This window comes from Lactuca virosa, chromosome 1 (assembly GCF_052849685.1).
Source record: "Lactuca virosa cultivar CGN04683 chromosome 1, Lactuca_virosa_CGN04683_v6, whole genome shotgun sequence".
NCBI classification, from domain to species: Eukaryota; Viridiplantae; Streptophyta; class Magnoliopsida; order Asterales; family Asteraceae; genus Lactuca; species Lactuca virosa.
In genome coordinates, this window is record NC_136426.1 from 236,923,816 (window position 1) to 236,995,904 (window position 72,089).

General features: G+C 36.1%; 1 protein-coding gene across 1 annotated transcript; it reads left to right on the plus strand.

Annotated features, from left to right (window-relative positions):
* The first annotated feature begins 25,600 nt into the window (after positions 1-25,600).
* On the plus strand, positions 25,601-34,873 carry RABA1D (RAB GTPase homolog A1D). The gene is made up of 2 exons (XM_079084159.1): positions 25,601-26,100; positions 34,253-34,873. The coding sequence occupies exons 1-2, from the start codon at positions 25,880-25,882 to the stop codon at positions 34,677-34,679; spliced, it is 648 nt and encodes a 215-aa protein (XP_078940285.1). The 5' UTR covers positions 25,601-25,879; the 3' UTR covers positions 34,680-34,873.
* The last annotated feature ends 37,216 nt before the right edge of the window (positions 34,874-72,089 follow it).

The following is a 72,089-nucleotide window of genomic DNA, read 5'->3' on the forward strand; positions in this document are numbered from 1 at the left end:
TCGACTGCGTGCAATCTCTGGCTATGTGGCCCTCCTTGCCACACTTGTAGCACCCCGAAGAAGAACGACAACTTCCCTCGTGCACCTTGCCGCACTTCCCGCAAGTGCGACTCCTCTAACCTCCCTGTCGATAATCAGCGGGCCTCATCCGCTTCGGTGCAGGCTGCGACTGCACCGGGGCCTGCCTCTGCTCTCTCAACTGGAGCTCAATCTCTAACTCGCGCCGCCTAGCGGCCTCCTGCAACTCCAACAAGGTACTACACGTCTGCGTGGATACAAACTGTCTGATGTTCGTCTTGAGCATGCTCAGATATCGGGTCATCTGAGCCTATTCCGACGCAAACTCAGGGCAAAACATCGCCCTCTCCGTAAATATCTTGGTGATCTCTGTCACCAACTCAGAATCTTGCTTCAACTCCAAAAAATCCTGAGCCAATCTCTCCCGCTCCACCCGCGGAACATAACGAGTACTGAACATGTCTCGAAACTGATCCCAAGTAACCACAGCTCTCTGTGCATCAGAATATGACCCCGTAGTCAACCTCCACCAATCCTTCGCCCCGAGCCTCAACAGGTTCAGAGCATACCTCACCCTCTGATCAGCAGGGCATGAACATGTGAAGAAACATCCCTCCACGTCTGATAACCACCTCATAGCAACAATCGGATCCTGAACTCCATCAAAAGTAGGGGGCTTCGTATTGTCGAAATCCCTATACTGAAAGCCCCGACTGGCTGCTCCCCCTGCCGCTGCCACAGCCGACGCGGCTGCCGCGGCCGTTGTCTCCGCCAGAGCTGCATAGCGCTCATCAAAATACTCAACCATGGCGGTCTTGATCGACCCAAACAGTTCCGGTAACTCGGCCCGGAACATAGCAGCAACCTCCTCATGCAGGATCTCCCGAATACTACCTTCCACACCTACCCATATTTGTCTCAAGTATCACCACAATGCCCTAAGCACAAACATACGTAGCAAGCACTCAATCCTCACCCCTAGAGGAATACTCAATATCTCATATCAAGAAAACCCTAGGCTAGCAGGCATCACAAATCAGGCAATTCTATCATGCAATTCCTGAAGATCCCTAGCCTAGTACTAGCATGTTGTTCTAACATATCATATAAACAAATAACGTGTATGATATTTTGGGGTAACTTACTGGCTCCGACTGATCGTACCCTCTGCGTCCTCCTTTACTTATTTTGAAAACCATTTGAAAACTTTTTTTTTTGAAAATCTCTCCTTGATTTGAGACTGGATTCACACGAATGTTCCTCCAATTCCCTCAAACCAAGGCTCTGATACCAACTTGTAACGACCAAAAATTCCAACCAATTTAAAACATTTTATTTCATTCAAAAACCATTAAGTTCATACATCTTGTTTTCAAAATAGTTTAAACATCAGAGTATCCCCCAGAACCATATCACATAAATCATAAAACATTAGGAGCGGTACGATCACGCCTTCGCCTTGCCACGATCTCCTGAAGTACCTGAAACAATAAACTGCAACTGTAAGCCCGGAAGCTTAGTGAGTTTCCCCCAAAGTACCCATACACACACAAACATACAGCAAACAACAACATACTATGGGTCCAATCAACCTTCCGGTTGGAATACCCCTAGCCCTCAACCTTCGGGTTGGAATGCCAACATACTACGAGCCCAATCATCCTACCGGGATGGAATACTCTCGGCCCACAACCATCAGGTTGGAATGCCCATACACCTATACATACTACTACAACTACTATGGGTCCAATCATCTCGCAAGATGGAATACCCCAGGCCCCTCAACCATCGGGTTGGAATGCCAATCTACTATGAGTCCAATCATCCTACCTGGAATACTCCTGGCCCACAACCATCGGGTTGGAATGCCCCACCTCCTATCATACAATAACAACTACCATGGGCCCAATCATCCCTCAGGATGGAATACCCCAGGCCCCTCAACCATCGGGTTGGAATGCCAACCTACTATGAGTCCAATCATCCTATCTGGATGGAATACTCTTGGCCCACAACCATCGGGTTGGAATGCCCCTATACTAGCAACATGTATACATAACAGGCAACCACATAACATTCTACAGAATCAACATACTAGGGCCCTATCATCCTACCGGGATGGAATACCCTCTGCTACGGCTCAACATGCATATACCACGGGTAACCTCCTACCAGCGTACATAAGGCAAGACCAACTACAGGTCTATACTCATAACCGCTACCCAACTACCAGGGTGCTGATTCAACAGAACTAGCCATCACTTAACTATCCTATCCTCCAGGATACTAAGCTAACAAAGCATATCCTCATATCATTATCCTATCTACCAGGATACTAGCAAGCATATCATCACAAAACATAACAAGCTCTAAACAACAATTCAAAGGGCCGACCTTGGTTCCTTAGACCCTTGAGTACAGTGGGGATAACTCACCTGAAACGAAGAACCGAACCACGAAAGTACACACCCGAAGCACTGCTCCAAACTCCAACACCTATTGCCATCAATGGACCATTGACATAAATAACCAATTTACCATAACACCCTTGGAGTCAAAGTCAAAGTCCTGGCCAAAGTCATCCTTCATGACTGACTCTACTCGCCGAGTTAACCCGTTGACTCGTCGAGTCCTTATACTCTGAAAACTCTTAGAACACAACTCAACTCGCCGAGTCACCCCAAGACTCGTCGAGTCCAACGATCTCCGAGTCTCGTTCCACTCAACTCACAGAGTCACCTCCCGACTCACTGCTTCGAGGCTTAACCAGAAGAGATTGGGGTTCTGCGACCAGACTCGTCGAGTTGTTCTTCCAACTCGCCGAGTCCATGCTCATGTTCATACAACTCGCCGAGTACACCCATGTGACTCGCCGAGTCTCTCCAGTTCTCAATCCATACAGTGGCTTTTCGAGCCATGCAGGGGCTCCAATCCATAGATCCACTCTTCTACAGTCTAACCCTCACGTAAAGTGGCAAACTTTACGTGAAACCAAGGAGCTATAGGCCCAAAACACTCTAGGGCTAGGGTTTATGACAAAGGGGCATCACCAACAACTCATTGACATAAGCTTTATGACATTCTGGACCATTACAAGCCTAGATCTGAGGTAGCAACCTCAGATCTAAACTCCAACCTCGAAATAACTCTCAATCATACCAAAAATGCCCCAAATCTCATACATAAGATAGATCTAATTGCAATAGAGCCAAAACAGCAGCTCATTACCTCAAGGACGACCTCCCACTGAAGAATAATCCAAATCTCTGCAAATCCCCTTGATCCAAGCTTCTTGATCTTCAAGATCTCTTCACCAAAACCACATATCTAGGCTCCAAATTGCTTTTAAGGGCTCTCACTCACGATTTAGGGTTTCTGGATCTCAAAAGGGTAGTAAAGAGGCTGAGGGAGGGATATAATGTTCTTTATATAGGGCACAACCCCCGGGATTAGGGTTTTGTCTCTTCAGCACCAACTCGTCGAGTCCCAGCCGCCGACTCGACGAGTTGGCCACTTAACTCGCGACAGAATCCCGCTCCGACTCGGCGAGTAAGCATGCCTACTCGTCGAGTCCCTTTCCTTAATTTACACTTTAAGTCCTTCAATGGTACCTCTGGAATTTGGGGTGTTACATAACCTTTCTACTTCCCCTGCAGATCAATCCTTAAATCAATCAAAGCAAGAAGCTATAGGATATGTTTCTGAAAATAAAAATGCTTCTGAACCTGCTGTTTCTGTTTCAAATGATAACTCTGTTGTTTCCGATGTTAAAATCAATGATACATCTTGTGATGCTTCTGCTCCGGATCATGTTGAGTTAAATTTTTTTGACATATTTGATGATTTGTTTGAAAATACTGATGTTCCTGTTTCTAGCACATCTACTTCATGTGCAGGTAAAGTAGCAGAGGATGAGAACAAGGAGAACACCATTGAACAAACCAACATCTCCTTGAGCTCTGAATCTGTTGCTTCGAACTCATCTGCTTCTGATCAACCTGTTGTTGAGAAATACAGGCCACCAATTCCAGTGAAACATAGTGCCTGTTGTAATTGTGCTTGTGGGAACAATAAGAGACAAGGCAAGGATACGCCACCAGGGGCAGAAAGAAACAACTTCACAGTGAAGAAAAAGACATGTTTTCACTGTGGAACACCTGGACACATTGCCAGAAATTGTCCTTATCGCGCATACGTTCCCTACTATGCACAAGGGTGGCAGAACGCGCCAAGAGGGAGATACTCCAAAAGAAACCCCTCAAGGTCACGTTCAGACAATGGTGACTGGAACGTGCAGAAGGCCAAGAATCAAACCCACAAGGCCAAGAATCCGAATCCCAAGGGCAAGAAGGGAATGTCGGCCAAGAAGCCCAATCCAAGAGATGCTCCAGTGAAACAAAGATCGGTTAGGTCAAAGTCATCTCATCGGCAGACATCAAGATCAAAAGCAAGTACTGAGCCACCCATCAGATCGAAAAAGAAATGGGTTAAACCCAACTACAAATGGGTTCCAAAGGCTCACTCTCCCAAATCTTCTAACGATTCTAATATTTCTTCATCTTCTGTTTGTGATAAACAGGATATGTCATGGGAGAGAGTAACTTGCAAAGATGATAAAGGTCGACCCAGTTTCAAAATGGATTGGGTTCCAAAGACCAACTGATCCCGCTTTGTGTCGGAGCAGCTATGGAGGCATATCATCAGACTTCGGTTTGTTGGTAGTGGCTGTTCCTGGCACATGATAGGAGGCATCAGTCATGGGGTTAGTGCTTAACGATGTGAAGAATTTTTGGATCTGTTCTGAGATTACGATTGCTGTTCTCAGACCTTCTGGATGCAAATTCAATCGGCGACTTACGGTTTGAGTTTTCTTCTCTATACTCCTGAGTTTTTCTTAAGCTGATTCGCTTTAAAGACTAATTTTTGTTTTAGGATAGTTTAAATTTGCGCATTTACTTTCGTTTCTCTTCTATGCACAAATTTAGGTGGAGAAATAAAAACAAAACAAAAATTTTAAAATTTTAAAAAAATCCAAAAACATTAGAAAATCCAAAAATATGGTGTTAATGAAATGTGCTTGAGGGAGATGTTATGGGAAGTGATATAGTCATGTGATAACAGGCAATCTAAATATGTGTAAGGGACTGAATCTGAATTGTCTAGGCTCTGTGTTCGATGCGCTGGTAGGAACGAAAGATTAAAATGGACTTGACTAGGCATTAATGAACTTAAGGAATCTAGAGACTTGAAAAATCTTGACCTAGATAGATCCATTTAGCCTGACAATACGACGCTCAGATAGGTTGAGCAGGGAGATATACATGATAATCCACCGGTCACACTAAAATAATCTGTATCTAGACCTGTGGTTTAACTCTTCCTCCATGTACGGACTTTGTCCTTAATTCCGGTATTGATGGGGCGACTGGGGAATTCCGATAAAGTAGGTATGTAGGAAATTATTTTCTTGCTTTCTTTCTGTTAGTCATATGTTGCCTCCTCTGCGTGATTGAAATACATCCGACCTGGACTGCAACATATGCAATTCTATTTCTCTGCATCTTCTATCTATGCAATTCTTCCTGTCTGTTAGTCATATGCTGTCTCCTTTGCGTGATTGAAATACATCCGACCTAGTACACAGCATATGCACCATTCTACTTCTCAATCCCTCTAAATCTGGTTAGTCATATGTTTCACCCTCTGCGAGATTGGAAGAGATACGACATGGGTGTATAGCATATGCATTCTAAATCTGACTTCTCTCATAATAATTGTCTGGTCACCTAAAGTAAGGAGTACTTTGGAAGTTCCTGATTATTGGGGTATGTTAGGAAGCGGGAAACATGTTCTAGTACATTTAAAATTGAACAATCACTAGGTTGTCTGTAGATCTCGTTGCTCAATTTAGGTGGACAACGATATCTTTGGTCGTCGTCAGCTAAATGGTCCTTAAGGAATATTATCTAGGAACTTAGGATCACATTGTCTTGTCACTTATAGTATGTCCTAATTTTGTCACAATCTCTCGTGTTTAAGTGGACCACAATACCGGCGATTGACCAGATCTATTCATGAAGGAGAGGTACTGATAAACGAATAAAAGCTGTCTAAAAACTTTGATCCCAAATCACTCTTAAAGTTAGATATCATTTTTATTTTTGTTAAATTTGTTCATAGTTTTCTTCTAATTTAAATATCAGGGGAGAATTAAAAATTTTAAAAACCAAACAAAAATCATAAAATTAAAAAAATCAAAAAATAGTGTTATTTATGTTTTATTTCTTTTTCAGAAAATATGAAAAATCCAAAAAACATTGTGTGCTAAGTTTTCTTTTAGTTTTGTTTTGTCTTGAAAAGTGAATTCAGATGAAGATGAAACTCATGGAGTTTGTGTCAAAGATTTCTGAGCCAAGGCTTCATCCATGATCATCGAAGAATTCTCATTCGAAGGAGCAAGAAATGAAGATTATTCTTTCGACATTCAATCTTTCAACCCCAGAAGCAAGGTGAAGCTGAAATTGAAGATTATGTGACGGATTGCATTGAAGCCTCCTCAATCAGTCTGCTGCTCTCTTGAACCTGCTGAAGTGATCTAGAAGATTTGTTCTCTCTGATGTTCTCTCTGAAGATTCTCAAACTAAAAGCGCTATCTTTCAAGAATCAGTACAAGAAGCCTCCTCACCCAATGTGCGTTCAATGTCAAATTCTGAAGAAAAGCCCAACTGCTCAAGATGAAGTCATTCATTGAAGATTCATCAAGTTCATCTTGAAGTTGTGAAGAATTTGAAGATTAATGCTGAAGCCAAGCTCTCGATGAAGATTGATAAGAAAAGCCAGCTACTTTTTAGGGGGGAGCTTGTTGGGTCAATTAAGAAAAGAAAGCTATAAACCAAGGGGGAGATTGTTGGGTCAAAATTATGGTTTATACTTTGCTTTTCTGAGCAATTGTATTTTTATGTAATATTTTATGAGTTTACGGTCAGGTTTACGGCCATGTGGGTGTTTACGGCCGTAAACAGGTTTACGACCGTAAACCCTGTTTACGGCCCAATGGGTGTTTACGGCCGTAAACCCATTTACGGCCCTAAACCCATTTATGGCCCATATTCCCCAAGTATATATATATATATATATATATATATATATATATATATATATATATATATATATATATATATATAGGTGTTAGGTGGTTGAGGAGGGATTGATGAACAGAAGAGAGTGTACGGTCAAGAGGAGCTTAAGTGTGTGTATTCTAAGGTGTGTTAGAGAGAAAAAGTGAATCTTGTGTAAGGAACTTAATTCATATCATCAATACATTCAAGATTCATATTATTCTTCTTCTCATTCTCTTCTATTATTGATCTGACATCATCCGTTTGATTGAGATTCCGCACTATCAAACGGATCTGATTGATACACAAGCATTTTGGAGACTTACATCTCAGAAAACTGCCCAACCTGATTCTACCAAGCAGCTAATTCCCACAAAGTCTGGTGTCTTAAAGCGTATCAAAAAGATGTCTTATAGACCCAAAACATCTCCTGAGAGATCATCTAGTTTTTCACCATCAATGATTCGGAAGGCCCATGTCACAAGAAAAGGTGTTGTTCTTCGTGAAGTTCCTATGCCTATATCACCATCATCAAAGAAGAGCAGGGATGAGGATGTTGCCAAGCATATCTCTAGCAAGACCAAGAAGCCAAATAATCGAAAGTTGATTCTTCAGGTTGATGAAGACGAAGAAATTGTTCCTGATTCTCCACTTGGTAATCCTTCCTCTCCACAGAACTCACCTGCCAAGTCAAGTTTCGAAATGACAGGAATTGGAAGTAGCTCTGTGGAAACTTCGATAGTAGACACATCTACTATATTTGGTGCATCCATACAAGTATCAATTCGTATGAAGACTTCGGACATACCACCCGAGGTTTCATTAACTGAATCATTTTATGAGGAGGTTCGAACCTCAGACATTTCTACACACGTATCTAATACGGATGTAAATGTCAATATGGGTGAAGGAGTTTCAAATGATGAACATCTTGTTGTTTCTCAATGAATTCTTGAACCTGTCACTGTTCAAACCAATATTTCTTTACCACCAATAATCACTTTTATTGCTCCAACCACTCATTCTCCTACTTTTGATATGGTCATTGATCATCCCATCACTACTCTCTTTTCATCCCAATCCACTGACCCACCTAAACCTCTTAACGATGATGATACTGATGATGGAGGGTTTGGAGGTTCATTTGATGATTTGAAATTTGATCCCGAAGAAGAAGATATCCCAGATCATATGTTGTTGTCCGGGAAGCAGTTCAAGATTCTAAACAAAAAGCTCAATTTAGTACTTCAATCCCAAGCAGATGCAGGGGGTAAGAATTTTGTCTTGTCACACCCCCAAACCAGACGGCGGAAACGTCTGAGGGCTCGTGTGACTATCAATTGAAATATCATCACAATGAATATACATGAAACATAACACATTCATCACCAAACATTATATATTACAGCTGATATTGTTCACATCAAGTACATTGTCATAGGTTACATAAATCCAAAGTATTAATAGTACGATGAGTGACGTTACACAAAATAAATCCATACACACTTGAAAGTTCTTCTGCTTAACGATTACCTGAGAATACAAGTTATTTTGAAAACGGTCAACATATATAATGTTGGTGAGTTCATAAGCATGTTTGAATAAAAGTCTTTGTATTGTTTGTAAAACCCAGAAAATCCGATATTTTCTGTAAATAGTTTGAAAAATGATGTGAAAATCGAGTATAATGCATGTGTGAATTTCATAGTAGTAACATATAGGAATGCAGTTTAAATTTTCTTTGTATTCTTTCTGTTGTAAGTAAGTGGTATTTGAATAATAGTATTTCCCCAGAAAATCCGACATTTTCTGATTTATAAAAATGTCGCGGTCTTTGCAATGTAGAAATGTTTTGTATCATTATGACTTACAAGTTTTTAATCTTCCGTAATGTCTTAATGGAAATGGATCTCTATATGAGTCGTTATAATCATACATGATAGTGACTGATTTGCCTGTCTTGGCATTTTTTTTTTCAAATGCCGGATTTTCGATCAAGGTTTTGTCACCCTAGACTGGCCTAGTCTAACTGTAGCGAACAGCTCAGGTGTGGGGGAGTCACCCCCGTATAATGTTATATGTATTTAGAAGTTCGAACACTAGATGATGCATGAAATGAAAAGGTAAGGCCCAACGAACATGAAGAAAAGGCAACTATGGCCCATTAGACGTGTAAGTTATTTCCAGGCTAAATTAGCATGTAAATGGGCCACTAAGGCCCAATAACATGTAAACGCTAAATTAGGCCTATTTAGCATGTAATTGGGTCACTGAAGCCCAATAGACATGTGATGAATACACTGGGCTCAATAAACATGTATAGGAAGTATTAGGCCCAATATTCATACCGTTATTGTATTTTGTTTATTTGTTATAGTATTGTTCACTTCGTCGGAGAATTTATCCATAATGTTATAAAATCTAGTATTTTGTTATAACGGTATTTTTAGTTGTTACGTCAAAATTCTATAATTTGAACTCGTGCTTAACAAAATTACACTTTAGGCCCCTTAAGAACTAAATTAACATTTTTACATAAAATGTCATTTTTTGGCCTATTTTAATTAAAAATAACATTTTAGTCCATAAATTTATAAAAATTTGTATTTTCGCCCCAAATGTTTAGTAATTTACGGTTTTGGTCCAAAAATACATATTTTGACATTTTCGGCCCATCTTTGCAGAAAATTACATTTTCAGCACCTTATTTGCATAAAATGACATTTTCAGACCAATTTTTTATAAAATTAACATTTTTGGTCCAAATCTTTAGATAATGTCATTTTCAGCCCCTAATCTCGTTTATTCTCACTTTTGGCTCAAGTTTTGATTAAATGACATTTTAATCCCCAAAAATTGATATTTTTGCAATTTGGGCCCAATAGGCCGTGAGGCCCACCTTAAGGCCCAAAATGCCAAATTTTACACTTTTGACCCTTAGAAAAATATGGTTGTTATAAAAACTCATTTTTAAGCTAATAATACCTTTTTAACCCCTATAAAACCGTAGGTGTCACTCTTGACCCCAAACTTTTATTTATTTGCCAAAAATGATCCTTATACAAGATTTTGTTTCGTTTTTTTTTACAACTTAGGCCTCTATAACACTTTTAACTTTGTAGTAGGGTGTCTAGAGTGTTTTTAGTTTATGAATCTCACATATTTTTGTTGAAGTTTCATGGATCCATCGAGTTTATCACACAATCACAATATACCCAAGAAAATCACACATAACATGCACACATACATAGATCTACACATAAACACTTGTATGCTCCCCCAAAAACAAGTAAAAACCAAAAACAAGGGGGTATGAACTCACCTTTGCTTTGATGGGCCCAAGATTATTTTTCGGCCCTATGGGCTCATTAAATGGTTTACGGCCCAAATGACATGTAAGAATGGGTTTTATGGTTCATTAGGGTTAATTGGATCAGTTATGGCCCAATAAGGCCCATTAGGGTTAGAATGAATCATTTTAGGCCCAAATGGTCCAAAATGTTATAGATTTATGAATTTGGTCCATTTAGAATTTAAATAGGGTTTCTAAGCCCAATATAGTTGAATTGAGTGCTTATTGGTCCATCAGACCCAATAAGGAAATCCTAGTCCATCGTGAACTTGAACCTGGATCTCTAGGGTTTTCAACTCCCCAATTGACTATTTGGATGCTTTGAGTAGAGTTTTGAACTTCACTTGCGAATTTTGATTAAGTTTGTTGTCATAGAATGAACATAGTGCATGGTATCAAGTTAGGGTTACCAGTATTATCATAGATGATGTTTACATGATTACAGAACTTCCTGGCTAAAAATTTCAGTTGTAACATGTCTCAAGTATTGAAATTGATGTGATGCTTAAAGCTCAGGAAGTTCGATTGTTCAAGAAAGTGGAGAAGCTAATTAATGAATCTGAATCTCGTATTTTCGAAAAGCTTGATTCCATGGATAAATGTAACGAGTTGCGAGTCAAGTTTGCCTCTTCGACGTTTAATGATGAGCTCAAGGTTTTGAAACGGATTGCAAAGGAACGCCATGTTCTTTTTGTACAAGATGTTAAAACGGTTCGTGAGAATGTCAATCACAAGATTGAAGAACTGAAGGTTGATGTATCCAAAGAGCTTCATGAGATGGATATCAAATACTCTTCTCTTCTTGATAAAGTTGATATTATCGCGAATGCTGTTACAACATTCGTTAAAACTCATCAATCCTTTTATCATAAATTTGATGAGAAAGCAACAGCTGCTGTTACAAGATTTGAAAAAGTTACTTATCTGCTTGAAGAATTGAAGGGCATTGTTTCGAAACCTAGTTCCTCATCCCTTTTTACTCCTGAGTTTATTGATCAGAAGTTTCGTTATTTCGAAGCTGTAATTCAAAAGATGTTGGCTCCCTTGTCTCAGTTTGCCACTGTCTTACCAACAAATGTCCCACCTGTTGTTACAGGGGTGCAAGGGGGAGAAAAGGTGAATGTTGGTAAAGGAGAAGGTGCATCCGGAATTACAAATGAAGAAGTGAAAGTAGTTAGCAAAGTTTTTACAACTCACATTCTCAGTTCAAAACCAGTAATTTCGCAAGCTGAACCCGTAATATCAACTGTTGTTACTACAAGGCCAATCTCAAAAGGCATTGTTTGGGTCAACTGTTAAAGAGGGAAGTAGTTTGAAACCCAAGGAAACAACAAAAACTTCAGACAAAGGGAAAACAATTCTTCTTGAAAAGTCGAAAGAAGAAAGAAAGGCAGAAATTGAAGCAGAGATGGAGAAGCAGCGTCATATTCAGAGTATTTTGATGCTTCGTGCAGGTGATCCACCTACAATAAACAAAGGTGATCCAATAAAATTGCACAATTATGAAAACATTGAAGCAAGAGTTGCATACAACGAAATGTATGAATTCGAGAAAAAGCCAAGAAAGAGTTATGCAATTGAGAACTCAGATATGAATCGGCTTGATTTTCCTATCAATGAGATGATGTTTCTCACTGCTCAATACAATGTTGTGAACAGATTTGAGAACAAGGATGATTTTTTTCACATGAAGCTGAGATTCCATGCAGTGTTGGGGAAGGAACAAGAAGAGGTTTGGTCACTGGTGAAAATTGTTCGAGTACTTGGTATATCGAAAGGGGAAATGTTCGAAAATATGCTTCAGAATTTTCGATATCATGTAGTGAGGGAAAACAAAGAAACTTTCGAATTTTCCATTGCTGATTTTCCTTTGATGAACTTGAATGATTTGATTCAAGTTACATATATACTCAAGGATTTGGATGCTTCTAAACTCCAAAACACAAGCAAGGATGTGTTGAAATTGGGTCTAGGTCATGTAAAAGTTTTCATAGACAATTACTATGATTGTCTTGCTATGACAGACGTTGAGTTGGCTGCTACAATGGAAAAGGAAGTTGTTGCTCCTAAAATCAAGGCAATGAGTGAAGCTTAGATGAAGAAGTATGTGGATGGTGAAATATGTTTGAAGCCTTTTGGTATAGTTTTTGCTGGGAAGAATAAGAAGGGAAAACCATCGAAGTTCTTTTTTCAAACAAGCGAAATTGAAAGATATACAACTGCTCAGTATACGAACTTAATTGTTCGTATGAATAATTGTAAGAAGAATAATGATGGAGATAAGGCGGAACTAAAGAAGGTGATGAATTGGTATGTTGAGATTCGAAGAACATTACACTTGGCTGCTCAAGTTTTGATCAACTGATTTCGACACTGCTTACAAAGGGGGAGATTGTAAGGGTCGAAATTATATTGTAAGGTGTCGAAATGTAATGTTATTTTACAAAGGCATTTTGTGTCGAAACTAGAAAGATTAGTCCTTTGTAATTTTTTGTATGCTTTACTGTTTTCTTATAAATAGGAAATGTTACTTAGAGTTAGATAAGAGTTTTGGGAGTCTGTCTTGTCTATTCTCTCTTTGTAATCGTGAAGCATAATTGATCTGAAACAAGATCTTATTTACTCTCGGTGTTCTTAATTCTCATTATTCTGATTCTACGTTCATTACTCGATTCAATACTTCATCGGGCTCGCAATCATATCCACCAGTGTCCTACAACTGGATCGACTCACAAACTGTCGAATATCACTTCTCAGCATCTCATGGTACCTCGCCTTCTTCATCTCCTTGTCCGCCACATATTGTGGAACAACCAATGCCCTCTCACAAAACATCGCGATGATCTCCGCCGCCGTCTCAGTAGTCCGACGAAGGTCCTGGAACTCCCTCGCCAACTGTTGCACCTCAATCACTGGTGCGAACTCAGCTTAGAATCTGGTCGTAAAATCATCCCATGTCATCGAATCAACAGCCTCATCACCAACGGAGTGCCCAACCTCCTCCCACCAGTCTCGAGCTCTGTATTTCAAAAGACAGGAAACAAGTCTAACATTTGCCTCATCAGGACAACTGCTAGTGCGGAAGGCGTTAGCGACATCCACTAACCAACGCCTACTCGCGATCGGGTCCTTCTCCGGGCAGTAATCTGGAGCCCACATACCTGCAAGTCCCTGAGGGTCAGTGAACGTATCAAAGCCACCATCTCATAATGGAAAGAGCCCAAGCACTCCTCAAAGACCTCCATGATACCCTCCTTGATCGTACCAAAGATCACAGGAGTCTGCTCAAGTATGCTGCAGGTAATTTCAGACGAAATGAACTCCCGCGTCTGATCATCCAATTGCCCGACTCCAACACCTGAGCCTGAGCCTTCTCCAACACCAGAATTACCAACCGGTTTGCCTCGAAGAGTCACCATACTGAAATAGACCATATAAACCATCAGAATACGCATCAACATATATATATATATATATATATATATATATATATATATATATATATATATATATATATATATATATATATATATATATCGAGGAGTCTCACACTCTACAAGCTTCCTGGTTTCATCGCAATTCTCCTTGACTCGAGTACGGATCCTCTGCTTCTAGTAGTATGGGCCCACACTACCTTCCACATCTATCCATACTTTCCTCAAGTATCGCTTAGAATCCTCCAAGTCACTCCATATCCACACAAATAATCCTCCACAAGACAAGACTCCCAACACTAAATCTCTTCCTAGGTTTACCTAGGGCAATCACCACACCACTCTCCGCCATTAGCTGCAGAAGGAACTCCTACCAACACCCTCTAACTAGTTCATGAATACAATTACATATCACTGACACCAGATAATTCTTCGAATGAAAGGTCTCACACTACAACGATTGGACTTAAACAAGAGTTGTGCAATAGAGTTGAAACTTAACCTTCTAAAATTATTTAGTTTCCGTCATATGTAACTTAGCATTTACTTACTAGTTAGCTAAAGTTAGCGAGAACTCCTAAAAATCACAAAGCAAGCAGCATTCGAGCATTGAGTAATCGAAATCAAGCATAACCTAATCAGGTCATCCTATCACTGATTGATCAGTACTAGCATGCAAGTCAATAAGCTCATACAATAGGCATATTAAGGCATCTCTCCTAGCATTGTATCATGCAAATCTTGAGCAAATCCTTAGCCATGACTAGCATGCAATTCATGAGATTCATAACTCAAAGCATATCATAAATCATGTATGGGTATTTTGGGAAAACTTATTGAGTTTGGTCGATTGCATGCACCACACTCTATTCTTTAATTAGAAACCCTTTTTATAAAATATTTCCTTTTGAAAAATTCTACCAAACCCTCAATTTGAGTTCAGACACACCCGAGAGTATGTCCGAATCCCTCAAACCAAGGCTCTGATACCAACTTGTAACGTCCCATAAATTAAGACCAAAAATTTTCGTTTTTAAATTAATAAAACTATTATCCAAAACATCATCATGAAACCATGGTGGAACAAAGTGTATCAAATACATCATAATACATCAGAGTAATCATAAAATGCGGAATGCGGTGGTGTGTGCACTACAATCATCCCGGACTCTTCCCTTTCGAACCAGAAGTACCTGAAACATAAACTGAAAACCGTAGTCACAAATCTTAGTGAGTTCCCAAAAATACCACATACAATACATAATAAACACATAATGGGCCCCGCCCGTCATCGGACCCCGCTCGGTATACAGATCTGTCAGTCATTAGGCCCCGCCCGGTATACATATAATCATATAACAGATAAACACATAACACATGCAATAATCATAAAGATAAATAGCATACAAAATGGTCATCGTGCCCCGCCGGGCATCGGGTCGTGCCCGTTAAGCATACAAGCACATAACACATGTAAGAGTCACGCAGACATCTAACATCCTAACATAACAAACCATGGGCGGGCATTGGTGCCTTTGACCCGCTGAACACAGTGAGGAAACTCACCTCTAGCTGCTGAATCACTCGAATGAATCTCTGAGTGCTGGTCCGAAAAATCCCCATGCTATCATTATAAAAAAAATAACATCCAATTAGTAATTGGATCTCGACCCATAACCAAGAGTCTAAACTACTTAGCCCATAACCAGGGTAAAGGACCATTTTACCCTTTATCTATCTTGGCCCAAAGCCAAGGCTCAACTCAACTACTAAGAAGGCCCAAATCCTAAATGGCAACCCAAAGCCCAATATATGGCCTGATCTTCCAAATTGGGCCCAAAACCCATCATGGGCATATTTCCAAGGAAGTCCAACATACTAGTCCCAAGTCCAAAACAAAAGTCTGGTGACCCAATAAGGCCCAAACTTACAAACCCAACTATGAACCAAAACCGAGGAGTGCCATGCCCAAAATCCCACCTGTTGAGTACGCGAGACATACTCAGCTCGTACGCTTAGCGTACTCCATTTGGGGCTAGTAGGTACATGTCACACCCCCAAACCAGAATGATTGAAACGTTCAGGGGCGGAGGACGTCATGTTTAGTATCACAACACATGCATCATAGTAATCAAAGTAACAAGCAACCATTGCATTAATATTAAAGCGTTTTACAAAGTATGTGATTCACAAAATATTGACTTCAAGTAAATAACAAAACAAGACATGAAGCTACTATGCTCCATCTTCTGAATCCCTGAGCGCATACCTGTCTACTAGTTTCCTGAGAATACAAGTTATTTTGAAAGAGTAGATCAACATTTAAGCTGGTGAGTTCATAAGTATTTTAGTGTCAAAAGTATACTATAAGTTCTTTTAGAAAAGTTCGCCTGTTCCTCCAGAAAATCCTATATTTTTTGATGTGATGAATGATAAGTAAAAATGACTCTACAATTCCTTCTATGAGTACTAAATGGATACAAGTTATATATAATTTAGAGTAAATAGACAATCGATTGGGTGAATCTGCCCTAAGCCCACAACCAAACAAGGAACAGGAAATGAGGCGGAAGTCACACATCCCATTGTTTGTTAGATCTTTATTGTATATAACCCTGGTGTATTCATTTGGTACTTACGGATGTAACTGTAATAGTTCCTTTATATTTGATGAAAATATTATTTAAGAAAATCATATATTTCCTTTAGTAAAAATGGTAACCACAATAGTTCCTTCTATAATCACTTAGTTTATACTAGCTATATATAATCTAATATCGAACGAACAATTAATTGTGTGAATCTGCCCTAAGCCCACAACAAAACAAGGAACAGGAAGTAAGGCGGAAAACACTCATTCAACTGCCTATCAGATATTAATTATATATAACCCTGATGTATAGACTAAGGTATTATAGAATTAACCACCTAAGGTCCTTTAAGTTATATTGGTTTAATAATGCGTATCAAACCTTTTACAGATAAGTTTCTAGTTTAGCCTACTTAATGTTCTATCAGAAAAGTATGTTTTTGTGCTAGAAAACGGTATACTGAATTTGTATGCTATGATCTGACCCATACCTGATACTCCCTATGATTACTTGGTGTATACAGGATATATATATATCCCTAATGTATCCACCAAGGAAACATAAAGTTAGCATTATAGGCCCCCTTCTAACTGAATGTTCATGTTACTAGGAAGTTATGTGGCGCTGTTCTATTTGTTAGGAAGACTACTAGAAGTAATGAAATCATGTACTCTAAACGCCTCATTCGATACTGTTGTGAGTTATATATATATATATATATATATATATATATATATATATACATACATATATATTACTATGTTTTATTTATTATTGTCTGGTACTTTGTAGATGTACCCTTTATAAATAAAATCCGGTACTTTGTAAATCTACCCCATATATAACTCCGGTACTTTGTAGATGTACCCCATATATGACCTGGTACTTTGTAGATGTACCACATATATATATCCTTATACCTTGTATATTATCATATTTTGTTATAAACAATGAGTTAATGATACATTCCCTTCCTAGGATACTGGGAGTGTAAAGTATAAGTTCGTGAATCATGATTTGTTCTTCTGTTCTAGAATATAGTATGTTCCTTCCTGTTCTAGTTATAGTATGAACTGACCCCTAAACTATACCTATTATAGTTTACTAGTATTGTTTGAATTGTTACTGATTTGAAGAAAAGACTTAATTATCTACTGAGTTAAGCATGTGCCTTAAAACAGAGTTTTATAAACAAGAATCTAACATCTTTTTAAAAGAGTTTTTGAAGTGATTTGATAACTTACAAAAGCATAAGAAATCCTTTAATGTGATGGTTATCACAGGTAAATATTTACACAATATCATTGTGTTCAACTTGTATCCCCCCCCCCCCTTAAAAGCATTTAAAAACATTTAAAAGATAGATTATAAGGGTATGAACTCACCTTATGTGGGTGATTCAATTGAAGATTCGAGTAAGGATGAGAAGTTCCACGAATGAAGTCCCGAGACACAAACGAGTCCTAAATGACATATATTGATACATATAGGCATGTAATTAGCAAAACTAACTACAAAGGAGATTGGGAAACAACCTAGGATGCAAGAATAACTCACCAAAAGAGTGTTAGATGCAAGATAGGAGGTTGAAGGGGTGTTCACGGCCCAAATGAAGGATAGTTCACGGCCCAATGGGGTTCACAAACCAAATGGATGAGTGGTTCACGACCCAAGTTGGTTCACAGCCCAACTTGATAAGTGGTTCACGACCCAAAAAGGTGAAGAACACTTGAAGATCTTTGTGCTTTGGCTAGTGTTTGAAGATCCTAGTAAGCTTCTATGGAGTATCTAAGGAAAGGGGTGTTTTAAGAGTGAAAGATTGAAGTGTTTGTGGATGATACTTGAGAGATAAAGGGGTTGTTTGCAGCCAAGAGAAGAAGAAGTGAGGAATAAATTAAAGAAAGGTACTTATATGGGAGGGGTTCACGGCCACACTTGGGTTCATGGCCGTGAACACCCTTTGATGGGTTTTCTGGTTTGATTTCATTCCTCTAATACTAAGCTAACACTTCTCAACATCCAATCCATAAGTGTACTGGGCTTAGAACTCATTAAAATGACCCTTAACAAGGCTATAAGGCAATAGAAATAAGTCTGACTTTTGGTTGATTGGATTGACTTTACACGGTAGAAATTTACGGGTTGTCACAGTACAACATACCAGCTGGGTACGCCCAACGTACTCCCTAGATTGTCAACCTACTCCATTAAGCACTTAATAGGTATATACCTCAAGCCAAACTCTCAGATCTGGTCCTAAAGGGTAACTTATCACGTAAAGCTGACAACTTTACACACATGCACGGCTTAATGGGACTCAAAGCTCAAAAAAGAGCTTAATAAGGGTCCTAATACTTGCATGAACCAAAAACATCCATAAAGTTTGCATTTTTATGAACATAAGGCCTAAATGGAGCCAAGATCTAGCATCCATTACTTCTGGAGTAGATCAAAAGCTCATCTTTACTTCAAAAGACTCAAAAATACCCAAGAAACACCATAAAGTAGATCTAACACATATGATCATCAAGGTATGAGCTTTTTACCTCAAAAAGCTTACAAATGAGAAGGTGATCCTGGATCTACAAGCTCAAGCTAATCCTCCAAGTGTTCCTCTTCTTCTTCTTCACCACAAAACACCAACAAATCACTTTTCAAGCTCAAATCTCACTAAAAGCTCTTAGGGTTTCATTTTCAGAGTAAAGGGAGATGGAGGCTGATCATAAGTGTCCAAAAGATGTTATAACGAGACTTAAATAGGGTGCAAACCCTAAAAACTAGGGGTTGCCCATGCACTACGTACGCCATGCGTACTCCACGTACGCCCTGCGTACGTAGTTGAACCCCACGATTATCAAATGGGCTAAAAGAGAAACTTACCAAACCTGAATGTTACATTTGTTCTCTTTTGAAAGCAAGAAATGGAAGTAATTTTCTATGCTGTTCATCACAGATTTCAGTTGAATGATACAACTCATTTAATTTTGCATACAATCTTTTTGCTGAATTACAATAAATGTTTCTTTGGTTTACTAGCATCATATTATCCATTCTAATAGTGTCTCTCTCTACCAAAAGATTCATAATCCTTAAATCTAAAGATTCCACTAATCCCTTCTTTTCTTCAAGTTTATTTCTAGCTTCATATAACAGGGATTTGGATTTCTCAACTTCACTACTCATGGAGATTAATATGTCATTAAGATAAGCACGAGTATTACCAAATCTGGCAAAACATCATTAAACGAATTTAAATGAATTTTAAATGAAGTAAGAAGATCACGTACCTTTGCTGTCATTGGTGACTTGGTTGAATCTGTCGACACAAAGCATTTTCCAGAAATCCTTTCTTCTTCATTCTCCTCATCAGACTCACTATTGTCCTCTTTAAGCTTTGCATACATTGCACCATGAGCTGAATGGCGCATTTCTTCATTATCTGATCCTGAAGACCAGAGTTGATATGTACCATTATCTTCATCATTTCATCTAGCAACCAACAAAATGTTCTTCGTTTGAGAACAAATCTCTTCAAGACTCTCCACGTAATAAGCTTCATCTTTAACTCTTTCCTTATTATCTTCCTTCTTCCTCAGCATACAATATTTTGCAAGGTGATTGTACCCATTACAATAGTTATAACTGTAACTAGAATCACCTTTCAATTTCAATTCGTTCTCGTTCTCATTCGAACTTTCTACCTCTTTCTTCTCAACTTTCGTACCTTCCTTCACACTTTTTCCAGACATTGACACTCCCTTAGTCACAGAAATATTCTTGAACTTTCCATTGAATGGATTTTTGAAAAACTTATTGACTTTATTATTCAAATAGTATGCAATGACTTCATCATCAAAATTGAACAATAATCCTTCTTCATCATTTTTAGCTTCTTCATCGGTTTCAACTTCCTTTGTATAAACTTTCGATACCAAAACTAATGGTCCACCTAAACTTTATTTGTTTTCCTCAACAATATCTTTAACCTCATTTTCATGAGCTTTCAAGATGATGTAAAGATTTGATAGTGAGTAACCATCAAAGTTTTCCTGTGTTTTAATCATCAAACTTATGTTACGCCATTCCTTTCTTAATCCCATAAGAAAAGTCAAATTGAACTCCAGTGTCGGACGAGTAACTCCATAACGAGAACATTTGAAGAACAACTCATTCAGTCGATCATAATATGATTCAATTGACTCACCTTCCTTCTGCTTGAACTCACCTAACTCCAACAAACTATGTGTGACTGAACTTTTCTTTGTCTTCTGGTTACCTTGATACTTTTCCTTTAGAGTGTCCTAAATTTTCTTTGCAGTAGAACACCCACGAACATAGTTGTACACTACTGGTGGAAGCTCCACGTAGTTCACGCATACACTTCTTGTCATTTGCTTACATCTTGTTTCCTTGTGTAATCATATCTTCATCAGTTGCAGCAGTTCCAACAATGATTAACATCTCCGAAAGAAATGGACAACCAAATAAAGCAAAAAACTATAAAAACTTGTGAACATTATGTTGACGTTTTCAAAATACATGTATTCTCAGGGAGATGAGTGTAGAGGATACTCGTGTCAAGAAGGATGTCTTCACGGAAGCTTGCTGAAGTTTATTTCCATCTGTTTGTTATTTTTAGATATGTCCAAAACGTGTGCTTGATCTATTAAACAAAGTAATCCCAAATAAATTATAATAAATAAAAATATCATTTGTGATATACTTTTGTGCTATGTTCTTACTATATATAGCTGTATGCCTCGATCCAATATCCCTACGTCGTATAGCCCGACGTTTCCGTCGCCGGCCGGGGGTGTGATAATTTTTTAAGTAAAATATGAGTTTTGGGTGGGTCACGACGTGAGGGAAGCATCATCACATCGTGACATGGTCATGAGAAATGGGAGTATCATTTAAGTGACATGACGTGACACTATGATGATCACGACGTGACACCTGATCAAGGGCAAACCCTAATTTTTGGACTTAGACCCTATTTACAGGAAGTGAGGGGCTAGGGTTTTATTCACCCTCATCCTCCATCACCTCCTAAAACCTCTTGAAGAAACCCTAATCCCTCTCCTTAAATTTTGAGTTCACCTTAGTGTTTTTGGTTGCTTTTGAAGGAATAAGAAGGTCTTGGTAGTGTTGTGAGCATATTAGCAAGCTTTGGGACTTCATTTGGGTATCTATGGACCTTTGTAAGTGTTTATGACCTAAAATTTATTGCTCTAGGTTGCTAGATCTAAGAATTTGTCCCTTTATCTTTAAGTTTGAGAAAGATGAATTGGTGGGATTCCATAAAGTTGGAAACTTTATGGATCCTTGAGGTCCTTTGTATATCATATGCTTCAGATCTGGAATTTGATAGTGTATCTAGCCCATACACGAGATTTGTGGTGATGTTTCTCCATTTTTGACCTAGTTTGGGCTTTAGACTCACAATGGACATGCATGGTTGAAAAGCATCGATCTTTAGGTTGTTTTGAACGTTAGGAAGCCTTTTGGAAGGAATGAGTGCATAACGCAACGAATAGAGGGCTATCTATTAAGTTGTGGAAAGCCCAGTTTCACGACGTAATAACTTCCTTGTCACGACGTGACGATTAGGGAATTTCCCGGTTATTTTGGACAAAATTTGTCACGACGTGACGATAGCTTGGATCGAGACTGAGTTGGCTGAGTTGGGACCAGGTTGAGTGCGTTTCTCACGACGTGACCATGGGTTGGTCACGATGTGAGGGTCAACTGATGGAAATGTTGGCTGTTGACTTTGACCTTGACCGTTGACTTGTTGACATGGGTTGACTTTTGGTCAAATTGCTAGTTATAGAGTATAGACTAAGGTTGGAACTTGTTTGATTCGATAGGTGTGTTGTAGCACCGATTGCGTGGCATTGAGCTGTGGTTTATCTGACTTCGTGATACATACGAGTCTTCTCACTATACTATGTAGGTTGCTAGATTGTCTCTATGACTCTTGCATGAAAGAATGTGGTTGGATCACAACACTTGTATGAAAGACTGTGGTTGAATCACAACACTTGTATGAAAGACTATAGTTGGATAACAACACTTGTATGAAAGACTGTGGTTAGATCACAGCACTTGTTTGTCTTTGTGACTTGCATGGAAGACCATGGTTGGATCATGACAGAAAGGTTACGGTTGGGCTGTAATCTGGGAGTGAATGTACGACTATGGTTGGATCATAGCGTTCACGTAGGGTTGGGCCCATTGATATGTATGATATGTGGTATTTTGGGGAACTCACTAAGATTTGTGCTTATAGTTTTGTGGTTTAAACATATTCAGGTGCTTCGAGTTCCAAAAGGAAGAGTCCGACTTGACTGCATAACATCCCTTGACGATTTTCCACATTGATGATTGTTATTTTACTCTGATGATTGTGATACGTTTGATTATGGTTGATTTTGGAAGAAATATTGTGTAAACTTGATGATTTAAAAATAAAAAATTTTATTGGTATTTTTGGGATGTTACACATAAACTATCTCTTTATTTATATATTTTTTCATCTTTAAGATATGGAAACCTAAACCAAAAAACTCATTTGCCGACAATATATACCGCCGACCATCATATCCCTCCGTCTTCTACCCATATTCTCGTCGTCATGTGTATATCAGCGATTCAAACAAAGAACAAATTTGGATTTGAGTTCCATACCCCTATTCCAGGGATGGTCCAAGCGAATTTAGGGCTCATGGTGAAAGAAACAATGAGGCTCCTTTAAAGAAAACGAAAAATTATAGTAATATAACTACGATTAAAAGTTCGTTTATAGATACAATATACAATACCTTTTGCATTCTAATATCTACAAATAAGATAGTCTATATGCCTTTATATATCCACAATAAGCCTTTTGATCACACCACACAAAGCTAGTGGTGTGATCTAAACCTATACGTAATCTAATGACATTACATGTAAAAAGAAACCACATTGTAAAATTTTGTATTTAATATTAAATCTTAGTCGAGAAAGGATAGTTCAATGACTATGCTTTGTTTTCCAGATTCCTGTCAACATAGTACAAATACTCTTAAGGGATCTAAAAACTGACAATTTTAAAGAAAACACAAGTAATGATTTCCTCATTTCTGTCAACATAATACAAATACTCATAAGGGAACTAAAAACTTATAATAATAAATGAAAAAACAAGTAATCAAATAACATACAGTAAAGACAAAAAAAAAAATAAAAAAACATAATAAAACTTCCAAATACACTTTTACACAAAAACTTATATTCTAAAAGTAAAGAACTAGGATCACACCATACTCACATAACTTTTTTTTTATTATTGTTTTGAATAATCATCAAAGAACAAAAACAAAAACTTACAAAGTAACCGTTGGTGTTGAAAATTTAAATTTTATTATCCAGAAATAAAGTGACAATAAAAAATTCAAAATCAATTTAATGCTTGCAAGAGTATAGAGATGAAATATTTCAAAGTTACATGAGAACTGAAAAACTAGAAACAAAGATGAAAGAATGAGATACCATAGGAGCAAGAGCCAAAAGAGGCGGATACACTAGCTCGGTTTGGAAATCAGAATAACATATCCAAGTACGTTTATTACTAAAGTGCATATATATATATATATATATATATATATATATATATATATATATATATATATAAACCATAACTTTAAGGGGCTCAGAGGTTTAGCGAGGAGGCCTAGGGCGGTAACCCAACTTGCCTTGCCCCATGGTGCGGTCGTACCCTATTCTCGTCGTCATTTGTATATCATCGATTCAAACAAATAACAAATTTGGATTTGAGTTCCAACCTTACATGTTGAATTTCTGATGAAGATCCAAATATTTTTATTTCGAAATTTGGGGATTTTTGGTATGCATTATCATGGAGGAACTACTCCCATTGTTGAAACTCTCGACGAAATCGACCTAAGTCCAAGATCTCAAGACGGCGAATGATGCTCTCCGATTTTAGATATGCCAACAATTGTATTTCTCCTTTAGATTTGTCTATTAGTCCAAGCCTTCATAGTGTTTCCAGAAATTTGGTGTTCCTCGCGTTCGTAGTGATCTAGAAACTTTATCCCTATGGATTTTGATTTTTATCTGCAGGATCGATGGGTAAAAGAGGGGGGGGGGGGAAGCATGTCTCTTTTATTCATTTAGTTAGGGATGTCAACGGGGGCAAACGGGACGGGAAGTGCACCCCCCCCCTCTGAAATTTCCCCGTTCCCCCGCCATCAAAATGTTCAACCTTTCTACCCCCACCCCCACCTCGCCCCCAAATCCCCCTTATTACCCCAGCCCTCGCCCCCGATTGATTTTGGGTTGTCTTTTTTTGGGTTAAAAGAAGTTGTTGCTTGAGCTAAAAAAACTATTTTTAGGTAACAAATAATTATTTATAGTAGAAATTTACATGTTAAAAATAATAAATTTATGACATCTTAAAAACATTATACTAGCAACTTAAAAATATGTTTTTGTTGAATTTTAGAAGCTTAAAATCATGTTATTGTTTATTATATTTATATAATTAATATATGTAAGTAAATGTATAATTTACGAACTGGGTCCCCATGAGGGTTTCGAGATCGGACTGCCCACCTCTGCCCCGCCTCGGAAATTAAAATGGGGGTTAACCTTACCCCAAGCCCTGATTTTTTTTAATAAATACCCCTAAACGAGACAGGGCCCCCATGGGAACGGGGTCCCACAAGACTTTTTGGCATCTCTACATTTAGTCGGTCGGCTTTCTTTTTTGGGTGGACCGAGTTAGCCATTTTTATGGACCGAGTAAGTGCTATGTGTTGGGTCAGATACAAATCAAACACTTTGACCGGACCGAGTCAGACAAAAACGTTTGACCAGACCCAGTCAACACAAAATCAGACAACCACCTTTTATTTGGTTTTTCTGGCTTGGATAACATCCCTATCACAAACACCCCTTATTTCATTAAATATTTTATAATCCATTCAAATAAATTGTCTACCGATATTAAAAGTTATTTATTTCATTACTAGGTGTAACTGTTGTAACATATCCTAACAACAAAAATATCCCGTATTGTTATGGAATTTTCTCAATCCCTTTTATATCGCAGAATTGGTAGTATCAAAGATACCGACGATTCGCAATTTCAAAAGTTCAAAAGTTGAGACTTATTTCACTAATCGTCTGGGTGTTTTCCTATTTGGAAGCCCAGAGAAACGGGTCAAGTACACACGAAACCAGAAACCGTCCCACTTCGTCGCTTATTATTCTACGAACGGGAAAGGGAAAAGAAAGAAAAGCAGAGGGAGGGATCTATACAAATCTGAAATTAGTTTTGAGTAAGAGATTGTGAATATGTCTGGATACAGAGCTGAGGATGACTACGATTACCTTTTCAAGGTGGTTTTGATTGGCGACTCCGGTGTTGGAAAATCCAACTTACTTTCACGATTCACTAGGAATGAGTTTAGCCTCGAGTCCAAATCCACCATCGGTGTTGAGTTCGCTACAAGAAGCTTGAATGTTGATAGCAAGGTCATCAAAGCTCAGATTTGGGATACTGCTGGACAAGAAAGGTATAATTTCTCTCATTTTTACTCAGATCTTGCTTTTCCCTTCTCTTTTTGTTTTTGATTTTTGATTTCTGATTTAGGTTTATATTTGAATTTCGGTTTTGGTCTATTAGGTTCTCTTGATGAAGTTAAGCAAACAGTAGTAATATGACTTGGTAGGATTTAATTGGTGTAGAGTAGATTGAAAGATGTGATGAACATCTTGAATTAAAAATCAGATTGAATATTCATTGTGATTCTGCTTAAAACTTCGATTATCTTTCATCCTTATTGTATAAGTAATAAGAGTAAATTTAATAATTTTAAGATCACTAAAATTCTTATACACCAGAATATCTTATCTGACTGTAAGTTGTTTCCATTTGTAGTTTTAACATCTGTTCAACAATGTATTTTATTATATATGATTCTTTTAAATATGGGGATACAGATATTTGGCTATTTGAATATATAAAAACAATACATATATTGTATAAATCAAAATCTGTTAACATGTGCCAAATATGGATGCGAATGTTACGTTTTGTGATAATGTACTTAATGGGGACATTACTTAATCCCGTAAGCTATATATGAGTGTTTCTTTTTTACTTAATGCAGAAAGAATGACTTAATAGAGAAGGTCACGGAAATGAGGCTTTCTCATTAGGTCCTAACCTTTTTTTAGAATTCCCCTAATTTATTTTCTCCTTCCAATATCAAAGTATGCTGTCATTTTCTCAAATATACATCTATTTTAAAAAAAAACATTTCTCTAGATGACACTTTATCCAACATTTAAAGGGGGAAAAGCATGTTATTATATGTTATATGGTATGCTTGCCAAACTCCATTTCCATGGGTTCAATACTTTAATTGAAAATGGAGCAAAATCACTAGGTGATTTGAACACCCATTCCAATTTTCAAATATAAAAGAATAATTTATTTTGAATTTAGTTTTTTGATTGAATTGTAGGTTTTGGTCTTTGATTCAATTTTGAATGTATGCTTCAGTTACCCTGATCTTTCCAAGTCTTGGCAGCATGTTGATATAATTATATACTGAATAAGGCATTTACTACTCTTGGTAAGTAGAGTTAGATGCAAACATTATTTTTAGTTGGATACTATGGTTGCTGATATTGATAGGCATAGAGCCCCAATGGTGGTATTCACCTTGTAACCAATAGAAATAACTGGCCACATGACGCAATTTTTAGCATTTTTATTAAAAACTTGGTCTTCTCTCTCTCTCTCTCTCTCTCTCTCTCTCTCTCCTGGTACATTTATTAAAGGTCTGTCTTTTTCATATAAAGTGTTTTGCATTCACATGATTAAAACTCTTATAGATGCTAAAGAGGCCTTTGGTTGATGGATCTTGTGTGATTGATCGGATTCGGAATTGAAAATTATCCAATTTTACAAATGAGTCAGGAAATGGTTTTTCGGTGGTATTCACAAAATCTTTAGACATACGGATTTCAACATTTCCTTAAAAAGCCAATGGAATTCAGTTCTAAGCATTTCTTCCTTGTTAAAAACTAGTCCAACACTCTTTTATTTTTTAAAGGGGTAATTGTAATTTTTTACCCAAAAATAGTTTTAAAAAAGTAGGTGTAACAAAATTTTTAAGATAAGTATTCTTCAAAATTAGTATTTCCTACCTAGTATTGTAATTGTACTAAAGATAGTTTGTTGAAAAATATTCTGCAAAAATGAAATTCAGTATGTAAATATTTCTGCAAGTATTTAAATTTATCTTCAAACATGTATTTATAAAACGAACAGTAATTTACAAGCAAAAAAACCAATAAAGGGATATTTGAATATTCAGATTTTTTTTTAATTTTTTTAATTTTTATTTTTATTTAAAAATCTAAAAGTAGTTCTAGTACAATTTCAAAAAAAAAAAATCTTCTAAAAAAGATAGCATTCCATGATTGCATCCTGATATGTACTAAAAAACGTTTTAAAAAAATTTCTTGAAAAGTTTTAATAAAAAAGGCAATTTAGATATTTTGCAATTACTTATAGTTTATTTTCAAATATCTGTTTATGATACAAAAAATAATTTACAGAGAAATCAATAGAGGTTGAGTTAAATATTAAATTTTTTTTTTAATACATGAACGTAGTTTAAAAGAAAAATAGTTCTGACTAAACTCTTGTAAATAAATGTTTTCAAAGAACTAGCATTTTCATCCTAATATGTTTTAAAAGTAGTTTTGAAAACATCAGTGAATAATAAATGAAAGAAGGGTGATTTACATATTTTTGCAAGTATTTATAACTTATTTTCAAATATGTATATTAAATACTAAGGGGCTCAGTTTTTATTATACAAAAATTCAATAAATAACAATCTGAATATTCATAATTTACGTTTTTTTTTACATAGAAATAGTTTCAAAATAGTAGATATAGTAATTTTTTTTTTCAAAAAATGCATTTCGATCATAAATGTTTTTTTTAAAAGTTCTGTCAGTAAGAAATTAATAAAAGAGTGATTTTATATATATATATATATATATATATATATATATATATATATATATATATATATATATATATATGCATGTGTTTCTATTTATTTTAAAGCTGCCACTACCAAAGCAACAAAAATTTACAGAAAAAAATAGAAAATGGGGATTCTGACATTTATCATGCTTACATACCAAATCCTATCGTGTGACATGTTCCTTTCTATTCCCTTTTTAATGAAATACATGTGTTTTATAGATTCTAGTTATTATAACTAGCGGTAGATTCTTAAACATTCAGAAAAGGTAAAATAGGTTTTTATGCTCAAGTGGTAGTAATGGTTGCTACTTGTTTTTCTTATAGGGTGTTACTAATTAGTCTGTGTTATGAGCTCTTTTGTTATCTAAGTCAGTGTCGAAAGGGTAGGATCCTGAACTGTTGGTGGGATATACAAAAAAGAATAAGGTAGTGTTTGTTTTTTGTTTGCAGATCTGCGTGACCTCTTCTGTCTGCGCCGCGCAGACATTAGCCTTCGCAGACTGTTTGTTTTTGTGAAGACTGCGTTTTTGTGAAGACTGCAGAGCTAAAAATTTCTGCGCGCCCTCTTCTTGGCGCAGATGTGGACCAGAGTCTTCTAACATCTTCAGACATCTTCTAACCTAAAAAAACATATATATCTTTATTTTTTTAAGTTTTTTTTTTTAATTTATATTTTTTCCAACTTTATTAATTATAAGCAATTTGAAATTTTTTTTTACAAAACTTAAAAAAAAAATCGTTCGTCGATACAAACATGATATTTTTGACAAATTTATAAATAAAGATTTATTACAATAATAGTCGTTGAAGTTGTTTATATAAATATGAAAAAAAAATCATAATATATTCTTATATTTTTTTTGCCAAATTTTGTAAAACATTATTTAATACAGTATCGTCAATTTCTCGAAAAAATATTTATGGTACGTTTTTAATGGATTTAATTGAAAAAATCAAAGTTTATTTTCATCCATTTATGTATCAAATTCTTTGATCACTAATTATAATGTTTATTTATAACTTTGCAACCAAAGTTGTTGGTTTTATCAAATATATACGTTAATTCATACAATTTTTATTTTTATTTTTTATACAATAATACATAAAAGTTGATCTAGATTCATTAATTATTTATAACAAAGTCATAAAAATATTAAAAAATCACTTTGAAGTTTAAAAAAATCAGTTTATTTAGATTTCAGTTTATTTTAGTAGCCCGCAGATGTTAAAAAAACAAACAGTCTTCTTTTTTCAGACTGCAGACGTTTGGTCCACCTCTTCTACTGCAGAGGTCTACAGATGTGGTCCGCAGATCGCAGACATTTTGCCTTAGAAAAAACAAACAGCACCTAAGTAAAAGTAATAATAATCCACAATGTTAAATCATGCCATTTCGATGCTCAAGTTTATATTTGACATGAATTCTATATAATGTTTCCCTCTTTTCAGTTTCTCTTGAACCTTTTTCTGTTCCATGAGCCTTAGGTTTGTTATGCTATGTGGGACTGAACAAAAATTTTAGGGTAATTTACGCTACGGTGATTGAGATTGAGGAGGGCGTTTACGGCTTTTATACAAGCAAGAGAGAGATCTATAGACTATATTCCTTGTCCCATCTTTTGGGGTGTTGTTCGGTTTTTGTTCCATTGATATAAGTCTATAAGGCTGTTAACAAACAGGGCTAAGGGTGTCGAGAAATGTGGGAATAGGAAAATGACAATTGCTAAATGCTAATGCCTAATGCCTAATGGTGGTGATAAATTTAACATATGTCACCACATCACATCAAATAATAAGTCTATAGAAAATTGTTCAAAGCATGGAGGAAATAAGCAGGTTTAGGTGACATTAACTATCAACTATTTTTATTTATATGAATATTCCAAATTATACTCATGCTTTGTTTTATATAAATAGTTTTAAATTATGTAACCTTTTAATTTTTAATATATATATATATATATATATATATATATATATATATATATATATATATAATTTATTTAAATTGGTTCAAAATGACACCTTATTTGTTTTTTAAATTTTATTATATATTTATATCATTAGTTTATATATATATATATAATAAATTTTTTTATTATATATATATATATATATATATATATATATATATATATATATATATATATATATATACCACTTGATTCAATTGTTAAGTTATTGCGAAAATTCTGAATTTCGGTCAATAGCTCTTTCTCTCGAATTTAGTCAAGATAATTGGCCTCAAATTTAGTCAGATTTATACAACAAGATATTAGCACATCCTGAAATGTATAACTCAAAATTTAAAGATCTACTTGAAATTAATATAAAAAGATGAATATGAATAATATAATAACAATTATCAAGGATTTATATTAGATCGACTATAATGTCGTGAAATATAATCTAAAAGCATCTAAATAATATAAATAAGATGGTTATAAATGTAAGATTTGAACATATCATTCCATTTGATCAGCAAGTTAGATTTATCTATTTCACGACTAAATATGGAAGATCAAAAAGACAATAATTAAGAAAAAAATTGTCAATCTCATATCTTAAAAAATATTACATTTTATCTAATATTAATATACGATATATTAGTTTTATAAATATAAATATGTAATTTATATTAAAAATAATATGTAAAATAAAGTTATTTACTTTAAGTAATATAAAAAACAGAATATAAAATAATATGTAAAATATAGGAACTATATATGTAAAATTTGTTAACAAATTTATATTTAAAAATAATATGTAAAATCATTATCATATATTTAATACTATTTTTATTACGTAATATAAAGAATTAAAATATAAAATTATATGTAAAAGAAGGGACGGTATATGTAAAATTTGCTAATATATGATTGATTATTTATATTTAAAAATATAAAAGATGAAAATCAAAGTTGACGTTGTTATACAACACGAGGGACCATAAATGTAAAATCTATTATACCCTAATGTTTGTTCCTAATGGTAAGTGTCAGATTAGTCAAAGCGGTTTTAACTTTCAAAAATGGTTTTGATCCTACTTTTAGGTGTGAATAACAACACCCAATGGGTGGTGGTGAATATTTCCATCTCTAGACTCTAGTTAAGAGCTGGTGGTTTATGTAGTTAATTTAGCATTTGATATATATATATATATATATATATATATATATATATATATATATATATATCAAATGCTAAATTAACTACATAAACCACCAGCTCTTAACTAGAGTCTAGAGATGGAAATATTCACCAGCTCTTAACTAAATTAACTACATAAACCACCAGCTCTTAACCAGCTCTTAAATTTGATATATATATATATCAAATGCTAAATTAACTATATATATATATATATATATATATATATATATATATATATATATATATATATATATATATATATATATATATATTGAACTTTAAGTAGGAACCTAGCTGTTTGTTATTCCTTGGATATCAAGTTAAAGAGAGAGAAAAGAAATGGTTGTTTTACTTTTATAATCGTTTAAGATATATATATTTTTTTAGTTTAGCTCAATGAGAACCCTTTACCTAAGCTTTTCTGTTTTCAAGAGCAACTTGTATATATGCAGTGAATGTTGCTTTGTAAATGACATTGCTTTAACCAAATGGATTTTCCAAAATACAATGCTGTAACACGAAGAAATGAGAAACAAATAAATAAAAGTATGTTGCTTTTGACCCTTCTTTTTGTAAGAGTAACTTGCTTAAGTCTGTATATGTAGTGAAGATTGTTTTTTGTTTTTGGATGGCATTGCTATAATTAGATAGGTTTTCCAAAGTACAATGCTGTAAGAAGTATGCTATAACTAACAACTAAAAAAAAGTATGTCAGGGTTTTTGCATTTAACTCTTGTCTCCATAAGAGTAACCTGTCTGAGTCTGTATATGCAGCAAAGATTGATTTGTATTTGGACAACATTCTTCTCATAAACAAATAAATAATAAAGGACGTTGCTTAACTTTTTTGATGCATTGATATAGAATAGATTTTTCAAAGTATAGAGCTGCAATATTAAGAAATCAAAGTAGGATGCTATAATAAACAAATAAAGAAAAGACAAAATTAAATAAATGATCCCCTGGTTTACCAAAAGTCACAACTTTAGTCCCTGCTAATTTTTTTTTTGACTAACATGATTCCTGTGGTTTCTTAAACTTGCAAGGTTGGTCCATGAACCACATGAAATTGACTTCTTTGCCCTTTTCTTTTCTATTTGTTTCAACTTATTTTAATTAAAAAATAAAATAAAATAGATCTCCTTTCTTTCTTTTTGGTAGGAGCAAACCATCTCCTCTTTCTCTTTCTTCTCTTTATTCCTGAAATGGATGCTCCAACAGTTATCACCTTCTGATTTCTGATTTCTGGGGTGCAAAATCCTCTATGCCCTAGCTTCCTCCTCCCACCTCTCTCCTCTCCAGGATGTGGTCTGAAATCGAACCAGAAACAAAAATTTATTGGCATTTCTTGCATTTACCATTTAACTTGTCGGAATAATTGGATAGATTCTTGGAAGTATAATGTTGTAATTGGAAAAATGGAAGTAGGATACTATAATAAACAAATAGTTAGCTATTACTTATATTTAACACTTCATTTTATAAGAGTAACTTGTCTAGTTGTCTGAATCCGTATATGCAAGCATCACACAGTTGCAAGCGTGCTATAATAATGAAGATTCTTGAAATGACAACTATGTAATAGGAAAGGAAGAAATGAAAGTAGGATGGTGTAATAAACAAACAATTAAAAGTACATTGCTATTTCTTGGGTATACTATTCGTATGTCTCAATAGGGGTGGGAATCGGTTCGGTTTTTTGGTTTTTCGGTTTCCTCAAATCGATTTCTTCGGTTTGAATTTTTTTTTGTTTAATTCGAAAACCGAACCAAATCGAATTCAAACTTTCTAGACCAAACCGAAAACCGAATTCTAATTCGGTTTGGTTCGGTTTGAAAACCAAGGAAACCAAATATTAACTTAAAAATTTTTCAAACATAAATTAAAATGTTTTTAATATAGAAACCTAAAGTTACAAACAGAAAGATCTAAAGTTTCATACAAAATGATCCAAAGAGTAAATGGGTTAAAATTATTTTTACTTTAAAATTAATACTTTTATTTAATATAAAATATAAAATATATTTTTGAATTAATTGATTTATGAAATTCGGTTTTTCGGTTCGGTTTGGTTTAAACTTCATAAGACCGAAACTCGAATCAAAAACCAAATTTACAATTCGGTTTGGTCTCAAACCAAACCAAAAACCGAGTTTGAATATGGTTCGGTCTGAAATCAATTTCGGTTCGATTTGGTTTTCGGGTTTTTCGGTTCCGGACCGAATAATTTCCACCCCTATGTCTCAATCCATGTAGAAATAATGCAGGTATCATGAAATTAAAAGTTCAGTTTGATAGGATAGATCAGGAAGAAATGAAAATAGGATGCTATGGTTATAATAAATACAAAAAAAGTACATTCTTGTATACTATATTTGTAAGAGTGAATCCACATATAAAAATAGAAAAAAAAAGATGAGGAAGGAATGAAAGTAGGATGCTATAATAATAAGAAAGAAAGAAAGAAAGAAGTGACAGAGGTAGAATGGTATGTGTTTCAGATATCGTGCAATTACAAGTGCGTACTACCGAGGAGCAGTAGGAGCACTGCTGGTGTACGACGTGACAAGATATCCGACATTTGAGAACGTGGAGCGGTGGTTAAAGGAGTTGCGGGACCACACGGATCCAAATATCGTGGTGATGCTTATCGGGAACAAATCCGATCTTAGGCACCTGGTGGCTGTACAAACCGATGATGCCAAATCATTTGCGGAAAGGGAATCACTCTATTTCATGGAAACATCTGCTTTAGATGCTACCAATGTGGAGACTGCATTTGCAGAAGTGCTTACACAGATATATCGGATCGTTAGCAAGAAAGCCATGGACGCTGCTCAAGATACTACGCTTCCATCCAAAGGTGACAAGATTGATGTCGGGAAAGAGGTTTCCGCTATCAAGTCCGTTGGCTGTTGTTCCTCTTAATTATTATTTTTTTTGCCAGATTATATCTACTTACTTGATGGGCTGTAGTACGTACAAAAGGTAATGTTTTTTTTTTTTGGATCTAGCAACTGTTGTTTATGCTCTAGTTTTAGATGTTGCAGTTTCATTTGTTTTGCATGGATGATGTGAGTGATGAAACACTTTTTCGTTTTCATTAAGTGCTTTTAAGAAAAGTACTGTCCGAGATATAAACCACCAAACAAATAATATTAATTTCATAAGATAAACCTAAAACTTATTTATTAAAAATAGAGTAAATTACATGAATGGTCCCTATTGTTTGGGGTAATTTGCATGTTGGGTCCCTAACTTATTTTTTTAACTTCGAAGGTCCCTACTGTTTGTTTTTTTACGCATTTGGTCCTTACTGTTTGTTTTTGTTATGCGTTTGATCCCTATCTTACCTAAAAAGACTATTATTTAAACAAGAAAAAATAATGGGGTAGGTAAGATAAGGTGAGGGGGTGGGGTTGGGAATGTGTTTATTTAAATAAATAAAAAAAATCAAGGGAAAAATGGTATTTTTAGGTAAGACAGGGACCAAGCGCGTAACAAAAACAAACAGTAGGGACTTTTCGAGTTAAAAATATAAATTAGGGATCAAATACGCAAATTACCCTAAACCATAGGGACCATTAGTGTAATTTACTCTTAAAAATACATGCCCTGAATCACGTCAAAGGAATAAGATTGCCTTGGAAAGATATGACAACCAAATCATTAAGGGTAAATTATACCATTCGTCCCTCATGCATATGCCAGAAAATACGTTTAATCCCTATTTTCAAAAATTAATTTGGATCGTCCCTCGTTTGTTTAAAACTCGCACATTTCATCCATCTGGACATAAAAAGACCGTTTTGCCCTTATTTATTTAATTTTGATTTATTTATTAATTGTTAATTACTAATCCATTAAAAATATTATTTATTAAATATGTGGGCCATTTGTATTCGGCCATTGGAAAATTTCTTAAGACTACCATCACTACTAGCCTCCGGTCACCACCACCACTAACCTCCGGCGACCGCCACCGCTACCTCTGTTTGGTGGTGGTTGTATCTCCGGTCGCCAGATTTTGATTTTAAGGGGAGATGAGGGACAATGAAAAGTGTGAATGGAGAATTAGGGTATTTGTAGGTAAATGGGGGGGGGGGGGGTGATAGGTTTAATTGTTTATAAATTATTAATAAATGTAAATATAAAGGATTAAAATTTATTTTTTGTTTTTCCTATAAAAACAAAATAAAACAGTAAGGACAATATAGTCATTTTATGTTAAGCAAAGGATGAATTGTGCAGATTTAAACTAACGAGGGATGAAACATATAAGTTTAAACCAAACGAGGGACGGTCCGAGTTAATTTTTGAAAACAGGGACTAAACGCTTTCTGGGATATGCACGAGGGACGATTGGTGTAATTTATCATTTAAAACAGATATTTTTGGACTACACTGCAACAAATACAACCTTTGGATAAAAATTTCAGATTCAGTGTTTAACGAGGGACGGAAAATGTTGTTTTACTCTTTATTTAGACTAAACTACAAAAATGATCCATATGCTCTCTAAAAAAGATATGTATTTTACAGATGATTGACTGGATGCATTGTTGGTCTCTATTTCGTTGTTTTATTGTACCTTTGGGCTAGCGGCCGTTAGAAACATCCCCTTAACTCTCATAATATGCCTTGCACATAAGGGCAATATGACCTTTTTCATATTTCTTATATGAAAATAGGGGTGAAAATAGGTCCCAGTCTTGGTCAATCATCGATCGGGAAGAAGTATGGAGGAAGAGAACATGAGTTCAAGAGAGGAAATTTTGCAGACAGTTAAGATGCTTCTATTTGTGGAAGCTACAAATGATAGGTATAAAAAAAAGTGTAAGCGACGTTAATGGACTTAGCTTATTCAGGTCTGACTCAGCCGGCGGACAACATGGGTGACTGCCGAGCCTTTATCTTTTTAAAGGCCCTAAAATTCATATTGTCTATATATTTGTAAAAATATTTTCTTAGAAAAAAAAGATAGACAAAATTTCATGAATAGTCCTTTTGGTTTATTTTTTCCCCTTAAAATGTCCTTTATGATTTATTTATTTATTTATTACTATTATTATTATTATTATTATTATTATTTTTTTTTGCATAAATAGTCCATTTTGACAAAAGTTGGCACGCCAATGGTCCTTATGTATAACGTCTGTTAGAGAGACGTTATGTCCCAATAAGGACCATTTATAAAATATTCTAAAACTTCGTATAAGACCAATTGTGAATCTTCCGAAACTTCGTATAAGGACCATCTGTATTTTTTAAAAAAGTTTATTAAGCTTTGTATTAATTATCATAAATCAAACAAAAAGGCAAAAAAAAAAAAAAAACTAGAACATAGAAAATGTAATATTTATATAAATAAAAAATAAAACTTACTAATTTTAATTAAAATACAAAGATATTTTATTTTAATATATAAATAATTGTTGTTATCTAAGCTTTATCTAAAAGTATTTAAACTACTATACATAATTAAATATTTTTGTTTTCTGTTGTTTATTTAAAAATATTTGAAATATAAAAACATCAATTTATATATATTTAATTTTTACGTGATATAATTGGTTTATCTTTATTTTTCTTATATAAATATAGTTATTTTTATAAAAAAAATTATACGTTATTATAAAAAATATGTTATTATAAAAATAACACTATGTTGCTATTTTGTTTACAAATAAAAATATGTGGTTTTGAATTGAAGGTAAAAGTATGTTTTCGTTTTGGTTTCATAATACAAGTACGTTATTGTCTTCAATTAACAATAAAATCTGTACGATCAATGAATTGTATTGACTTTAAAAATACTAACTGAATTAGAACAAAATAAAATTCAATTTATCGATTTAACTGGTTTGGTTATCAATTAAATGCAAATGACATACGATAAAATTTTTCTTAATTCGATAAAAAATTGATATTTTATTTAATAAAGTTATTTAGTTTTCTCAAACTTTGAATATATTCTTTAATAAAGACATAATCTTTTCAAAGCAAAATTAAAAAACTCTTGTTAGCTAATAATAAAATAGTTAAATATTCACACACGACATGCTAAATAACTAACTCTGTGGAGATAAATATCTCAAATTATATCACGTAAAAGTTAAATGTAGATAAAATGATGTTTTTATACTTCAAATATTTTTAGATAAAAAATAAAAAATAAAATATTTAATTATGTATTGTAGTTTAAATATTTTAGATAAAGTTTAGATATAAAAATTCTTTATATATTAAAAAAAAATATATTTGCATGTTGATTAAAATTAGTATGTTCTAATTTTTATTTATATAAATATTACATTTTTCTAAGTTTTAATTTTTTTTTGCCTTTTTATTTGATTTATGATAATTAATACAAAATTTAATAAACTTTTTAAAATTTCTACAAATGATACTTATGGGGACACTTAACGTCTCTTTATAACAGACATTATACATAAGGACCATTGGCGTGCCAATTTTTGTTGAAAGTGACAATTGATGCAAAAAAATTTCATAATGTAATAGAATTTTTTTAAACTAAAAGGCCCAATCGTGAAATTTTGTCAATCCAAATTAGATGCAGGATTAAAGCCTGGGCAAAAGGGATCACAATTGATTATGATTGACTACTTATTTTGTGAAAATCTAAATCAAAAGGTAGGTGATAGTGACCAAAAGTAGGGAAATCGAATTGTTAACCTATCAAACTAGTGTTATACCCGTCCGTTGGCCGGGTATGGCCGATGTAAAAACAATGGATCAGTTTTACCTTTTTTTTATATAACATTTTACTTTCATTTGTTTCCATTATAACATTGTACTATGACAAATCTACCCAGTTATAGTTATATCATTCATATAAAGTTATGACAAATCTACCCTATTATAGTTATATCATTCATATAAAGTTGATTTTTTTTTGTAGACAATGCATTAGGAGCGATGTACATTCGTTGATTTGTTTATTATAACATCCTACTTCAAATTTTCTCTATTAATCAGTTAAGCCTATGGTCAAGGGCTTCCTTGGTCTGGGTTTGAGTGTGATCAAGAAGAAAGCTTGAGATTTACAATGTAGATGAAACCAAGACATATAGATGTCTGTATATAATTCGTACCAATGTCCATGCCACCAATCACAATCACCTATTATCCATTGTAAATGATATAGTTTCCATCTTCAAGATTGGTATTTAATAAGTTTTTAATATTTGCATTTAAAAAATCCATAGCAAAATTCACTCCTGATAAAACCTGGTTCTTTCTTTTACCGAAAATACAAGAACATTCACATACTGAATCAACTTGCCTTGCTAAATTAGCCCGACTTACTGAATTAGCTTGACGAAAATGGGAAATCACCAAGTCATTTGGTGTTAGACTTGAAGAATATGATATAGGAAATTACAGTGTACTACTCCAAAGCTCAACAAGGACATTGACCTTTATCAACTTCCAAAGGAATAAACTGGACTTAATGTTTTATTTTGGCTTAGGGTATTCAAAGGAAGTAGTTAACTTGATTTTTGATTCCAGAAAGCAGTTGTCCCATGTAGATGTTTTCCTAGTTTTGTTCACCACATTTTTGCAAATAATTATACTTCATGGATACATAACGGATGAGGGTGGGGGAGGGGGGTATTAAAAGTAATAATGATGTATAAATTCAATAATGTTTAATTCAAGTTTGCTCTGACATTACAATTGTGTTCACAACTTTGCCAAAAGGCTTCTTATTCATTCAATCGAGAAGTTGCAATAAGAAAAAAACACTGTCAGTTTGGGTAAAATAAAAGTACATTGCTTATATTGGATGAAAATAAAGTATTTTGGGTAAAATAATACAATATATTTTCTAACTGAATTGGTTTTTTGAGGAATATAACAAAATAATCATGTAAGAAGAATTGAGAGGCAATACATATACAAAAAGAGAAAATCTCACCCCTCATATTCAGTCGAATAAGTCCGAGAAGCTACCTTGATGTCAACGTAAAGTGACCAACAATTGTTAATATAAAAAAAACATACCTTGAAAAGGGAAGGAAGGTTGCACATAATCTTAACTCGCAAAAAAACCTCCTCTTTACTTGTGTGCATCTTCTGGACCCTTTGTAAGTCCTCAAGTTTACATCTTTTCACATCTTTCTTCTTAGATATAGGTTTTATGACATATTATGGTCCCTTTGATGTGATTGTGTGAGTTGAAGAGATAAAGTTTGCAATTTTATGGTCTTTCTATGTCCCAAGAGCATTATATGTCATAGATCTAGGAATTGGTGGTGATTTGGGAGCTTTGCTTGAAACTTAAGTTATATTGCATCTTTTGACCTAATCATGGAAAAGGACATGCATGGGTTATGCATGTCCATAAAGTTTACATTTTTAGGGTCCATTAGGGTCCCTAAAGTGCTTCTGGAAGTTTTGGGTTGAGGATTTCATGGTTTAAGGGCTTAATGGTTTAAGTCTCATGCATTAAGTTGCCTTTTTAGACTCTAGAACCTAGTTCTAGACTTATAGGGATGTCGTAAGGGATAAAGTTGGGAAATTTACCCATTAAGACCTTGGAAATGACCAAATCTGAGCTTTGGAGCTCTTGAAATCAAAATAAAATGGATTAAGTTCGTTTGAGTTGTTCAGACTGGTCCCCACAGCGAGGCCTTAGGCTTCCATGATGTGGCGACTGGGGAATCATCGATTGTTTTGGAATTTACTGCCCACGACGTGGCCAAGGAAGGCCACAACGTGGAGGCTGCAGATTGACAATTTTGACTTTGCTTTGACCATTGAGTTTTGACCTGATGTATGTTTGATGATTTAAAAATGAAATATTTTATCATTATTTTTGGGTTGTTACATCCTTTTAAAAAATAAGGTTTGGAATTTGATAAGTCTTTAAAATCCCAATTTTAAACTTATATAATTTTAATCCCGAAATTTACCGCTAGCTAATTTTTAAACGATAAAACTCATTTTATTTTTAAAATCTTTTTACCATCTTATGTTAAAAGATAAATTTCTTTAAAACCAAACTCCATGTGATGTTATTTATCTTCAAAATGTTATGTTGCATGTGAAATCTAATTTAACAATTATAAACATAATATCAACATAAATATAAACACTATAAGCATGCAAAACAAATGTGCATAAACCAATCATAAACTAGTGACATTTTGTGAGCCATCATAAAGATGCCAAATCCATTTCTTTAGGGACATTAAGGGACCAAATATCTTGTAATGTCCTCATGCTCCCACTTGCTTCAACACCTTGTATTAAGTTTATAAAAGCAATTTAATAAAGTTTGTGAAACTTTAATAAAATCAAGCTCATAAACGTTTGATCTTCAAAATGGTCACCATCTTCATTCTTGTTAATTTTTTTATAAAAATAAACCATTTCTAAAACTAATCAATTACTTACAAAATTAAAACTATATTTACATATGAATAAATAAATATTACAACTATTTTAACAAATCAACACAAACACATCACAAGAGGTCCATGGCTAGTTTATGTACATCATATATATATATATATATATATATATATATATATATATATATATATATATATATATACACACACACACACACACACACTCAAAATTATATAAAATAACACTTTGTTTTTCTAAGACAACTTTGGTGAAAAAAAATGCATGTAAACTTTTGACACTAAAAAATAATAATTATAGAGTTGTCATAGAAAATATGTATGAGTTTTCTTACAAAAAGAAAGCCATCCATCTTTTCCAAAAACAAAGATAATAGCAATTAATCCAATAATCTAACCAAGCTTGGAAAATAGATCTGGTACCAATTGTTGGGTTTTATTCAAAATAGGTTTTCCAAACACACTAAAATGGCAACAGAATTTTACATATGTGAATAAACTTAAAACTCTTTTTAACCCAAGAATTATCATTTTGCAAAGCATGGAAAGATTAACAACCATAGAAGGAAAAGTGTTACAACCTTTGTAGACTTTCATTCATCTTGGGAGGTTGGAAGTAAATGAAGATGGCAAAAGACTCAAATAAGAGCTTCTCTAGATGTATCCACCAAGCAAGAGTAAACTACTTCAATATGCTAGTCTTCACTTGTATCAAGTTGTTATTAAGCTATTAAGACTTATACCATATAATCCTTAAGGAGAAGCAACTTATGAACCTTCAAATCTAGCATCAAATTACAAGAAAGAAGAGGGAGAGAGGGTTGCGGTTCTTGAATAATGGAAGCCAAGAAGAGAGGATTTGAGAGAAAAACAACCAACCATTTACTCTTGCAATGCCTTCCTTTTGTATATACTAATATGTAACAAAGTCAAGCAAGCAATAAAGGAAAGTATGGTGTCCTTTTGTATCTTAAGTTAAGTCTGTTTAAGAAGGAATAGGAGTCTCCAATAAGGATCGAGTTTGTAACTCGAAGGTTACGATTGAAAGTCCAACATAGGATAAAGAGCAGTAGCAAGATCGAGCACAGTCAATAGTCAAGAAATCCAAGAGTTAGATACTCATTTGAAGGGACATAAAGCTACGGTTATTACCTAGGATAAAAAGATAACATGCAGAGTCATTATACAAGCCCTTTTTTGTTGATGATTCTGGGACGTAATCATCCTAAGGGGGAGATAATTGTAACGCCCGAAGATTCGGCCTAGTCAATTTAGAGATAATAAGCGTTAAAAATGACTTGTTGTTAGAAGATTATTTAGGATAAATAATCTTAACAAAAGTTATAGTATATATCACCAGGATTCCGTACATATAAAGAACGCTGAAATCCGACTTATAACGAAGAAGTTATGACCCGTTGAAGTTTCGTGATTTAAACCGGCACAACTCTGCATAACGTAAAAAGTAACTTTTTGATAAATTACTTTTTAGCCTTAGTGATCTAAACGAAAGTCGTAGTAGTCGTTAAACCGAGAGCGTGCATATAGAGAACGTCCAAATCTGACTTCATTAGAGGAAGTTATGATTTTTCTAAGTTTAGCGTAGCATTGTACAACTCGGAAATCAAATTTTAGCCAAAAAAATCTAAGTGAAGATCTCGTTAATAGGATCTCAACGATATAAAGAACGTCAAAAATGGAGCTCGTATGCAAAAGATATGGATGAAACTTAGTCCCTATTCTTCGAGCGCGGTGAATTTGATACAGATTTGTAAATCTGAGATATAATGAGAAATAGCTGATGGAGTCTAAATGAAAGTTGTAGCACTTGGAAATACCAACACGTGGATATAAAGAACATTGAGAATAGAGCTTGTATGTTAAATATATGGATGAAACTTAGTCCCTACTCTTCGAGCGCGATGAATTCGATACAGATTTGTAAAACTGAGATAGAATGAGAATTAGCCGATGGAGTCTAAATGAAAGTGGTAGCATTCGGAAGTACCAACACATGGATATAAAGAACATCGAAAATTGAGCTCGTACGCGAAAGATTCGGACGAAACTTAGGGCCTACTCTATGATCAAACCCCTATAAATAGAGGATGAATTCTTCATATTTCCTTACTCAATTCCTCTAAAATCTCTCTAGAACTCTTCTTTCTTTCTTGTCCGATTTCTCGTAGTTTTAGGGTGTGATAGAGAAACTCTAAGTCAAAAAGCCAATGAAAAGAAGTTTTTAGAGTCGAAGTTCTGCCCGCGTAATTTCCCGGTTTTCGTTAAAAGCCCTGTAAGTTAAGCTACACTATTCTATTTTCAGTGTAACTTATATTTATAGTCATAAGTCGTTATTATGAACTTATAAATAATATTTATTAGTAATTCCAAGTCATTATACTGATTGATCTACTTACGGGAGAGGTTTCTAGAATGGTCACATTGGCTTGATTGTTGGACTTCAAAAAGGCTATACGCCGAAAAGATCCTGCCTCCTAACTGTCCTGCATGGCTGATCCTTACTTGATAGATCTTGAAGTAGACTTTGAACTAATGATGAATCTAGACTAATAATTAGTCTCAATAAATATTAGACTAAGATTTAGTGATAATGATACTAGGTTACGTCAAAGGAAAAGACAGTTGCAAGAAGCGAAGCGTTGTCCGAATTTTGAATCGTCACTTTAACAAGTGAGTGCATAGTTACTTTCATCTTACACATAGATATGAAGTATTTAATATAATTATACATGCTATATGTGTGTATTATCTGTGTTCCTGATATCTATGCTAGATGAACGATCTATACATGTTTTACTTGATTTAAACTGTATATGTAATTTTATACCTATAAATATATTGGGTAAAGATGGGTAGATGAAAGAAGATATAGATAATGAGAGATGAAAGATGATATATATGATGAGAGACGAAAGATGAAATAGATGATGAGATGCCTTGACTTTAAAGATGATGTCATCTAGCAGAGTATAGATGACAACCACAGACTATTCTAGACAGTCCAGTGGAACGCTAGCAAGCTCGTAACCTGTAGGTGTTTGTGAACCATGTGTTCATCAAATGTACTCTAAAAACCCATTGACATGTATTATGGGTGGACTCCCTAAATGTTGTCAATGAAGAAGATAAACCCTGGCAACTATGGACTTAGTGCCAATTAGATATACACTAGCGGCTATGGACTTAGTGCCTATCAGATAAACATTGACAACTATAGACTTAGCGCCTATTAGATAAACCCTGGCAGCGATGTACTTCGTGCCTATTACTTAGGATAAATCCTTAGGAATAAATATAGAAGAAAATCTACTGACAAGTGTCATGGAGGAATCCATGAACTAGTACTGTCAACATAGATGATCCTTAGGGTAGATCCTTAAGAATAAAGAAGATAATGGGGATGGGAAATTGAGTTAATTGTTTGATGATTAAACATATTAATTATATTATTGTGGGTTGAAAACCCTATGTAATCACCAGGTTTCCCAACCTGACCCACTCAGTTTATTGTATCACAGGTAGTGATATAAAGGATACATTCTGCTGAGAGATTCGAGGAGTATTAGACCACTAGTTTAATTACTATAAGGCTTGTAATATTTCGTTATGCTTATGTTTCTGCATCGATGATGACATCCCAATGTCTTAATATAAATAAAATACATTTCTTCGGAAATGCTTTGATAATATCATTATCATGTATTCTGGGAACAAATTCATCAATGTTATTCCTAAAAAAAAACTCTGATTTTTAGCTAAGCATAAACAAATCGGTCTTTTCTGGCCGTGAATTTGGGGATGTCACAATTGGTATCAGAGTATTAGTTTAAGAGAACTAGAAATTTGTATGATTTATAGACTTAAACATATAATGCTAAGCGATGATTGTGAGATGAGTGTCTGCAATATTTATGAAGTATGCCTGAATAGACACGAGCACTAGCTTATTTCGGGAAGATGCCTAAATTTCTTTTATATGCTAAATGATTTATGTTATAGCTATAAAGATGCCTTATATGCTTTATGATGATATTATTAGATCAGATCTATGGTCTAGTGTCGACCGGATCTGGAAATTTTATGTGTTCAAATTTCTAAACGTTTAATTACGGTATTAGAACTGACATGTAACTTTTCGGAGTGATAATGAGATTTATAATTCTATCGTAAATAAAGCGTTCCCTATCTTAATTCTGATCACTATACACCAAACGTCTGATTTGGTGTATAGATCGACATGGTGAGAACTCGAAGCGGATTAGGAAACGGTAATAAGCAGCCTGAGGCACAAGTGATTGAGCGTGCACCAGAGGTAGTAGCTGAAAGATCTAATATTCTCAAGAGTCATATTAAAGTAATATTGCTAAATAACATATGATACTAATGGGTCACACTAACAACAACTTGATACAATTGATTATTTATTAGAAATTAATTTTAATAAATATTCAATAAAACTCTTATAATTAAATTGGAAATTATTTATTTTATGGAAATAATAATTTTCATTAGCAAGTAACATTACATAATTCATATGGTATGAATTAATAAGTTGTGTAGAACTTTTTGGACTAGTTGAAACATTTTTATTTTTTACTCAAAAGACAAAGTTTATATTTTATAAACCTTGAGTTTATAAAATTTAAACTAACTTTTCTCTTTTATATATAAATTTCAAAATTTGCATAAAAAGATGAAAAGTATAGGCTTTCCATTAGTTTGTTCAAAAGTAATGAAGCATGGGAGACATGTTTATGACATGGGGACATATGTGCTTAAAGTGTTAAGACCTAATGGTTAATATCTTCACTTTATGCATATAAATAAGAGTCTTGCACTCTTGAATGAGTGCACCATTCTATCTTCCCTACTAGTGGCCGAAACTAGTTTCTTCCCTCTCATTCTCTCTAGTTTTGCTTTGAAGACTTGGAGATTACTTGCTTTCATATTCCCTCTTTAAGTTCATATTGGTTATGAACTTAAAGCTTAAGGGTTTAAGTGTTTTGGACTAGCATCTACATCAAGTTGAGTCATTGTTGGTGTCTCAAAGGTTCCACATTCTTCATCGACTTCCAAGCCTCCCAAGAGGACCCAAAGAACTACAAAGGTTGTTATTTCTTCATCCTTTCTATGGTTGGTGTTTTAATCTTTCTATAACTTGCAAGATGATCCTTGGCGGGTATAAAATGTTTATGTTATTTCAAAAATTAAAGTCTCCCGTTGCCATATTATTCTTGTTTATGAAACTATTTTTGAACAAAACCCAACAATTGGTATCAGAGCCACCTTGCAAATTTGGTTAAATTTTTTGATTTTTGGAAATCTTAGTTTTTGGAGAATATGGATAACTTGTTTTTGTATAAAAATAAGTTCATACATATTTTCTGTGACACCTTTATAATTGTTATTTTTTATGTGACAAAAGTTTCATGCATCTTTTATCATTTGAAGTTGTCTTAGAAAAACAAAGGTTGTTTTATGTGTATGTTGATGTATATGATGTGCATAAACTTGCAAAGGACCAATGTGTTGTTATGTTGTTGTGTTGATTATTTTTGCTATAAAATTGGTTGTAATAATTTATTTATTCATATGGTATGTAATAAATTAAATAAATTAGCTTTTATTGGTTATCTTTGTAAAGTAATAGATTAGTTTTTAAAATTAATTTATTTGTACAAAAATGTAACAAGAAATCAAGTTGGAACCATTTTTGAAGAAAAAAAGAGCAATTTTCAAGTCTAAAAGGTGCGCAGGATTTTCAGTGATATTTTCTAAAAAGTGTCGCTAATGCTGTTTACAAAGGACTGTTGGACTTTTAGCGACAATTGCTGAATTTTAGCCTTCAAGAAGTTTTTCCTATCTTTTGCAAGCAATGAGTGTTTGCTCAAGTGGGAGCTTCTACAACAACATTACAAGAAGTTTTTGGTCCCTTTAAATATCCCTTTAGGAATGTACTTGACATCTTTTGTGTTGGCTCACAAAAATGTCATTAGTTGGTTATGTTTATGCACATATTTTTTTATGCATGTTTGTGTTGTTTATTTTATGCGATTATTATGTGTGGTTGATAAATTAGTTTTTCACATGCTAAAATAATTTTGGACAAAATAAACATCACATGGAGTTTGGGTTTTTCAAAATTAGACATAAGATGTAACAAGTTATTATTTTAAAAATAAAATCCGGTTTTATAAAATCGTTAATAACGGCAAATTTTGAAATACTCCATTATAAGTTTTAAAATGGTGATTTTTGTAACTTATACAAACTCCATATATATAAGTAATAAAATGAAGTTTTTATTAAGGATATAAAAGGTTCAAATGCACTCAAACTTAATACCGATTATTAAAATTGAATTGCGTCAAATTATATAAAAACTAGCTTTTTATATAGAACCTTTAAAAGTAATTTTCTTTTGAAAATTGATACCATGGTTTATTATATGCATGTAATAACCATGATATCATATGTTTTTAAACTAGAATTATAAAACATATAAAGAACCTTTTTACAAATCTCAAATCTATGCAATACTTTTGAAAAACACCCGCACGTCTCTTGTATGCACTAGTGGGATAAAGGATACCTAACCGCTTAGTGTTGTATTTTGATGGACGGGGGTGTCTTCACAATTTCTATAACCAATTTATAGGACGATTAAACAAGTTTTTCAAATTGGACGATTTGATCAGAAATCTTTTGTGATAAAGGATACCTAAGCAAGAGAGTTCCGAGGCATAAATGTGATCAAACATGTCTAATTAAATTTGTTATTAGCGATCCCATAAATATAGGAATTATATAGTAATATATAATTGATAATCAATATCTACCAAGTTGAATTCAAATGGATGAGATAAATGATACCAAACCATTTATTTGTTTTGCAACTTGGATCCTAGACTTTGATAATTAATGTTTTTGGAAACTAAAAGCGCATTAATTATTAAAGATTAAACATTGAAAATACTAAATGAATTTTGTTAAAATTTTGTAGTTAAATAATCCATTCTCATTATCATGAATTGTCATTTTCTTTAATGAGTTGATGAAACAATAACATTCAATAGATACAACTTCAATGAATGGGTTCATGTCTTAAGACACAATCTCGTAAGAGATATGAAATTGTATACAATTAAAGGTCCTAGTCCTAAACTATTTGCTTTGAGCAATAAAACTGAAAATGATACCTAGTAAATGCATCACCGTGATGCTAAAGATGCTTCTAACATCAAGCTAGGAATAGTTATTCATGACTTCTAGGAAGTCTTGGATAATTTAAACATATATCTGATGATATAACAGGTCAAACAATATTCCAATAAATACAGTGATATTTTATTTAAAGCTAGTTTAAATATTGGAATAATGCAAGACTCAAAGAGTCACCTAGTGTGATCTACAAGGCCCATGTTTTATGGACTGAACACCTTTAAGCCCAAGAAATCTACTAAAGCCCACATAGATGGATCTTGTTTCTTTTGTGAAGAAACTGGACACTGGAAGAGGATTTACTTCTCTTATTTGGAAAGAAAGTCTGGAAGAGACTAGTACTTCTAGTATCTACTAGATAGAACTCATACTTTTCATATAACACTTATGTCACAACTGGCATTTTTGTCAGGAAATTCTGTGATCATGTAAACGTCATCTATGATAATACTTGTAACTCTAACTTGATATCATACACTATGTTCATCCTATGACCACAAACTTAATCAAGATTCACAAGTGAAGTTCAAAACTCTACACAAAGTATCCAAATAGTCAATTGGGGAGTTGAAAACCCTAGAGATCCAGGTTCAAGTTCATTATGGACTAGGATTTCCTTATTGGGCCTAATGGACCAATAAGCATTCAATTCAACTATGTTGGGCTTAGAGACCCTATTTGGATTCTAAATGGACCCAATTCATAAATATCTAACATTTTGGACCATTTGGGCCTAGAATGATTCATTCTAACCCTAATGGGCCTTATTGGGCCATAAGAGAATTAATTAGCCCTAATGGACCATATACTCATTCCTTTGTATCATATTGGGCCGTGAACCATCTAATAAGCCCAATGGGCCGAAAAATTATATTGGGCCTATAAAAGTCGATCAAGCCAAGAGTTTGGGCTCAACACCATTTTCTTCATCCCACAAGGCCCATTCTCGGCCCAAGGAGTAAAACAAAAAAAAGGGAAAATGGAGGATTTCTTAACTCTTGACACCTAATCTTTATATGTTGGGTATCCATGCAAGGGTGCATGTACCCATGCACCTATCACACCACCATTAATCAAACTCTATGTCTCTCTCTCTTCTTCTTATCCTCTTGGCCGAGAGCTAACACACACACACACACACTTTTTCAAATCCTCTCCAAAACACTCTGAAGATCATCCTCCTCCCTCCAAGGATCACGAAAATTTTCTTGTGTTTCAAGGATCTTCATCAAGTATTTTCAATATTTGGTAAGTTATTATCAAACACAAAATCTCCTTTCATTTTAACATTAAGAACTCCTTCTTACATAGCTTTACTCCATGATCATACTCTTAGAAACTTCTTAAGTTCGAAATCTACTCAAGAAAGCTTGCTAGGGCCGAAAACTCACTCACATCTTCTTCAAAACCGAGAACAACGAGCAAAGGTGAGTTCATACCCCCTTGTTTTCAGTTTTCACTTGTTTTTGAGGGAGAATACAAGTATTTATGTGTAGATCTATGTATTTATGCATGTTATGTGTGATTTTCTTGGCTTTTGTTGTGTTTGTGTGATAAACTTGATGGATCTATAAAACTCTAACAAAAATAAGTGAGAATCACAAACAAAACCTTGATCGAAAATCTGGCATTTGGAAAAATGCCAAGACAGGCAAATCAGTCACTATCATGTATGGTTATAACGACTCATATAGAGATCCATTCCCATTAAGACATTACAGAAAATTTAAAAACTCGTAAGTCATAATGATAGAAAACATTTCTACAGTGCAAAGACCGTGACATTTTTATAAATCAGAAAATATCGGATTTTATGGGGAAATACTATTATTCAAATAGCACTTACTTACAATAGAAATAATACAAAGAAATTTGAACTGCATTCCTATATGTTACTACTATGAAATTCACACATGCATTTATACTCGATTTTCACATCATTTTTTAGAATTTTTATAGAAAATATCGGATTTTCTGGGTTTTACAAATGATACAAAGACTTTTATTCAATCATGCTTATGAACTCACCAACATTATATATGTTGACCGTTTTCAAAATAACTTGTATTCTCAGGCAATCGTTAAGCAGAAGGACTTTCAAGTGTGTATGGATTTATTTTGTGTAACGTCACTTATCGTACTATTAATACTTTGGATTTATGTAACCTATGACAATGTACTTGATGTGAACAATACCAGCTGTAATATGTAATGTTTGGTGATGAATTTGTTATGTTTCATATATATTCATTGTGATGATATTTCAATTGATAGTCACATGAGCCCTCGGACGTTTCCGCCGTCTGGTTCGGGGGTGTGACAGGTTGGTATCAGAGCATTGTTTATAGTGAACTAGCATATCTAACCATACATGATATGCAAATATAAATACAATGGGACTAAAACACTCTGAATAAAGTGCATACATTAAAACTATAACATTAAAAGTCTCTAGAGGAAATGGAACGCTGTGATTAAACCCGGGCAGTTATGTGGTTATATTGGGGGTAAACATAGCCCGATCAACTATATTTATTCAAAATATGACCAACATGTGTTTGGGGGTAATTATGGTAGGAAATTGACCTAGAAACTCACCTCATATTCAAAACTTCTCAGGAATTCAAACATAAATAATTAAAATACTATACGAGTATTTTTGGAAATACTATATGCATACGTGATTAGAATTTTTACAACGTCTTACACCCTTCCCACTCCCAACTTCTCGCGTAGCCACCATGGATGGAGCGCATCAGGGCATTCTTTTCCACCAAAACCTAGTGGCTCACGGAGAAATTGAAGAAGACCCCGTGGTAGGACCCGAAGCAGCCTCTGACCTTGAGGAGGAGGAGTATACAAACATGGACTACGAGTTTGATGAGACCGATGATGACGAAGAGGATGAAAAGAACACTGACGAAGTTTCCGACGAGCCTCCTACCACGGAAGTGCATCAGGACCACCCTATACCGCCAAGGGGCTCCATTAATAGAACCCGCTCTTCGGAAGAAGAAATCGCCGCACTTCGACATCAGCTACTGGCAATGGAGACGCGAGCTGTGCAAGTGGAACATGAAAGAGATGAGGTCATTAGAGAAATGACCGAGATGGTTACTTTAGTAGCACAACATTTTGGAATATGATATCACTATTATACGCATCCTGTCACGATTAGGATTCGCCCCCCGCTTACTAGTATTGTCATGTTTTCTTTATATGTATGCTACTTCATGTACTATCGACCTTATGTTTAAGTGATCACACTACTCATAGGGTCGTCATGCTGCCGGATTTTATATTTCCCCATGTACTGTATGCCTTCTGGCAATTTTTCATGTATTAAAACAATTAGTATTAATGAAAATGCTTTATGTTTTTATCATGATGTTGTTATCTGCTATGTGTTTTATTTCCTTGTTTTAGTTAATGCATGGAATTACCTAAATGCACACTCGATATACTGGGTCTATGAAATTCTGAACTCGGAATACAAAAATGCACTCAACATCTTTCCGTTCTTTGACAGAAAGATGCCTCAAAGAACCAACCATGGAAACAACGCAACACCAACCCCGCCTGAAATAAACTCAGTTGCATTCCAGGCAGCAGTGTCCGCTGCGGTCACTGCAGCACTAGCGCAGATTCGCAATGGGAACAACAGAGAAGGCAACGGGCAGGGAGCCGGGAGCACGAATCAAGGAACAAACCACAGAACCACGCGAACCTGCACCTACAAGGATTTCACCAACGCCAAACCTCGAACCTTTAATGGAACATGAGGCGTAATAGCCCTGAAGCGATGGATTGAGAAAGTGGAATCCGTTTTTGAAATCTGCAGGTGTCCAGATGGATGCAAGGTCAAGTTTGCGGCCTGCACATTCACTGATCAAGCTCTCTCCTGGTGGAATGGACACATAGAGGCCATGACACTCCCGGTGGCGAACACGTTGCCATGGGAAGAACTCAAAGAAATGATGCTGGCTGAATACTGTCCAAGAGGCGAAATTCAGAAGATGGAACAAGAATTACGGAACCTCACGGTTCAAAACTCCGATATCGATGCGTACATGACCAAGTTTAGTGAACTATCTTTCTTGTGTCCCGGAATGATCACCTCAGAAGGGAAAAAGATTGAGAGGTTTATCTGGGGATTGATTGTACCTATCCAAGGGAATGTCATTGCAGCAAACCCGGAGACGTTCGACAGTGCCAAGAGGTTGGATAAGAAATTGTATGATCATGACAACAAAAAGGGTGCCAAAACAGTAGAAGCGGAGGTTAAGAAAGAAGGTGAGAGAAAGAAGGGGAAAAACAACAAGCGAAAGGGAAAACAGAACTCGAACCATCAAAGAAACAACAAACTGTGACTGTCCATGCTGCAACTCAAGCTACCACCACACCACATGTTCCAGCCTCATCCACGCCAAATGCTCCAAAGAAGTACTTAGGAAATCTCCCCAAATGTAACAAATGCAACTTCCACCATCATGGGGAATGCAGAGAGATGATTTGCACAAGGTGCAACCGGAAAGGCCATACAACAAAGTATTGTAGGACTCAGCTTCAACAAAACATGACGCCAAACAACAACAACAATAACAACCACAACAACAATAACAACAACACCAATGCTGGGGCCAGTCATACCTGTTACGGATGTGGGAGAACTGGGCATTTTAGGCGAAATTGCCCCAACGCAAACAATCAAGGGGCAGGAGCAGCAGGGAGAGTGCTGACAATGGGTCAGGGTGAAGCAGTGCAGGACCCAACCGTTGTCACCGGTACGTTCCTACTTAACAACTTGTACGGATGCATCTTATTTGATAGTGGGGCGAAGCGAAGTTTCGTTAGTAATAAATTCAAATACTTGCTAAATCAACAACCCCAGAAGCTCAATGAAGCCTTCACGGTGGAAATGGCTAATGGGAAAACTGAAACAACTAAAGATATCTATATAGGATGCACGTTAACACTAAACAACCACTCCTTCCAAATAAATTTGATGCCTGTAAATATTAGGAGTTTTGATGTGATAATTGGCATGGATTGGTTAAGCCCCCATCATGCCGATATTATGTGTCACGAGAAGGCTGTTCACCTTCATCTTCCTAATCACAAAACCCTAATAATCTATGAAGATAAACCCGTCACAAACCTTCGCCTTATCTTGTGTATCAAGGCACAAAAGTGTCTACATAAAAAGAACTACACATTCCTTGCTCATGTGGTGGATAAAACCAAAGAGGAAGTGAACATTCAAAACATTCCAGTGGCATGTGACTTCCTGGATGTGTTTTCAGAAGATCTTCCGGGAATACCCTCAGAAAGACTAGTCGAATTTCGAATCGACCTAGTGCCTGGAGCCACTCCGATCGCCAAATCACCCTATAGGTTGGCTCTTGCCGAAATGCAAGAATTGTCAAGCCAACTAAGTGAACTCTTGGATAAAGGATTCATAAGACCAAGCTTCTCTCCATGGGGAGCTCCGGTTCTTTTCGTTAAAAAGAAAGACGGATCCTTCAGGATGTGCATTGAATATAGGGAACTGAATAAGCTCACCATCAAAAACCAGTATCCACTTCCCCGAATCGATGATCTATTTGACCAGCTTCAAGGGGCTAGTTACTTTTCAAAGATAGATCTGAGATCCGGTTATCATCAACTCAAAGAACGAGATGAGGACATTCCTAAGACTGCCTTCCGAACTCGTTACGGTCATTACGAATTCGTCGTGATGCCCTTCGGTCTAACAAATGCCCCCGCTGCATTTATGGACCTCATGAATCGAGTCTGCCGTCCATTCCTTGGCAATTTCGTGATCGTTTTCATCGATGATATTCTCGTATACTCTCGAAGCAAGGAAGAACATAGCCAACACCTCCGACAGATCTTAGAGACCCTTCGGGCTGAAAAGTTGTATGCGAAACTCTCCAAGTGTGAGTTTTGGCTCCGCAGTGTAAATTTCTTGGGACATGTTGTCAGCAAGGAAGGAATCCATGTAGATCCCTCCAAGGTCAAGGCCATCGAAGGCTGGGCAATTCTGACAACTCCAACAGAAATTCGCCAATTCTAGGGTCTTGCAGGCTACTACCGAAGGTTCATTCAGAACTTCTCCAAGATAGCCAAATCTCTCACCTTATTGACACAAAAGGCGTACCTTTCAAATGGACTGAGAAGCAAGAGAATGCCTTCCAAACCTTGAAGCAAGCCCTCTGTAGTGCGTTGGTGCTATCCTTACCGGAGGGAACTGAAGACTTCGTAGTCTACTGTGATGCTTCGAATCAAGGTTTAGGTTGTGTTCTGATGCAACGCGGGAAGGTAATTGCATATGCGTCCAATCAACTAAAACCCATGAAGTGAATTACACCACCCATGATCTCGAGCTGGGAGCGGTGGTCTTCGCCTTGAAGATTTGGAGGCACTACCTTTATGGTACCAAGTGCACCATTTTCACTGATCATAAAAGCCTCCCGCACATTTTAAATCAAAGGGAACTAAACATGAGGCAACGGAGATGGGTTGAGCTGCTAAACGATTACGAGTGTGAGATCAAGTACCATCCAGGCAAGGCTAACATGGTAGCCGATGCCCTGAGCCGAAAGGAGTATTCAAGTCGTCGCGTGAAGACTCTATCAATCACCATCCAATCTCATCTATCCTCACAGATCAAGGAAGCCCAATTGGACGCATTGAAGCCGGAGAATGTCGTTAGTGAATCACTGTGTGGAATGGATAAGGGATTTGATGTTAAAGAGGACGAAACTCACTACTTCATGAATAGGATCTAGGTTCCCAAGATTGGGGGATTCAGAGAAGTAGTCATGCATGAAGCCCAAAAGACGCGCTATTCTATTCATCCGGGGTCAGACAAGATGTATCTGGATATCAAGTAACATTATTGGTGGCCTAATATGAAGGCAGAGATAGCCACTTTCGTGGGAAAGTGTCTTACTTGCGCCAAAGTGAAAGTGGAATACCAAAAGCCCTCAGGATTATTGCAACAACCAGTGATACCCGAGTGGAAATGGGAAAGGATTACAATGGACTTCGTGACCAAATTACCAAAGACAACAGACGGATTGGATGCTATCTGGGTAATTGTCGATAGGTTAACAAAATCCGCTCATTTCCTACCAATAAAATAATCCTACAAGATGGAAAAGCTAACCCGGATCTACATCAAGGAGATCGTGAGACTCCATGGAGTGCCAGTGTCTATTGTCTCAGATCGAGATAGTAGGTTCACTTCAAGATTCTGGCAATCTCTGCAGAAGGCAACAGGAACACTGCTAGATATGAGCACTGCCTATCACCCACAGACGGATGGTCAGAGCGAGCGTACCATCCAGAAACTCGAGGATATGCTCCGAGCTTGCGTGATTGACTTTGGCAAATCATGGGATGCCCACTTGCCTCTGATCGAATTCTCCTATAACAACAGTTATCATACGAGCATCAAGGTTGCTCCTTTCGAGGCTCTCTATGATCGTAAATGCAGATCGCCTCTATGCTGGGCCGAAGTGGGTGACACCCAGCTAGCAAAAGGGCAATCGCCAGCCAGTACTTTTACAGGACCCGAAATCATCCGTGAAACGACCAAAAAGATAATCTAAATCAAAGCTCGACTTCAAGCATCGCGAGACCGACAGAAGAGCTATGCTGACAAGTGGCGAAAGCCATTAGAATTTCAAGTCGGGGATCGCGTGTTATTAAAGTTCTCTCCTTGGAAAGGAATGATCCGCTTTGGGAAACGGTGAAAACTGAACCCGCGATAGATTGGACCGTTCGAGATTCTTGCCCGGATTGGTCCAGTAGCTTACAAGTTGCAGCTACCTGCCGAGCTCAGCAACGCCCACCTCGTGTTCGACATCTCAAATCTGAAAAAGTGCCTATCAGATGAAACTCTTGTCATTCCTATAGAAGAGATCGAGATCAATGAGAATCTCCTGTTCGTCGAAGAACCAGTCGAGATATTGGATAAGGAAGTAAAGCGTAAAAAGCAAAGCCGCATTCTGATTGTGAAGGTTCGATGAAACGCCAAACGTGGACCGGAATTCACATGGGAACACGAAGATCAAATGAAGCAGAAGTACCCTCACTTATTCTCTCTTTCATAATTCTAGTTTTCGAAAGAATTCCGGGACGAAATTCCCTCTAATGGGGGGATGATGTCACAACTGGCATTTTTGTCAGGAAATTCTGTGATCATGTAAACGTCATCTATGATAATACTTGTAACTCTAACTTGATATCATACACTATGTTCATCCTATGACCACAAACTTAATCAAGATTCACAAGTGAAGTTCAAAACTCTACACAAAGTATCCAAATAGTCAATTGGGGAGTTAAAAACCCTGGAGATCCAGGTTCAAGTTCATTATAGACTAGGATTTCCTTATTGGGCCTAATGGACCAATAAGCATTCAATTCAACTATGTTGCGCTTAAAGACCCTATTTGGATTCTAAATGGACCCAATTCATAAATATCTAACATTTTGGACCATTTGGGCCTAGAATGATTCATTCTAACCCTAATGGGCCTTATTGGGCCATAAGAGAATTAATTAGCCCTAATGGATCATATACTTATTCCTTTGTATCATATTGGGCCGTGAACCATCTATTGAGCCCACTGGGCCGAAAAATTATTTTGGGCCTATAAAAGTCGATCAAGCCAAGAGTTTGGGCTCAACACCATTTTCTTCATCCCACAAGGCCCATTCTCGGCCCAAGGAGTAAAAAAAAAGGGAAAATCGAGGATTTCTTAACTCTTGACACCTAATCTTTATATGTTGGGTATCCATGCAAGGGTGCATGTACCCATGCACCTATCACACCACCATTAATCAAACTCTATGTCTCTCTCTTCTTTTTATCCTCTCGGCCGAGAGCTAACACACACACACACACACACACACACACTTTCAAATCCTCTCCAAAACACTCTGAAGATCATCCTCCTTCCTCCAAGGATCTCGAAATTTTGCTTGTGTTTCAAGGATCTTCATCAAGTATTTTCAATCTTTGGTAAGTTATTTTCAATTTTTGGGGGAGAATACACATATTTATGTGTAGATCTATGTATTTATGCATGTTATGTGTGATTTTCTTGGCTTTTTTTTGTGTTTGTGTGATAAACTCGATGGATCTATAAAACTCTAACGAAAAGAAGTGAGAATCACAAACAAAACCTTGATCGAAAATCTGGCGTTTGGAAAAATGCCAAGACAGGCAAATCAGTCACTATCATGTATGGTTATAACGACTCATATAGAGATCCATTGCCATTAAGACATTACGGAAAATTTAAAAACTCGTAAGTCATAATGATACAAAACATTTCTACAGTGCAAAGACCGTGACATTTTTATAAATCAGAAAATATCGGATTTTCTGGGGAAATACTATTATTCAAATACCACTTACTTACAACAGAAATAATACAAAGAAATTTGAACTGCATTCCTATATGTTACTACTATGAAATTCACACATGCATTTATACTCGATTTTCACATCAGTTTTCAGACTTTTTACAGAAAATATTGGATTTTCTGGGTTTTACAAATGATACAAAGACTTTTATTTAATCATGCTTATGAACTCACCAACATTATATATGTTGACCGTTTTCAAAATAACTTGTATTCTCAGGTAATCGTTAAGTAGAAGGACTTTCAAGTGTGTATGGATTTATTTTGTGTAACGTCACTCATCGTACTATTAATACTTTGGATTTATGTAACCTATAACACTGTACTTGATGTGAACAATACCAACTGTAATATGTAATGTTTGGTGATGAATGTGGTATGTTTCATATATATTCATTGTGATGATATTTCAATTGATAGTCACACGAGCCCTCGGACGTTTCCGCCGTCTGGTTCGGGGGTGTGACGACTTAGGTACTTGGTACTTAAATGTTAATCTAATATTTGCAAATGACTTGCAGATATTTATTGAAGAGTAACCAATTGAGCATAACCAAGTTGGAACTACATTCTTGGAGTTTAGTTTATTATTTATGCTTAGAGCATAAATTACTTGTAACGTAAAACAATATTTGTTTTAGAAAAATGTATGTTTTAATTTAGCATGTCTAAATTTATGTCTCAGTTATTTTATTCAGATGTTTGATAATGTACTCAATCGTTTTTCATAACGATAATATTCATATTCTGAAATGATTAACTTCTATTTATGAGACTAGATCTCTTAATAGAATTATGAAGTAAATATCAACATTTTATAAATAAAATTAAGTTCTATATGCAAACACTTTTGACTTAAACTTGTTTTAAATCAAACTCATCTTTGACATTGTTATTTTGTTATATAAATGACATTCACATATTCCAACGTCAAGAAATGGATCTTTGAAGGCAAATAATGTAGTTTATTTGACATATGTGAATCTTATTTAAATGTAAATGATTCCTAATGATATTTTCGCTAAGGTGTAGAGAAAATAATTAAGGAACTATACACTTTGGTGTATGACTTCCTTTCTAATGAATGTCTGAGATAAAGCACAAGATACCAAATCAACTTTATTACCACCTATAGTAGTTTTAATTATATTTTACGTGGTAAAGCATAATTGTGATATCTTTGTTGAAGGTTTCAAAAGTTGAGATACAAACCGGTAAGAACCATCTAAGGCCTTAATGATAATAAAGGATGAATTAAATCTTACTTGGTATGATTTACTCTTTAATCGGTAGAAATATAATCCTTTAATCTTTTTGGGATAATACTTCAATCACTATTAATTGTATCTTGAATACAAATAACAACTAATAAGTAGATTAAACACTTTAAGAATTAGTATGGAAGGGATCCATCCTCATCTTAATTAATGTTTTATGGATTTGAAGCTGATGTTGGACTAAAGCTTCTAAACCCAAAATCTACTAAATACATATTTGTATAATAATCTAAATGTGGCTTGATTATCATATGCAAACCCACCAAGAATAGGTTCTCTTATTCTTGTGAGAGCTAAGTTAGTAAAAATCATGCTTCTAATGACAAAGCAAGTGGGAGGTACATGGAACTTGAAGCAACTCAAGAATCACAACCTTATGTAGTAATAGTTGGCACTAGTTTTAACAAGGATTGTTAAAATTGAATAATAGCTATTCACAAATACAAATTGTTCACATTAATGGTATAAATCATCTATGACTTGAAAATTTTGGAATCTCTCATTGATGAGCTTTTATTGATGATTTATGGAAAATCCATCAAATACCAAGATGCTATGTCAGATCTCGAATATGATAAATGACTTAGAGTCATGAGCATGAGATGTAATCCATGTATGAGAATCAAGTATGGGATTGATTAAAATTTATCCTTATAGCAAGGCTAGAAGGAGTAAATGATTCTTCTAGAAAGAATAAATTACATGGATAACCATACATATTTAAAGCAAGACTTGTTATAAAAGGATTTTCTCATACTCATGTCATTGACTACGATCCTCATCATACTCATGACATTAACTGTGATCAAACCTTTTTCACAAGTAGCTATGACTAGATCAATAAGGATATTGTTTACTATAAATTCATATTCTTAATATGAGATATAGTAAATAGATTTCAAGAAAGACGGCTTTTTCTTAATAGACATATACTAGAAGATATCTATATATATTAGCCTGGAGGTTTTCTTAATCCAAGCTATCCTAATAAAATGTGTAGAGCTTGCGATCCACTTGTGGATATAAATAAAACATATAAATGTTATAATCATCATTTTATGTAAAACCACAAGGTGTGTTTTTATATCAAAATGAATATAACATGTGTGTTTACTAAGAACTAGTGGGAGCATAGTGAAATTCCTAATCTTGTATGAATGAGACATACTTAATCATTTGAAATCACATTGTGACTAAGCAAGCTTGTTTTCACCTTAACCCGGAAAGTGTTTCTAAAATGAAAGACTTAGGAAAGAGAAGATACATTCTTGGAATGTAAAATCTATAAGGGATAGATAAAATGAATGTTAAAAGTTTAATGTACTTATACATATATTGGAAATATCTTGAAAGGGATCAAGATACAAGATTCTTTTGGAGAATTCTTGGCATTGTCATATGGAATCATTTTGAGCTAGCCTCAAAAGTACATAGCTCATAGGCTTGAACTAGATGAAATGATTTATATTTTATTTTCTTGGCAAATGAATTCATCATTTATGCCATATTATACATAGGACCTGGTATATGATCATGCTATGATCATATCATAGGATACCAATTGAATACATGGTTAAGTCACTAGATGACTATGAAACATTCTAAGAGTACTTAATAAGAACTAAGAGAATGTATATGAGATAATTAGTTTAGAAATGATCTTTATGGAAAGAGCTACACAAGATGTTAATTTCTAAACAGATATAAATAATTATGAATTATAATTGGATTTTGACTTCATTATGGAATGAAGGGTAAGTTTTGTTGGAATGAGGTCCAAGCAAAACATAATGACACAATCTACTACAGAATAAGAATACACTACTTTAGAAGTTGAATTCAAATATGATTGGATGAATGGGATCATTGAAAAACTATGTTGATTACTGCCATTCAAGAATCACATAGAAATCTTTGTAACTTCGAGAGTATACTTAATCAAGCTAAGAGACTCTATGTCACGAAAGAACACCAATCATATTCTCCAAGATATTTAACTATACCTAGAGTAAAGTTAAGTATGGAGATGATATATTCACATAATTCACACAAATTAAATTTTGTCAGGTCCATTGATAAAGTCATTCTTTTGAGCTAAGTATGAATGGTCACACTTCAACTATAAGACTTTATTATTCTAGAAATGGGTTTTTGATTTGGATTTAGTATTTGGATATCGGAACATTATAACAACAACTATTAGATAATGTTATGATATATTAGGATATAGTTATCACATTAATACTTGTTGTGTTCTATATTAACATGTTTAATCCATGAATAATGTTATTATTCTAAAAGTTCATAGTCGGTTGTAATTGTAGGAGCAATTATGAAGTAAGACTAATATGAATTGGATTGGTTGACTCTTACTAGATGAAAGTACGCAAGTGGTTGTAACCAAGTTTCATAGGTACTTGTCAGAGAACTAGTATTGAACTGACCCGCATCAAGAACATCTCATGGATCGCTGTCATGAATGATACTTGATTAAAAGGTACTATCTTTGTATCCTTAACACCTGAGATACATAGTGGGGCTTGATTGTAGGGAGTACTTTGCTTCGATATGGTCAAAGGCTGTTCCTTGACTGGGCAGTTAAAAAAGCCATTTTCAGGTATGGTGTGAACTATGCAAGAGGCTTATGTAGCCAAGATGGGATTTGTTCCTCTTATGTGTTAAGAGTTAGACATCTAAGGCGCTTTACCAAAAGTTGAACGACTAATGAGATTGATCGCGATCCGAATCTCATGTTCAACATGATGTCTGTAGCAAATAGATAACTGATAAACTTACCTTATACACCAATTGTAGCTTTGAGCTTTTTCGGAATTGGGTGTTGATAGAATGGCACAAACAGTCGTATGGTCTTAGGGGCAGTGAAATGTTGCTAGACATTTACCACTGTCTATATCAGTCTAATATGAGTCTTACACAAGTGGGAGATTGAAAGATCTAGTATGCTCAAGAGCCATATTAAAGTGATATTGCTAAATAACATATGATACTAATGGGTCACACTAACATCAACTTGATACAATTAATTATTTATTAGAAACTGATTTTTAATAAATATTCAATAAAACTCTTATAATTAAATTGGAAATTATTTATTTCATGGAAATAATAATTTTCATTAGCAAGTAACATTACATAAATCATATGGTATGAATTAATAAGTTGTGTACAACTTTTTGGACTAGTTGAAACCTTTTTGTCTTTTACTTAAAAGGCAGTTTATATTTTATAAACCTTGAGTTTATAAAATTTAAACTAACCTTTCTCTTTTATATATAAATTTTGAAATTTGCATAAAAAATGAAAAGTATGGGCTTTCCATTAGTTTATTCAAAAGTAATGAAGCATGGGAGACATGTTTATGACATGGGGACATATGTGCTTAAAGTGTTAAGACCTAATGGTTAATATCTTCACTTTATGCATATAAATAAGAGGCTTGCACTCTTTCAATGAGTGCACCATTCCTTCTTCCCTACTAGTGGCCAAAACTAGTTTCTTCCCTCTCATTCTCTCTAGTTTTGCTTTGAAGACTTGGAGATTACTTGCTTTCATATGCCCTCTTTAAATTCATATTGGTTATGAACTTAAAGCTTAAGGGTTAAGAGTTTTGGACTAGCATCCACATCAAGTTGAGTCATGTTGGTGTCTCAAAGGTTCCACATTCTTCATTAACTTCCAAGCCTCCCAAGAGGACCCAAAGAACTACAAAGGTTGTTATTTCTTCATCCTTTCTTTGGTTGGTGTTTTAATCTTTCTATAACTTGCAAGAAGATCCTTGGTGGGTATAAAATGTTTATGTTATTTCAAAAATTAAAGTCTTCCGTTTCCATATTATTCTTGTTTATGAAACTATTTTTGAACTAAAACCCAACAGTAGCTGCACCCGAGCTAATCACGATGGCATTAGTCCAATCAATGATTCGGGCTGTGATGGCCGAACAAAGGGAGACAAATGTTGCGTAATAATACAGATGAACCGACTATATTGTTGTGAAACTTGAGTTGAACGAAGAACAGTCTGAGGAGGGAAACTACAGTCGGACCGTTAGCCAAGCTGAGCCAAGAGTGGTTAGAAGGAACCGACCAAATGAAGGAGATGATGGACGTGGTTGCAAGTACAAGGATTTCATGGCATCCAAGCCACCAAGTCTTTCTAGAAGCTCAACACCAGAGGAAGTCATGGATTGGATCTCCGAAATGGAAATGGTGTTTGAAAATTGCGACTGCAACAACAAGGAGAAGACCATTCTCGTGGTTACAAAGTTGAAGAATGGGGTATTAAGTTGGTGGAAGCTACTAGCTGATACCAGGCCCAAAGGAAAAGCTAGTAAGATGTCTTGGGAATACTTTTTGGTGCAACTGAAAATGCAGTACTGCTCAGAGCAGGATCTTGTAGAGATCAACAATGAATTCCATAATCTGAAATAGGGTAAGACGAGTGTCATTGAGTATGTTGCAGCTTTTACGGAGAAGATGAAGCTATTTCCTTACCTAGTTCCTACTGAACTTTCCAAGGTCAACAAGTTTGCTAGTGGACTACTGGAAGACTTTGGTCCAATGGTAAAACAAGCAACCACCTTTAAAACCGCTATTTGGGAAACTAGAATGTAGAGACCCAAATAAGAGAAAAGGGTCTAGAAAAAGATAAGGCAGGAAAAAAGAGGAAGCTTGAGGGATCCTCAAGATCTGATAAGAAAGGAAGATTCTCGAATTCCAACGTGGATGACCAAAAGTATGTGGCCAAGTGGTGTGAGAAGAAGAAGCACTATGCGAGATGCGACAGAGAAGTGCCTTGTTATCAGTGTGGGATGATCAGTCACTATTCCAAGGATTGTACGTTTAATGATATGGTATGCTATAGATGTGGAGATAACGGGTGTATGTCAAAATATCCCCCATAGAAAAATGAAGCAGTAAGGCCGAATGCGCCGCCGAAGCCAAAGGCAATAGCATTCCAGATGATCCTTGACGAAGCAGGTGACGATGCAAGGGATCAGGAGTAAGGATCTATATACCTAAAGATCGAGATATAAAGTATCCATATAGATAGTATCGTGTGCTGTAGCCTAATATAAGAGGCATAGTGTAGAGGGAACTTGAATATCTATGTAATCGTTTCAAGAAATAATATAAACCTTAGTTATGTTATCTGATATGTTCAGTTGCTATATGATTTTTCTTGTGTGGTAACTTGGAGAACTGAGAGGCAATAATTGGGACGAATATGAGTAGGTGTGAAAGGTAGTAGAGGCCTATACTACCGGAAGCACATGACTCACACTTGGATCAAGGAAAGTCACGAGGTTAGTAAGGCATTAGTAGTTGAGTTTGTTTCTTTTGATTCTATCGTTACCATCGTTTCTGTAATCGGTAAGAAGATTATGACAACCCGGAACTTCTATCAAGGTTAAACTCGAATCCGTCACCTTTTATCACCGTTTAAGGGTCCATTTAAGCATTCTAAGCTTAAGAATAGCCAAGGTTGAGATTAGGAATGAGTCAACATGTCACAGGGTGACAAACCGGGCCATACTACCCTTTTGGAGGAGTGTGCAGCCGCACACATGGGTGTACGGCCGTACACATCCCTCTTGGCCGCACACTCACTCTTGGGCAGCACACCCACCCTATATAAAGGGTAGACCTCTTCCTTTCATTCCTTTAACACCTTGGCAGCACACAACATCTTTTCTCTCAAGACTCTTCAACCGCAAACCCTCCCAAGGCTTCAAAAACGTGAGTAATCCATCCCTTAGCTTGTTGTACTTGAAGAACCACTTCATGTAAGCCTTGATTCATCAAGTTTCATCATGTTCTTCGTCCCTTGAAGGAGTGCGGCCGCATACCTTCATAAGGTTGGCCGCACACCCTTAAAACACCCTCCAAAGTGAGAGTTTGACTTCCATCTTCGAGTTAGACATGACCATAGCCTTGCTACACCTTGGAAATGGCATTTTAGACATTTTTGTGTGGGGTGTACGACCGCACACACCTGTGTACGGCCGCACACACACTTGTGCGGCAGCACACTCCAAGTGTGCGGCAGCACACCCTAGTGTGCGACCACACACCCTAGTGTGCGACCACACACTCATTCTAGGGCCACAAACACACTTCTAGGACCCCTAACTTGCACTACATTCGAGCTTAGACCTAGGAGACTTCATGGATTGCAAGCATGGACCTTGAAACACCCCAAGAACACTTTCCACCATGAGTGTACGGCCGCACACCCCTTGGGCCGCACACCCATGGCCGTACACACCATTAAAGTGGCCATACACCTCCCTCATGCAAACCTTTAAGGTCCTAACACTTAGTGCAACTAGTTCCAAGTTCTTAGAGTGGTCCTCCATCACTTTTAGTGGTGAAATACCTTCATTTGACTCCTTTATGTGCCATTACATGTTAACTAGGATCAGATCATATTCAAGGCTTCACTTGAACATCCGACATTTCGTGTCGATCCTTCATTCAAATCACCCGAGGTGAGTTCATACCCCTACATTTTATGTGTTTTTAACGTTTTCAGGGGGAATACAAGCAAAAGCATAAGGAAACTTGTGCTCAAAATATGTTATTTTGCTTAAGCTAATTATATTTTCAGTATGCCTTTAACAAGGAAAACAGTTTTACCAACCGATTAAGAAATCAACACGTAGAAACAGCTTTCCAAACTAGGGTAACAAACTTTTGAATCATATAGTAAAATGAATTATTTTATAAAGGATTCGTGCAAAGCATAAACATGATTTTCAGTATTATTACGTGTAAATTTGCTAGGATAAGTTTGAGACACGTCCTTGGTAACACTCACCACAAGAAACAGAGTGTAGGACTAGCACTCGTGACCAGAGTCTCTTGTATGATGAGCGTGACTGTTGTGTATAGATCTATACGGGACTGACAATCCCGCACCTCACTGCTAGCTATAGTTGGACCGACAGGTCTGCGGGTGACAAAGTCATTAAGGATATCGGCCGTTGCGGGCCATATCCAGTCAGTTATGGTCATGAAACTCACGACCTAGGACTGACAATCCCGCACCTCACTGCTAGCTATAGTTGGACCGGCAGGTCTGCGGGTGACAAAGTCATTAAGGATATCGGCCGTTGCGGGCCATATCCAGTCAGTTATGGTCATGAAACTCACGACCTAGGTAGCAGAGATTTACTTTTGTAATAATGAATCAAGTGAACTAACCTCAAAGTAATACCGATTTAAATTACTGGAGGGTATTAATAATAATATCCTCAGGACTTAGTTCATCACGGTTTTCTTTTATTTAGTTTTTAAGACTAATATACCTCTCTGGGTGTAACTAGGGTTTTTAAAAGAAAACTGCTTTTATAGACACGAGTATGGTAGATACTTGCAAACCTCAGTTTAAAACGGATAATCAACTATCAAACTTTAGGGAAAATATAGGATTTTCCCGGGATAAACCGGCTATTCAAAACGGATCGTTTTACAACCAACGGATATTCACAATCATTCCACGACTCATTGGATTGTACATATCCTGTACAAACCTGGAAGTCATGGAAGGAATGGGCTTTCAAAAACGGTTTCATAAGAAAATATAGGATTTTCTTGAGGAACACTTTTCAAAAGGACCAAAGAAACCTTTCCACCAAAACTAAACGCTTATGAACTCACCAGCTTTATGTTGATATTCTTCAAAACTGCTTGTATTCTCAGGGAATTAGTAGACATGTACAACCAAGAGTTCGAAGAAGTCGGAGCGTTAGAGTCACGTCTTCACTATTTTACTTTTGATATGAACAAAATTATGTATTAAACAATGTAAACCCTTTTCATATATGTATTCAGTGTCTGGTTGTGTTTACTATGCTTGCTATGATACAATTGTTGTGATACTACGCATGACGTCCTCCACCCCGGGACGATTCCGCCATCACGGTTTCGGGGTGTGACAGATTGGTATCAGAGCCCTTGTTTATAGCGAACTAAGTATACCGAACCTTACATGGTATACAACTATAAATAATGAGGGGCCTAAGTGCTCTAAACTAAAAGTATACTTTCAAAATACAAGTATTTTTTTTATAAAAGTATATAAGTATACCTGAGTATCAGAATCCGTGTCGTAAGTAGAACAAAACAAAAGTATTTAGATGTTGGACATCGCGGTTAAACCTGGGCAGTTATGTAATCATGTCTAGGGTGAATATAGCCTGATCAACTATATTCGGTCGAGACATGACCAACATGTGCTTGGGAGTGACTATGGTGTTACAGCAAGTCTAAAACTTACCTAGATACTAGAGGAGTTCTAGAGCCAAACATAAGGATTAAAATACCATAGGAGTATTTTAGGATGCTATAACGACTAAGCCGAAAACTTACCCAAGGATCCACCTTTCAAGAATCAATTATGTAGCTATAATACATTGGAAGTATTATTAGATCCGATGCCTATTAACTATTCATTTACCCTCACCTCGCGTAGATAGCATGGCTGGATTCCATCTTCCTGGCGACCCGTACTTTCCCAACCAAGGAGATGGTGGATGGATCGAACCAGAGCCAGAAGGAAACCATGAAATCCCTTTTGACGATGACATTGCCGAACCATTTCCTGAAGAGACTGACTCGGAACCAGAAGTCGAGAACTTACCCCCAGTGGCCCCAATACCAAATCCCAACCCTCAGCTTGTACTCGAAGGCCCAACGCCTATGTGGGTCGGAAGCCTGGATAGGTGGAGTCACGAACAAGGCCAACCCCGCCTGTACAATGGGGATCGCCGCTTCTACAATGTGGACGGAGAAGGATCCGCAGATAGAGCCCTTCCAATCATAGTCTGCCGAGTGGCTCGCAATGTCGAAATGAACGTGGCGGCCATTCAACGAACTGTGGAACTCGAGGCAGACTCGGATGCCAACACAAACCGTATTCGCAGTCTCGAGGTTGCTTATGGGAGGATTTTAAGAGACAACGAACCCCAGCAGCGAGAGCTAGCTGCAACTCGAGCTGAGGTCGTAGAGCTCCGAGCACGCCAATCAGTATACGAGAGCCACCTGCTCGACATGGAGCGCCAGCTGGCTAACTTAAGGTTTCGCCCGAGGAGTGCCCGTCGCCAATAGAGGAATACCCTCCTCATTCTTCCTTTTGGTCTAAGGAATAACCTTCATATCAATGTTCTGAGTAGCTCTTTTTCCGTAAACGTCTCTGCCTTTCATATCATCAAAATTTTCTTTTGTTATTAGGACTTAGACCTATTGTTAGGTCATGAGTTCTGAAATATGTAATCTCAGTTTCAGTTATGACGACAACAATCGTATTTCAGTTAAAGTATGTATCATAGGATGCGCTCATACCTTAGACGATCATACCTTTTCCCCATCGATCTCATATCAGTCTCCATGAAAAGCTTCAATGTCCTAATCGGCATAGGACGAATGAGTCTCCCATCATGCCGATGTCCTTTGCTTCGAGAAAGCGATTCGTCTAAATCTTCCTTCTGACGGAGTCCTCACTGGTTTCAGTGATAAGTCTGTTCGAACCTTAGTATCATTTCATGCGTCGAAGCCTAGGAGCATCTACGGAAGGAATGTTATGCATTTCTGGTTCATGTTGTCAATGAGACGCAAGAAGTTAAAGACCTCGGGAGCATCTTTGAAGTCTGTAACTTTCCCGATGTCTTCCCCAAAGACATTCCAGGGATTTCTTCCGAGTGCCAAGTTGAATTCCGTATCGACTTGATCCTCGGAACTACCTTTATAGCCAAATCCCCATATCGTCAAGAGCCGACGAAAATGTGAGAGTTACTCAGCCAGCCCGAGGAGCTGAGCAACTAGGAGTTCGTAAACTTATTGTATGTGAACATTGTTATGTTCAAATCTTTTCTATTCTTGATAAGACCACATCATGGGGATGTGGGTCGAATCACTAAGAGTCAGATAGCAAAATGGGAAATCCCAATGTATAGATAAACATTTAGGATACATCCAGAGGCAACCATTATTGTTGACAAGCTTCTTTTCTTGACATGTAGCAGATCATGCCTCCAAAGAAACGTAACCAACCCACCGGTAAGAACCCAATCTTCAGATGGATTCAGCTACGTTCCAAGCTACTGTCACAGCAGCCGTAGCAGCCGCCCTGGCTGTTCTTAACGCTAACAACACAAATGTGGGTGGATGTGTTAATGGCAGTCCAAACCTTGGTGTTAACCAACCTCAACAACAAGTGCCTACTGGAAAGGACACCCTTGATACCCAACCTAACATCCCGAAGCGAAAGTTCGAAGGAAGTTGTTCAACCCAAGGACCTACTGAGAGACAACGAATTGGGAAAGTCAGTACCCCAGTCATCCCTGCTGTTCCAACACCAACCATACCCTACTGTGGAAATCTCCCGCACTGCTGCAAATGCAACTACCATCATCATGGAGTCTGTCGAGTGCTGCACTACACCAGATGCAACAGGAAGGGGCACACCTCCCGCAGCTGTAGGACCCTAGTCAAATTCGTCACTCTGAATGCAAATGTTGGGGCTAGACCAACCTGCTACCTCTGTGGTAGTGTAGGACATTTCAAAAGAAATTGTCCAAGGGCTAAGGATGGCAAGGAAGCTCGCTTCGCGAAGACCCCGACTCAACACATTACTGCCGCTACCGATGCTAGCATAGTTCAAATGTGTTGTGCATGTGGCGAAATGGGACATTTCAAAAGAGACTGCCCAACAGAGAAGAACGATGAGGAGACCAGAGGAGTCTGACCTCAGAAGATGGGAAGCATCAAAGAACCCTATAGTGTTCTGGGTACGTTTTCAAAAACCTCAATAATTATTCATAATCGTGATTTCTTTTCCGTCCAAATTAAATCACCATTTACCTTTAAAAGTTGATGCCCTAATGGGTAAATTAGGGTAGCCTAGTGTATACATTGGAGTCAGTTGTGTTTATACATTGCTTGTATACACCAAACGATCATAGAGGGATCTAGTAAGAACCATTCCATCAAGAGTTCATAGTTTCAAAACATCCGGACCCTCGTGTTAGTAGTACCCACCAAGTCAAATCAAACCCAGGAAACACCCGAGTCATTCATCTAGGAACACCGATGTACTAACAAAACGATCCTCCCGGACTAACTTAACGCGCAATTCTACGACGCCATCCTGTTTAATCCGACTGGGTCTATGTCATATCAAACCCTTTTGTCTTAAATCGTTCGATCGCGAAACTCCCGTCGCTCGTGACGACAAACCAGATGCGAACTTCGAAAAATCCATCTCTCTTCGAAACCCGGAAGTATTCATACGAAGAATATCATCCACAAAGAGAAGGGCGAAATAAGGGAACCATCCGGACAATTGAAGATGCGTTGTGGGACACACATCTACCCTTAAGTGTACTTTCTTGCAACAATGGTGACCTTCCCAGTATCGAGGCTGCACCGTTCGAAGCCCTCTACAACCATAAGTACAGACCCCATCTGTGCTGGGCTGAGGTGAGCGACGCGCAACTAGACAAGAGTCGAATCCCCGACAGCACTCTCACGAGTCTTGAAATTATCTGAGAGACGTCAGAAAAGATCGTGCAAACCCGAGAACAACTGAAAGCCTCACGAGATAGACAAAAGAGCTACGACGATAAGAGACGAAAACCCTTGGAACTCCAGGTCGGTGACCGCGACCTTCTGAAGGCCTCGCCATGGAAAGGCATGATACGTTTCGGAAAACGTGGAAAGTTAAACCCAAGGTACATTGGACCATTTGAGATCCTTGCTAGGATCGGTCCCGTAGCATACAAACTCCAGTTACCACGAGAGCTCAGCAACATCCATCCCGTCTTCCACGTGTCGAACCTAAAGAAGTGTCCGTCCGATGAGATGCTTGTGATCCTTCTCGACGAGATCGAATTGGACGAGGGTCTACACTTTGTGGAAGAACCTGTTGAAATCATGGACCGAGAAGTCAAGCGTACGAAACAGAGCCGCATCCCAATAGTGAAGGTCCGCTGGAATGCCAAGCGGGGTCCTGAGTTTCACTTAGGAGCGCGAGGATTCAATGAAGCAGAAGTACCCCCATCTCTTTCCAAGTTCATGATTGTATTTTATTCTTGAATTTCGGGACGAAATTCCCTCTAACGGGGGGATAATGTGACAACCCAGAACTTCTATCAAGGTTAAACTCGAATCCGTCACCTTTTATCACCGTTTAAGGGTCCATTTAAGCATTCTAAGCTTAAGAATAGCCAAGGTTGAGATTAGGAATGAGTCAGCATGTCACAGGGTGACAAACTGGGCCATACTCCCCTTTTGGAGGAGTGTGCGGCCGCACACATGGGTGTACGGCCGTACACACCCCTCTTGGTCGTACACTCACTCTTGGGCAGCACACCCACCCTATATAAAGGTTAGACCTCTTCCTTTCATTCCTTTAACACATTGGCAGCACACACACCTTTTCTCTCAAGACTCTTCAACCGCAAACCCTCCCAAGGCTTCAAAAACGTGAGTAATCCATCCCTTAGCTTGTTGTACTTGAAGAACCACTTCATGTAAGCCTTGATTCATCAAGTTTCATCATGTTCTTCATCCCTTGAAGGAGTGCGGCCGCATACCTTCATAAGGTTGGCCGCACACCCTTAAAACACCCTCCAAAGTGAGAGTTTGACTTCCATCTTCGAGTTAGACATGAACATAGCCTTGCTACACCTTGGAAATGGCATTTTGGACATTTTTGTGTGGGGTGTACGACCGCACACACACTTGTGCGACATCACACTCCAAGTGTGTGGCAGCACACCCTAGTGTGCGACCACACACCCTAGTGTGCGACCACACACTCATTCTAGGGCCACAAACACACTTCTAGGACCCCTAACTTGCACTACATTCGAGCTTAGACCTAGGACACTTCATGTATTGCAAGCATGGACCTTGAAACACCCCAAAAACACTTTCCAACATGAGTGTACGACCGCACA

Excerpts from the sequence above, each read along its gene's own strand:
- RABA1D (XM_079084159.1), top strand. The coding sequence starts at position 25,880 with ATGTCTGGATACAGAGCTGAGGATGACTACGATTACCTTTTCAAGGTG. Across the intron at positions 26,101-34,252 it reads GATACTGCTGGACAAGAAAG|ATATCGTGCAATTACAAGTG; the intron begins GTATAATTTCTC and ends TATGTGTTTCAG.